Source organism: Triticum urartu, chromosome 3A (genome assembly GCF_056163025.1).
Source record: "Triticum urartu cultivar PI428250 chromosome 3A, HENAU_Tu73, whole genome shotgun sequence".
In the NCBI taxonomy this organism is placed as follows: domain Eukaryota; kingdom Viridiplantae; phylum Streptophyta; class Magnoliopsida; order Poales; family Poaceae; genus Triticum; species Triticum urartu.
This window is the reverse complement of record NC_141875.1, coordinates 73,102,471-73,173,845: the sequence shown is the minus strand read 5'-3', so window position 1 is coordinate 73,173,845 and position 71,375 is coordinate 73,102,471. Positions and strand designations below refer to the sequence as shown.

The 71,375-nt window shown below is 48.7% G+C and overlaps 3 protein-coding genes and 1 pseudogene across 4 annotated transcripts; 1 reads left to right on the top strand and 3 right to left on the bottom strand.

Annotated features, from left to right (window-relative positions):
* The first annotated feature begins 25,638 nt into the window (after positions 1–25,638).
* On the top strand, positions 25,639–28,666 carry LOC125542924 (uncharacterized). Its single transcript, XM_048706147.2, has 2 exons — positions 25,639–26,046; positions 27,304–28,666. The coding sequence occupies exons 1-2, from the start codon at positions 25,752–25,754 to the stop codon at positions 28,203–28,205; spliced, it is 1,197 nt and encodes a 398-aa protein (XP_048562104.2). The 5' UTR covers positions 25,639–25,751; the 3' UTR covers positions 28,206–28,666.
* Positions 28,667–28,865: 199 nt separating this feature from the next.
* On the bottom strand, positions 28,866–33,380 carry LOC125542922 (transcription factor MYBS3). Of its 2 annotated transcripts, XR_007298166.2 has the most exons (4): positions 32,899–33,380; positions 30,928–31,136; positions 30,185–30,827; positions 28,866–29,269 (listed from the first exon to the last, which is right to left on the bottom strand). XR_007298166.2 is itself a non-coding variant. In XM_048706146.2 (3 exons), the coding sequence occupies exons 1-3, from the start codon at positions 33,221–33,223 to the stop codon at positions 30,258–30,260; spliced, it is 1,104 nt and encodes a 367-aa protein (XP_048562103.1). In that variant the 5' UTR covers positions 33,224–33,380; the 3' UTR covers positions 29,977–30,257. The 2 variants fall into 2 exon arrangements, 1 of the variants encoding a protein (XP_048562103.1); XM_048706146.2 differs by lacking the exon at positions 28,866–29,269 and having other exon boundaries at positions 29,977–30,827.
* A 170-nt stretch (positions 33,381–33,550) lies between these two features.
* LOC125546671 (zinc finger protein 4-like) lies at positions 33,551–34,437 on the bottom strand (annotated as a pseudogene).
* Positions 34,297–35,868, bottom strand: LOC125542923 (F-box/kelch-repeat protein At5g42350-like). Its single transcript, XM_087546417.1, has one exon. The coding sequence runs from the start codon at positions 35,340–35,342 to the stop codon at positions 34,539–34,541; it is 804 nt and encodes a 267-aa protein (XP_087402543.1). The 5' UTR covers positions 35,343–35,868; the 3' UTR covers positions 34,297–34,538.
* Positions 35,869–71,375: the final 35,507 nt, after the last annotated feature.

Genomic DNA, 71,375 nt, shown 5'->3' with positions numbered 1-71,375 from the left:
CGAGCAGGAGGAGGCCCTGGTCGGGTTCCTGCACGCAAACAAGAAGGTATTCGCTTGGGAGCCAGCCCAGTTGGCAGGGATCCCCAGGAGTGTAATCGAGCATCACCTCAACGTGTGCCCCAACGTGCGCCCTGTGAAGCAGAAGGCCAGGCGGCAGTCCATAGAAAAGCAGGCCTTCATCGTCCAAGAGACCCGCAAATTAGAGGCCGCTGGGGTCATTCGCGAGGTCCGATACCCAGATTGGTTGGCCAACCCTGTCGTTGTGCCAAAGAAGGGAGGGAAGGAACGCATGTGTGTCGACTTCACCAACCTCAACAAAGCATGCCCGCAAGATCCATTCCCGCTCCCCCGCATTGACCAGATCGTCGATTCCACTGCGGAATGCGACCTGCTATGCTTCCTGGATGCCTTCTCTGGGTATCACCAGATCAAGATTGCGGTTGAAGACGTCAGGAAGACAGCCTTCCTAACCCCGTGTGGGGTGTACTGCTACACCTGCATGCCATTCGGACTGCGTAACGCAGGGGCGACCTTTCAGCAGCTGATGCGTATCACCTTGGGCCCGCAACTCGGGAAGAATGTTGAAGCTTACGTCGATGACATCGTGGTAAAGTCTCGGGAGGCCAGGACCTTGATACAAGACCTGGAGGAAACCTTCACGAGCCTCAACGCAGTGAACCTACGGCTCAATCCAGAGAAATGTGTGTTCGGAGTCCCCTCGGGTAAGCTCTTGGGTTTCCTCGTGTCTCACCGAGGCATTGAGGCTAACCCGGAGAAGGTCAAGGCAGTGGAAGACATGAGCCCGCCAAAGACCCTCAGAGAAATGCAGAAGCTCACGGGGCGCGTGACCGCGCTAGGGCGCTTCATCTCCAAGTTGGGGGAGCGAGCGCTACCCTTCTTCCAGCTAATGAAGAAAAAGGGGCCCTTCGAGTGGACTGAAGAGGCCGACAAGGCATTCCGGGATCTCAAGAAATACCTAACCAGTCCACCGGTCATGGTGGCTCCGCACCCTCAAGAGCCCCTGGTGCTTTACCTCGCTGCCACTCCCTACTCCGCCAGCGCAACCCTGGTGGTAGTCAGAGAGGAGCGTCGAATCAAAACCGCGGCAGCAGCCCGAGGCAAGGCGGAACTGGCACGAGGAAGGCCCACAGAAGCCGCCACGACGACTGATGAGGACCAGCCGCCGCAGAGGGGTGCACCAGAGGCAGAAGAAGCCCCTCTCCTAGATGGCCAGTCTCGGGAGGCCTCATTGTCTCGAGAGGCGCCATGGTCTCCAAAGGGAGCCGCCAGCACTGACGCACTCCACCTCATTGAGCACCCAGTGTACTTCGTCAGCACAGTGTTGCGGGATGCAAGGGCGCGGTACCCTATGCCCCAGAAACTCCTCCTCGCGCTACTGGTGGCCTCGCGCAAGCTGCGGCACTATTTTCAGGGTCACCCCATCAAGGTCGTCTCGTCATACCCCCTGGAGAGGGTGCTCAGGAGCCCCAATTCAGCTGGGAGAGTCGCTGAGTGGAACATAGAGTTGCAAGCGTTTCAGCTCGAATTCAGCACGACCAGAGTCATCAAGGGAGCAGCGTTGGCGGATTTTGTGGCAGAATGGACGGAGGCGCCAGGCCTCAAGGCCGACGAGGATCGGTCCCTGTTCCTGGGAAGCGAGGCGCCAGAAGGCTGGGTCATGTACTTTGATGGGGCGTTCTCCAGACACGGCGCAGGGGCTGGGGCGGTGCTTATATCGCCCACCCAAGACAAACTCTATTACGTCGTGCAGCTTTGTTTACAGCAAGGCGAAAAGGTCTCCAACAACATAGCGGAGTATGAAGGTTTAATAGCGGGCTTGAAGGCCGCAGCTGCCCTGGGGGTGAAACGCCTCACCATCAAGGTCGATTCGCAGCTCCTTGTCAATTTCTCCAATAAGGTGTACGAGCCAAAGGATGAGCACATGGAGGCCTACCTTGCAGAGGTTCGCAGGATGGAGAAGCAGTTCTGGGGGTTGGAGTTGCAACATGTGCCCCATGGCACCAATCAAGAGGCCGATGACATCACCAAACGCGCGTCCAGGCGGTTACCTCAGGAGCCTGGCGTTTTTGAGGAACGGCTCTTCAAGCCTTCGGCCTTGCGGTCACTATCAAACACGGCTCAGCCCCGGGAGGAGCTCCCCCAGCCACCTGCCTCCGGAGCTCCGGCCTGTGGCCCGGCCTCAGGAGCACGCCTGCTCCTGACGATGGAACCTCAGGAGGGATGTTGGATCACGGAGCTCCGGAGCTACTTGACGCAAGGGACCCTTCCGGAGAAGGAGGAGGAAGCAGAGCGAGTGGCACGCCAGGCCACGGCATACTACATCAGAGATGGAGAGCTCTACCGGAAGCGACCAAACGATGTATCCCTGCGCTGCATCTCTAGGGAGCAAGGGAAGGAACTACTGAAAGATATACACGGCGGGGACTGCGGACATCATTCATCGTCACGGACCCTCGTCGGCAAGGCGTTCCGCGGTGGGTTTTATTGGCCCACCGCGCTCAATGACGCCGTTGAACTAGTGAAAGCTTGTGAGGCCTGCCAGTTCCACGCCAAGCAGATCCATCAGCCGGCAGGGGGCTTGCAGACTATCCCACTTTCATGGCCATTCGCAGTCTGGGGGCTCGATGTTGGGTAACGTAGCAGAAATTCAAAATTTTCCTACGTGTCACCAAGATCTGTCTATGGAGAAACTAGCAACGAGGGGAAGGAGAGTGCATCTACATACCATTGTAGATCGCTATGCGGAAGCGTTCAAGAGAACGGGGTTGAAGGAGTCATACTCATCGTGATCCAAATCACCGGAGATCCTAGTGCCGAACAGACGGCACCTCCGCGTTCAACACACGTACAGCCCGGTGACGTCTCCCATGCCTTGATCCAGCAAGGAGAGAGGGAGAGGTTGAGGAAGACTCCATCCAGCAGCAGAACAACGGCGTGGTGGTGGTGGAGGAGCGTGGTACTCCAGCAGGACTTCGCCAAGCATCGCAAGAGATGAGGAGGGAGAGGGGTAGGGCTGCGCCAAGAAGGAGAGGAACTCGTGTGTCTTGGGCCTCCAATACCTCAAGTATATATAGGGGAAGGGGAGGGGCTGCGCCCCCACCTAAGGTTCCCTCCCTAGGGGTGGCGGCAGCCCCTAGATCCCATCTGGGTGGCGGCCACAAGGGGAGAGGGGGGGGCGCACCTGGGGTGGGCCTTAGGGCCCATCTGCCCTAGGGTTTGCCCCCTTCCCTCTTGGAGGCGCCTTGGGCCTTGGTGGGGGGGGGCGCACCAACCCACCTGGGGCTGGTCCCCTCCCACACTTGGCCCATGCAGCCCTCCGGGGCTGGTGGCCCCACTTGGTGGACCCCCGGGACCCTCCCGGTGGTCCCGGTACGTTACCGATAAACCCCGAAACCTTTCCGGCGACCAAAACAGGACTTCCCATATATAAATCTTTACCTCCGGACCATTCCGGAACTCCTCGTGACATCCGGGATCTCATCCGGGACTCCGAACAACATTCGGTAACCACGTATATCTATTCCCTATAACCCTAGCGTCATCGAACCTTAAGTGTGTAGACCCTACGGGTTCGGGAACCATGCAGACATGACCGAGACGTTCTCCGGTCAATAACCAACAGCGGGATCTGGATAACCATGTTGGTTCCCACATGTTCCACGATGATCTCATTGGATGAACCACGATGTCGAGGATTCGATCAATCCCGTATACAATTCCCTTTGTCTAGCGGTATTGTACTTGCCCGAGATTCGATCGTCGGTATCCCGATACCTTGTTCAATCTCGTTACCGGCAAGTCTCTTTTACTCGTTCCGTAACACATCATCCCGTGATCAACTCCTTGATCACATTGTGCACATTATGATGATGTCCTACCGAGTGGGCCCAGAGATACCTCTCCGTTTACACGGAGTGACAATCCCAGTCTCGATTCGTGCCAACCCAACAGACACTTTCGGAGATACCTGTAGTGTACCTTTATAGCCACCCAGTTACGTTGTGACGTTTGGCACACCCAAAGTATTCCTACGGTATCCGGGAGTTGCACAATCTCATGGTCTAAGGAAATGATACTTGACATTAGAAAAGCTTTAGCATACGAACTACACGATCTTTGTGCTAGGCTTAGGATTGGGTCTTGTCCATCACATCATTCTCCCAATGATGTGATCCCGTTATCAACGACATCCAATGTCCATGGTCAGGAAACCGTAACCATCTATTGATCAACGAGCTAGTCAACTAGAGGCTTACTAGGGATATGGTGTTGTCTATGTATCCACACATGTATCTGAGTTTCCTATCAATACAATTCTAGCATGGATAATAAACGATTATCATGAACAAGGAAATATAATAATAATCAATTTATTATTGCCTCTAGGGCATATTTCCAACACTCGACATCTTGGGTCCGTTTCCTCGGGCGCCAGGGGGCTACCGCTACCTTTACGTTGCGGTAGGCAAGTTCACCAAGTGGGCTGAAGTGGAGGCTGTCCGCACCATTCCTGCGGGTTCCGCGGTCAAGTTCATCAAGGGCATCGTGAGCCGGTTCGGGGTGCCGAATCGCATCATCACGGGCAACGGTTCGCAGTTCACCAGTAACCTCTTCAAAATGTACTGTGCTAACCTTGGAACGCAGATATGCTACGCTTCGGTGGCGCACCGCTGAAGCAACGGCCAGGCCGAGCGAGCCAATGCGGAGGTCCTAAGGGGCCTCAAAACCAGGACGTTCAAGAAGAAGCTGGAGGCCTGCGGCAGAGGTTGGTACGACGAGCTTTAGTCCGTGTTGTGGTCCATCCGCACAACCGCGACCAAGCCGACTGGAGAGACCCCGTTCTTCCTGGTCTACGGGGCCGAAGCGGTCCTCCCTCACGAGGTCAGACGTCGCTCCGCGCGGGTCCTGGCGTTCAACGAGGCGCAACAGGACGCCATGCGGGGGATGGACCTCGTGCTGGGGGAGGAATGTCGCCGAGAAGCCGCGCTACGAGCGACGAGGTACCAACAAGCGTTGCGGCGATATCACTACCGCAACATCCGCCGCAGGACACTCGAGGTAGGAGACCTCATGCTCAGGCGGGTCCTCTCCAGGGAGGGGCTGCACAAGCTCTCTCCCATGTGGGAGGGCCCGTTCAAGGTTGTTCATGTTTCCAGGCCCGGCTCAGCGCGCTTGGAGACTCAGGAGGGAGTGCTGGTCCAGAACGCATGGAACATCCAGCACCTCCGGAGGTTCTACCCCTAAAAAGGCCCGGAGCCTATGAAGCAAGGCGAATGCCTATGAAGCTATCGCGTTTTGGAAAAGGCCCGGAGCCTGTGAAGCAAGGCGAATGCCTGTGAAGCTATCGCGTTTTGGAAAAGGCCCGGAGCCTGTGAAGCAAGGCGAATGCCTGTGAAGCTATCGCGTTTCGGAAAAGGCCCGAAGCCTGTGAAGCAAGGCGAAGGCCTGTGAAGCTCGTCGCCCGTGACACTCTCACGTAATAATGAGTTGGGGCTGTACACGCCCCGGAGTCTCAGGAGCGCCGGCCTCAGGCCCTGGGGCTCCCTCCCACGCCCAGTGGTAGCACTTAGCTCCGCGCTGGTGAGAAGACGTCGAAGACTAGACTAGGTGCCAGACGCGGCTTTTCATTTGCTTTCCACAGTTGGCTTGTTCTTCTTCATTTGAAGTTTTATTGAAGTCGTTGCTGTCTTTGGCTTGCGGTTCTTCGGCTTTTCACGCTCCTGCCTCGATTTCTCTTGTGCAAGGCCTCGCGAGGAGGAGAGCCGAGCGCCCTCGCGAGTGCTCCTATCCTAGTCACTCAAAGGGTTCGCGACCTGGGACCCTTGCAGGAGCACCCCTCCAGTCCATGCCCCTCGGGCACCGCGACACAAACGCAGGGCCTGGGTCGGTCGCCCCCACGGCTGGGGCCGGGAACCATCCACGTGCGGGCACATAGTCGGAAGGTACGATGAAGAAAGCGAAACGATAATTAACAGCAATAACCCATATACGCCCCCGCGGGGCACCACACTACTGTCCTTCTTTATGCAGGAAAAGGGAAGAGAAAAAACAAATCTGGTGAGGCTCGCCTTGCACCGGCCCGCAGGGAAGCCGGAGCTGCCTCCGGAGCTCAGGCGGACTCCCTCTCGCGCCTCACCAGGGCGCGTCGGTGGGCGGACGCGCCACCACCCCCCAAGCAGATACGACGGTGTGGGGGCTGGCTACGGCCACCACTAGGAGAGTCGCCGCTTGAAGAAGGACCGGAGAAGCTTGAGGAACCCTAAGCGCCGCCAGCCCCGCGAGCGCCGTCCTCTCCATCATCGCTGGAGCCGGGTTCCCAGCCACGGTCATCGCCCTCGGGGCAACACCCTGCGCGGCGACCATCTTCCCCAAACACCCTCACGTAGAGGGTGGCATCACCGTCGAACCTGAAGTATAGGGTGCACCGACGGCCCAGGCCACGCGCGCGGGCAAACGTCTGCCAACCGCGGGCCAGGGCCAGGCTCCCGGCTGCGGAGACCTCCAGTGAAACCCATGAGGCCCGGCTGCAGCAGCCGTCGGCCTGAAGCCAGAGGCCGCCCGGGGCGCCGGCCGGGAGCTCGCCGAGGAGGAAGCGAGGAAGTGGGAGCCGGGTGCTAGTCGGCTCCGCCGACCACACGACGAACTCCGGCAGCACCTCAGCAGCGCGAAAGCGCGGCATAGGGGGACGCGCAGCCGGAGCGCACCCCCGGCCGCAGCAATCCGCCCGCCACCGCGCTGGAAAGCGTCTCCGCGGCCGCGGGGAGCTGCCGTGGTGGCCACAGGATGTTTGTGGGGGCGCCCTCGGCCGCGCTCTGCCTGGCAAGCCTTCCCCTTCTCCGCGGCCGAGAACCTCCTCGACGGGGCCATGAAGAAGAAGGAGAAGCAAAGGGAGATGAACCGGAAGGGCGCACGTCGTCCCGTACTTATAGCCGGCGGAGGCCTACCGCTAACCTCCACGATCGCAGGTAATCATGACCGGTTTTGCATGCAGGGACTTGTCTAGTCAGTGCAGTTGCCGAGGCACCATGGGGAAGTGGAGATGCCCACGTCCAATCAACCGCCACGCAGCACCCAAGGCCGCAGGCTGTTAGGGCCCGCGGCGCTTCGCTCTTGCCCTTCCGCCTCCCTACACGGCCAAGTCCGGGCGCGCCTTGGGCCCGGGGGCTACTGTCGGCATTCTGGGAACGGGGGTCCCCATACTTGCCTGCCTGCGGCCTGTGGCGTGGCTCAAAGGGGGGCCCAGCATGGCCCATCTTCACCAACACAAACCCAAGACCCTCGCGAGGGGCCAAGCCTCGCGGGGCGAATGACGCGGAGCTTCCTCAGGCACGGCCTCGTCAGGCTGGCTCACGAGGAGGCGGAGAGATCAAGGCGGGGTACCTCACGAGGTGCCCATGACGCAAGCCATGACAACTCAGGGCGCCGGGCGGGTGCCAGCCCACGCAGCGTCCTCCTTTCCTCTTTGGTGCAAAGGGGGCAAGCGCAGCCGCGGAGTACCGAGGCATCAGGCAAAGGTTGCCATTTCGGTGCAACGAGACCAAGACCAGGAGGACTATGAGACGGAGGTCACCATGGAGCCCAAGATGGCGTCATCACCAGAGCTTTGCGCAGGCGAAGACTACTTTTGTCAGGATAGTTGATACTTGTTGTCCCCCTTCAAATTAGCCCGCCATTGTTGGCTCCCTTCCCGCTCAATATTTGGGGAGAGGACCAGGGCCTCTATAAATAGGACCAGCCACCCACACAGCAAGGGGGTCGGTCAGAGGAGAGCAGAGAGAGAGAAAGGTGACTGAACTCCTCCGAGCAGTTCATCGCCCCAGCCAAGAACAGACCCTCGCGAGGCTGTTCCTCATTGTATTGTTCATCATCATCAGCCCAAGAGGCAATCCACACACCACACACTGGAGTAGGGTATTACACCACAATGGTGTCCCGAACCAGTATAAACCCTGCGTCTCTTGTGTTGTTCTTTTCTTAGTTTAGATCCAAGCATGGCGGAGGGGTGCAGGTAGGTAGGAGGCGAAATCTCTGCACGCACCCCAATGTTCGGACCTCAAGGGTCTGCCGGAACCCGAAATCCGACACCAGCCTTCTTCTCAGGGTCCTTAATTCTGCACGCACTGAACCAAAAGTGGTTGATCCCCATCCACTCATGGCCGCAGCCATGAGCAACAACTTATCTCTTATCTCATGTACTGATGTGGCAGTCGAAGCCCCCCATACTTCCTGTATCTTTGCCTGAAAACCCTCATGCCTTTCCCACATAAGCTCATACCGGAACGGGCTCTCCTTGCCAATCCGCTGGTTGTGTGCCTCCATAATGTTAAGGAGAAGAATAGGTGAATGGTCGGATTTAACGGCATGCAGATGGCGTATAGATGCCAAAGGAAATAAAGAGCTCCAATCTGATGAAGACATGTACCTAGGGTAGGGGCACGGACCTGTCCAAGGAGCCCCACCCTAGGACATCCCTAGGAGAAGTCACCTTTCAATCGACTTGAAGGTATCCCACTCGACGGACTCAAGACACTCGACCAAAAAGCTATCACTCGACCATGAAGCCAACCACTCGACCGCCAGGAGACCCATAGTCACTCCTCAGGCAAACGGTCAGCTGTTAAGCAGTCTTTATGGTCATTATAGCGCTTTATTAGGGGCGTTACCAGTAACGCCCAACCTTGAATGTACCTTAAACCCTGCATTACTGAGGGCAGGAGGGGGCCGGCGAACTCTATATAAGCCACCCCCCTCTTCAGTATGAAGGGTTCGCACCCCTGTTATTCACACGCCAGTAATCCAGTCGACCGCCTCCGGGCACCGAGACGTAGGGTTGTTACTTCCTCCGCGAAGGGCCTGAACTCGTACATCTTGGTGTGTTTACAACTTCCCAATAGCTGAGATCTAGCCTCTCCATACATACCCCCCTACATCACTGTCAGAGTTAGAACCACGACAGTTGGCGCCCACCGTGGGGCAGGAATCTTAGCGCCTGATTGGAGAAGTTGCGATTTTTCCGATCCCTTTGATCATGGTTTCGTCCGGAGTTTTGGTGGAGGGCCGCGAGATCCGCCTCGGCGCGCTCACATTCATCGCCGACGACTCCGCCTGGCTTCAGGAGGCACCACTCGACATCGACGCGCTCCCCGTCCGCGGTGCGACGCATTTCCGCGCATGCGTTCGTGGCGTCCTCCTGCGGCAGCCGTCGACCCAGTATCGGTCGGCCCCCGTATCGTCTCCCCGCTCTTTCTCCTGCCGGCGCAAGCGCTCCGGTCGGTCGAGACTTCAGAGGTGGGTGAGGCACGCCGTGGCTCGCCAGTCGGCCGCCCCGCAAGTCGCGGCAATCGAACCCGACGAATCCCTCTGCGGCCTGTTCGACCTGTCGACTGGCTCCGCGGAGACCGCATCCGAGTGCGACAGCAGCGACCCCGCGGCTGAGGTCCTGACGGTCGATGGAACGCACAGTCCTCCCGATTTCCCTCACGCTGATGGAGGCACGGGTGGGGGCGGCCCGTTGCATCCCCACGATGAGTATCTCCCCGAACCTCTCACGTCATCACAGCGAGAAGAGCTTCGCCGTCGGAACACGGACGCCCTCCGCGCCCCTATCGTCGGAGAGTCCCCCGAGGCCCGGGCCTTGGAGGACGCGTGCTTGGCTAATTTGGCCGAGCGCACTCGACTGGAGAATCTCCAGCGAGCACTCGACGAGCAAGCGCATCAGCGGGCTCCCGAGTCTAGTCAACGCCAGCTCTTCCCGCCGACGCAGGTATATCAAACCCCAGTTCAGAATTTGGCCGCTGCGGCCCGTATAGCAGAATCAATTCAGCCCTCCCAGTCGGAGGCTGGCAGGGGCTTGTTGCAGATCAGAGCGTTGCTCCGGGCGGCGGGAAACCAGAATTCCGCCGTTTCTCAGTCGCGGAACAAGATTCACAGTCGATCCGTTGCAACAGATACAGTCCAGTCGGCTCACAGCCCGCGGTCGCCCCTGAGGCGTGAGGGACGTGGCGACCGGCATGATCAGTACAGAAGGAATGAGCAGTGTGATCACCGATCCGATCGTGATGATCGACGTCGAGTGCCAACCCCTCCCCCGAGGAGTGGGTCATATGCGCCTCGACATCGAGATGACAGACGCCCTCATAGCGTTGGGCAGAGGATTCCCGTTGACCCCAGGGACCCAGGCTTCGACGCGAGATCTGTCCTCGTTCAAGGCTTGGTTGACAGAAACAGGGCTCATCGGGAAGGCCAGAACAGAGATGCGCCCTCCAGCAGCAGAATGCGTGTTTCAGGGCCAGAGTGTTTCAGTCGAGCCATCAGGGCCGCGGTGATTCCTCCCAACTTTCGGTTGGCGACTGGAGTCAGCAAGTTCACCGGTGAGTCTAAGCCTGACACTTGGCTCGAAGATTACCGAGTGGCTGTACAGATTGGCGGTGGCAATGATGAGGTGGCCATGAAGCATTTGCCTCTCATGCTAGAGGGCTCAGCCAGAGCGTGGCTAAATCAGTTGGCCCCCAGCAGCATTTACACTTGGGAGGATCTCTCCCGAGTGTTTATCACAACCTTTGAAGGAACATGCAAGCGACCTGCAGGCCTTACAGAGCTACGGTCTTGCGTGCAGAAGCCGAATGAAACCCTGAGGGCATACATCCAGAGGTGGATCACACTGCATCACTCGGTTGAGAATGTGCCAGACCATCAATCAGTTTGTGCCTTCAAGGAAGGCGTTAAATACAGAGAGTTGAATCTGAAGTTCGGTCGAACCGGAGAGATGTCCCTGAATCGGATGATGGAGATTGCCACCAAGTACGCTAATGGTGAAGATGAGGACCGACTCCGAAGTGGCAAGCACAAGGCAGTCGCCCAAGAAACCGGAGGAAACTCCAGTCGGAAACAGAAGCGGAAGGCCGAGCCAGCCGCTCCTGGGGAGGCCCTGGCCGTAGCCCAGGGAAACTTCAAGGGAAAACCCAAAGGCCCCTGGAAGCCCAAGAAAGTCAAGGATCAGGATGGAAACGATGTTTTGGATCTGCCATGTCACATCCACACCAAGAAAGATGAAGAGGGTAATTTTATTTACCCAAAGCATACCACTCGACAGTGCCGGCTCCTAATCCAGGAGTTTCAAGGCAAACAGTCCAAGGATAAGGAAAAAGAGTCGGACAGAGTCGAGGACAAGGAAGACAGTGACGACGGATACCCCCAAATCAATTCCACCCTGATGATTTTTGCTGATGTCGAAAGCAAAAGTCGACTGAAAGTCATTAACCGCGAGGTGAATATGGTTGCTCCGGCGACACCCAGTTATCTGAAGTGGTCTCAGACTACCATCACATTCGACCAGTCCGATCACCCTACACACATTGCCACCCCTGGGAGGCAAGCTTTGGTGGTCGACCCAGTTGTCGAAGGCACTCGACTGACCAAAGTCCTGATGGATGGTGGCAGTGGTCTGAACATACTGTACGCCGAAACTTTGAAAGGAATGGGCATTCCGATGTCCAAACTAAGTACCAGTAACATGAGCTTCCACGGAGTCATTCCTGGCAAGAAAGCCGAACCACTCGGCCAGATTGCTCTTGATGTGGTTTTCGGTGATTCAAAGAATTACCGCAAGGAAAAGTTGACATTCGAGGTTGTGGACTTCCAAAGTGCTTATCACGCCATTTTGGGCAGGCCAGCTTACGCACGCTTCATGGCTCGACCATGTTACGTGTACCTCAAACTGAAGATGCCTGGCCCTAAAGGTGTAATCACCGTTACAGGCAACCGAAAGAAAGCAGAAGAGTGTTTTCAGAAAGGCTCAAAGATTGCTGATGCTCAGATGGCAGTGGTCGAGCTGCAAGAGTACCAAAAGACTACCGATCCGAGTGAATTGCTACGAGCCAAGAAGCCCGCTTCGGAATCAGCTTTTCAGTCGTCCGGTGAAACAAAGCCAGTCCACATTCACCCGACCGACCCCGATGCTGCCCCGACTCACATCTCAACGACGCTCGACTCCAAATAGGAAGAAGCGCTCGTCCAGCTCCTCCGTGAGAACTGGGACATCTTCGCATGGAAGCCCTCTGACATGCCTGGAGTTCCCAGAGGGCTGGCTGAGCACCGTCTATGAGTCGACCCAAAATTCAAGCCTGTGAAGGAACATCTTCGACGGTCCGCCGTCCAGAAGAAGCAAGCCATTGGCGAGGAGGTAGCTCGGCTCTTAGCAGCAGAGTTCATCCGAGAGATTTACCACTCCGAGTGGCTCGCCAATGTCGTCATGGTCCCCAAGAAGGACAAGTCACTTCGCATGTGCATTGATTTCAAACATCTCAATCGGGCCTGCCCGAAAGATCATTTTCCTCTCCCTCGCATCGACCAAATAGTCGACTCGACTGCGGGGTGCGAGAGATTGTCTTTTCTAGATGCCTATTCCGGGTACCATCAGATCCGTCTGTATGGACCCGACGAGATCAAAACAGCTTTCATCACTCCATTCGGATGCTTCTGTTCGTCACCATGCCGTTCGGCCTCAAGAACGCCGGAGCCACGTTCATGAGAATGATTCAGAAGTGTCTACTCACTCAAATCAGTCAGAATGTAGGGGCATACATGGATGATATTGTGGTCAAGTCACGGAAAGGTTCCAACCTGCGGGCTGACCTTGGCGAAACCTTTGCCAACCTCAGGAGGTATGATATCAAGCTCAATCCATCAAAGTGCACGTTCGGAGTTCCGGGTGGAAAGTTACTCGGTTTTCTCGTTTCCGAACGGGGGATCGATGCCAATCCTGAAAAAGTTGGTACCATACTCCGGATGAAGCGTCATGTACGCGTGCACGATGTCCAAAAGCTTACAGGTTGCTTGGCCGCTCTAAGTCGATTCATTTCTCGTCTCGGTGAAAAGGCGTTGCCTCTTTACTAACTGATGAAGAAGTCCGACAAGTTCGAGTGGACTCCAGAAGCTGACGCAGCATTTGCAGAGCTCAAAGCTCTGCTCTCCACCCAGCCGGTGCTTGCTGCCCCAATCAACAAAGAGCCTCTGTTGCTTTACATTGCAGCCACAGGAGAAGTTGTCAGTACAGTACTTACGGTCGAGCGGGAAGAAGAAGGAAAGGCCTTCAGAGTTTAGCGTCCAGTCTATTATCTGTCTGAAGTTTTGACCCCTTCAAAACAAAGATACCCTCACTACCAGAAGCTTGTATATGGGATTTACATGACCACGAAGAAGGTTGCACATTACTTCTCTGGCCACTCCATTACAGTCGTCAGCGACGCCCCACTGTCAGAGATTCTGCATAACAAAGACGCAACTGGTCGAGTGGCCAAGTGGGCGATTGAACTCCTTCCCTTAGATATCAAGTTTGAAGCAAAGAAGGCTATCAAGTCCCAAGCAATCACAGGTTTCATCGCCGAGTGGATTGAACAGCAACTTCCGACTCAAGTTCACTCGGAGCACTGGACCATGTTCTTCGATGGATCTAAGATGCTGAATGGTTCCGGTGTTGGGGTAGTTCTAGTCTCCCCCCGAGGAGATAAGCTCAGATATGTTCTCCAGATTCACTTCGATTCCTCCAATAATGAAGCAGAATATGAAGCACTTTTGTACGGGTTGCGCATGGCCATTTCACTCGGCGTCCGTCGCCTCATGGTCTACGGCGACTCAGATTTGGTGGTTAATCAGGTGATGAAGGAGCGGGACGTCAGAAGTCCGGCTATGAATGGTTATTGCAATGCAGTGAGAAAGCTAGAAAAGAAATTCGAGGGGTTAGAGCTTCATCACATCCCCCGACTGAAAAATCAAGCAGCTGATGATCTGGCAAAGATAGGCTCCAAGAGAGAAGCCATTCCCAGCAATGTGTTTTTGGAGCACATCCGCTCGCCGTCAGTCCAGGAGGATCCTTTCACAAAAGAAGCCCTGCAACCGAAAAGTGCCACAGATCCGACTGAAGTCGAAGTTCCTGCTGTGGTCGACCTAATCATGGAAGTCTTGGCAATCTCTCCCGACTGGACGATACCATACATCGCGTATATCCTAAGAAAAGAGCTCCCAGAGGACGAGGAAGAGGCTCGACAGATCGTCTGCCGATCCAAGGCCTTCACAGTCATAAAGGGGCAGTTGTATAAAGAAAGCGCGACTGGAATCGGTCAGAAGTGCATAACACCAGAAGAAGGTCGGATAATCCTTGATGATATCCACTCGGGGACCTGTGGTCACCATGCGTCCTCTCGGACCATTGTGGCTAAAGCATACCGAGCGGGATTTTACTGGCCTAGAGCAAATGAGATGGCAAAAGAGATAGTCGACAAGTGTGGAGGGTGCCAGTTCTACTCCAACATGTCACACAAGCCTGCATCAGCCCTGAAGACCATTCCACTCGTCTGGCCCTTTGCTGTTTGGGTACTAGACATGGTTGGTCCACTGAGAACAGGCAGAAGTGGTTTCACTCATGTGCTTGTGGCAGTCGACAAGTTTACCAAATGGATTGAAGCTAAGCCTATCAAGAATCTTGATGCTTGCACTGCTATCAGTTTCGTCAGGGGGCTAACATTCAGATATGGAGTCCCGCATAGCATCATCACTGACAATGGGTCCAACTTCGATTCGGACAAGTTCAGAGCTTTTTGCGCCTCTCAAGGCACTCGAGTCGACTACGCATCGGTCGCCCATCCCCAGTCGAATGGACAAGCAGAAAGAGCAAATGGTCTGATTCTCAAAGGACTAAAGCCTCGACTGATGCGTGATCTCAAGAACGCGGCAGGTGCTTGGGTCGACGAGCTTCCGTCAGTTCTGTGGGGTTTGAGGACCACCCCTAACCGGTCGACTGGAAGAACCCCATTCTTTCTGGTTTATGGAGCCGAAGCAGTTCTGCCAAGTGATCTTCTTCACAACGCGCCCCGAGTCGAGCTTTACACCGAAGATGAAGCAGAACAGGCCCGGCAAGACGCAGTCGACCTCCTAGAAGAAGAGAGGGAGATGGCCATGATCAAATCGACCATTTCAGCAAGACTTGCGTCGATTCCACATCCGGAATGTGAAGAGTCGAGCCTTCCAAGAAGGAGATTTGGTCCTCCGAGTGGATCAACAGAAACCACACAAGCTTGCTCCTACTTGGGAAGGCCCCTTCATTGTCACCAAAGTCCTCCACAATGGAGCGTATCACCTCTACAATGTTGATCGCCAGATCGACGAGCCACGAGCTTGGAATGCGGAACTACTCCGCCCCTTTTACACTTGAGTTCTCCCTTGGACGAGATGTAATAAGAAAATTTTCTGCAGTTTATTTTTATCAAAGACAAGAGTGTTCCAATAATTGCTGTCACTTCTGTTTGCCTACGAAATCCCCCAGTGGGTGACTTAGCTGCGAATCCGTTTCGCCTAAGTTCAAAAAATCCTACCGAGTGGAGAGCAATCCTCCCACTCGGGGGCTTAGCTGCAGTCTAGTATTCGCCTAAGTTCTCTCACTTAGAGACTTAGCTGCAGTCAGGCACTCGCCTAAGTTTGAAAAAATCCTACCGAGTGGAGAGCAATCCTCCCACTCGGAGGCTTAGCTGCAGTCCAGTACTCGCCTAAGTTCTCTCACTTAGAGACTTAGCTGCAGTCAGGCACTCGCCTAAGTTTGAAAAAATTCTACCGAGTGGAGAGCGAACCTCCCGCTCAGGGGCTTAGCTGCAGCCCAGTGCTCGCCTAAGTGTTTAAAAATCCTACCGAGTGGAGAGCGAACCTCCCACTTGGGGGCTTAGCTGCAGCCCAGTGCTCGCCTAAGTGTTTAAAAATCCTGTCGAGTGAAGAGCAAACCTCCCACTCGGAGGCTTAGCTGCAGCCCAGTGCTCGCCTAAGTGTTTAAAAAATCCTACCGAGTGGAGAGCAAACCTCCCACTCGGAGGCTTAGCTGCAGCCCAGTGCTCGCCTAAGTGTTTAAAAAATCCTACTGAGTGGAGAGCAAACCTCCCACTCGGGGGCTTAGCTGCAGCCCAGCGCTCGCCTAAGCATTTAAAAATCCTACCGAGTGGAGAGCAAACCTCCCACTCGGAGGCTTAGCTGCAGCCCAGTGCTCGCCTAAGTGTTTAAAAAATCCTACCGAGTGGAGAGCAAACCTCCCACTCGGAGGCTTAGCTGCAGCCCAGTGCTCGCCTAAGTGTTTAAAAAATCCTACCGGGTGGAGAGCAAACCTCCCACTCGGGGGCTTAGCTGCAGCCCAGCGCTCGCCTAAGCATTTAAAAATCCTACCGAGTGGAGAGCAAACCTCCCACTCGAAGGCTTAGCTGCAGCCCAGTGCTCGCCTAAGTGTTTAAAAAATCCTACCGAGTGGAGAGAAAACCTCCCACTCGGAGGCTTAGCTGCAGCCCAGTGCTCGCCTAAGTGTTTAAAAATCCTACCGAGTGGAGAGCAAACCTCCCACTCGGGGGCTTAGCTGCGGCCCAGCGCTCGCCTAAGTGTTTAAAAATCCTACCGAGTGAAGAGCAAACCTCCCACTCGGAGGCTTAGCTGCGGCCCAGTGCTCGCCTAAGCATTTAAAAATCCTACCGAGTGGAGAGCAAACCTCCCACTCGGAGGCTTAGCTACAGCCCAGTGCTCGCCTAAGTACAAGACTCAACCCAATCCACGAGTCGACTGCTAACTTCCCCTTCGGAGCTGCGCCGCAAATACAAGGTTATTCCGAGTGAAAATCAAGATCCACTCGATGAATCAAACCATGAAGATATTCAACGAGAAATCAAGATCAGATAAAGCCTAAAAGGTCCCAGACCTCAAAGTACTCGAGCCCTCGGCTCGGCAGAGTTTAACGGTTACAAATCCACTCGGCATTCCGAGGTAAATTTAAAGTTTTTCACTCCTCAAGAGGAGGACTGGAAGGGGCGACGAACTCATCCAAGTCGATCCCGTCGGCAATACGGGTGGCAGCGGCGATGAAAGTCTCCATGAAGTCTTGAAAGTTGTGCTTCTTGGTATTGGCAACTTGGATGGCTGCCAGCTTTTCTTCTCGCGCCTCCTTGCAATGGACGCGGACCAGAGACAGAGCGACATCAGCACCACATCTAGCAGAAGATTTCTTCCATTCCGCCACTCGACCTGGGACTTCGTTAAGTCGAGCCATCAGAGACTCGAGGTCGTTCTGAAGCGTCGTCCCAGGCCAGAGTGATGTGTCGATCTGCGACATCGCAACTTTCAGCCGAGCCAGATAGTCAACGACGCTGGTAGTACGAGACTCCAGGCGGAGCACGTTCATTGCAGCCTTGTCCTTCACAAGAGAGTTAACAGGGTCCAAGCTTGGCTCCACTCGACTGGTCTCCTCTTCAAAGTTCTGGCAGAATTCTGCAAACACGATTCAAGAGTAAGACAGTGGCCCTTCACAGGCTTGGCAAACTGCAAGACAGTCGGGGCAGAGTAATTGCCTTCGAGCAAAACGAACAGCTTCTTGGCAAGTCCACCGAGATAAGCCTCCAGATCTTTTACCTTCCCCGCCAGCTCACCCGCCTTGTCGTGTAGAGCCATCTTCTCCTTCTTCAGTCGACTGGCATCTCGATTAGCTGTCTTGAGAGCAGTTTTCAGTCTGGAATTCTCCTGTTCAAGAGCTCCGACCGAAGCCAATTTCTCCTCTGCGAGCTTCGTTTTGCTCGAGGCCTCCTTCTGTGCCTCTGCAAGGTCTTGGTCCTTCTTCTTCAGAGCTTCCTCCAGTTTATCTGTGGCGCGTCGAGTGGAACCAACATCAAGAATGGACAAGAAAGAAAGGCCACTCGTTAAGAATGGAGAACCTCACCAGCCATACCTTTTGCTTCTTCTTGCGCCTTCTTCAAATTCTCCTGAGCAAGCTTCAAGTTAAGGTTGAGCTGGATCTGCTGATTCTCCAACTCAGTATAGCGAGCTACAAGTTCGCAAGATTTCTGTAAAAAGGAAAATCAGTCGACAGACGTCCAAGATAAGTTGCTTCCGAGTAACTAAGAGACAATGATGACGTTTCTAAGACCACAGCCGAATCAAAAACATTCGACAGTAGTCTCGGGGACTACACCCAGTGGGTGCACTCAGCGTGCCCCCACTGGTTCGACCAAAAAAAAGTCGACTGCCCGCAGTCGACCGGATACAGTTCCACTCGACCTGGTCCGACCAAACCGAGTGAAGAAATACAGCTACAGCAACACAATGTAGAGACTACAGTCGACTGCCAGCAGTCCACCGTAGTCTCGGGGACTACACCCGGTGGGTGCACTTAGCGTGCCCCCACTCGTCCAAGAATTGGAAGACACACCCGGTGGGTGTACAGATGCAGATACAAAAGATCTTCGGAAAAGAGACTCTTCAAACAGCATATCATAACAGACCAAGTGTTGAGTCGACTGACCTGGACGTTGCTCTGAAGAGCCGAACTCGCGTCATAGGCTGCTTGGCTGGCCTCCCGAGCCATCTTCACTCGCTCCATCATGATCCCCGCCTGGCGTATAGCCTCTTTCGCAGCAGCCGCTTGGTCCTCGGGGACGGGGTATGCGGCAAAAAGTGAAGACGGATCCGCAGTCGACGACGAGGGCCGCGCACTCGCCAGAGGAACGGCGAAGGTCACAGAAGCCCGAGTGGTGTCACCACCATCCCGAGCCACGGCCTCGGAGCCGGAGCGGATTGGGAGGTCTTGTCAGTCGACGCCCTCTTGTGCCTCCTCACTCTCAACGGACCGTTGTCGTCGTCATCCGGGAGGTCGATAACATGAGGAGGGGCTACAAAGGAAAAGTTCAATCGACCAGAGTTGCAATAAATGATCAGTCGACTCAATGCAGAACGTCAGTAATCGTACCAGGGTTGGAGGTAACAGCATCCTCCATCTCTTGGTCGTCGTCCTTGGCGGAGACCTCAGAAGTAGCAGCACTGCAAGCCTCGAAAGTCAGTCGGTTGGCTCAATGGGTCGACCAAGGATCCGTCCACGGTCGACAAAGGAAAACAAGTTTTATTATTACCCGGAAATGGTAGGGACAGCTATCTTCATCTTGGGCTGAGCCTTGGGTGGCTTAGACGGCGTCGTGCGTGGGTGCTTGGGAACCTTCCCAGTCGGCGTAGGAGAAGAGGTCCGAGGGTGTTTCGACGACTGCCCAACAGAGGCAGTCGCCTTGCCACGTTCCCGCGCTGGGTCGTGTGTGTGCTTGGACCGCCCCTCTGGGCGGGGGGGTTCGACCTCCTCCTCCTCCTCTTCGCTGGAGTCGACGGCATCGTCTCCCTCTCCTTCGCCGTCGGACTCCCACTCACCTTGGTCGTCCCCACTCTCACCTCCGCTCGCCTCCCCTTCCTCAGTTGGCTCCTGAGCCCCGTTGGGCGTCGAGTACATCTCGGTGGTCGCCTGGAAAGCAATAGACAAGACGGAAGTCAATCGACCAGCTCAAAGAAGACCAATGCAGAAAACAAGATTTCAGTCGGGAGCATAAAGACATACCTTGTCCACTTCATACGAGTTGTCGAGTGGAGTTACCCTCCTGGCTCCTCGGGGGTTGTCTTTGTTCCCCGTGATGCTCGACAGCCACCCCTCCAGCATCTCGTCGGTGACCTCCTCCGGGTGGATCCGAGTGGTGTCATCGAGGCCAGAGTACAACCACATCGGGTGGTCACAGGCCTGGAGCGGTTGGATGCGCCTCTGGAGGAAGACCTCCAGCAGGTCCATCCCAGTCACACCCTCACGGACAAGCTCGAGCACTCGACCGTCCAACACTTTGACTTTGGGCCTTTCCTCCGGCGTCACTTTCAGAGAAGTGGGTTTTTCAGCTCGGTCGAGGGAGAAAGGAGGAAGACCAGTCGACTGTCCTGGGGTCGCCTGGTCCTGACAGTAGAACCAGGTCGACTGCCAACCACGGACCGACTCCGGGAAAGTAATGGATGGAAAATAGCTCTTCCCCCTCGCCTGGATTGCCAAGCCCCCGCACAACTGGATCACCTGCGTCCTCTCGTCACTCGACTTGGCCTTCTTGACCGATTGAGAACGGCAAGTAAAGATGTGTTTGAAAATCCCCCAATGGGGGCGGCAACCCAAGAAGGCCTCACACATGGAAATGAAAGCGGCAAGGTATACAATGGAGTTGGGAGTGAAGTGGTGGAGCTGCGCTCCGAAGAAGTTCAAGAAGCTCCGGAAAAAAGGATGGGGCGGCAGAGAAAACCCTCGGTCGATGTGGGTGGCTAGGAGCACGCACTCACCGTCGCGGGGTTGAGGTTCGATCTCTCCCCCCGGAAGACGCGCGGCTTGGTGGGGAATGACTCCCCCCTCGACCATGTCATCGAGATCCTCTTGCCGGAGCACCGACGGCATCCAGTCGCCCTGGATCCAACCTTTGGGCAGAGCGGTCCTAGAGGAAGATCCGCCCCGAGCTGACCTCTTCCCTTTCCCCGCCGCCGCCGCCTTCTTCGCGCGCTCCAGAGCGGAGATCTTGCTCTTCGTCATCGTTGCCGGCGAAGTCTCGCACGGGCCTGCTGCGCTAGGGCGGGAACGGAGGTGGCGGAAGGACTTGCGAAGGGAGAGAGGCAGAAGAAAGGAGGAGAAGAGAGCGCACTGCTTGGAAACCCCGAGCCGGTGATTTATAAGGGACCGCTTCAGAGTGGCTGACTGGTAGGCCCAGGCTATCCAGTCAGATCCCGCAGCAGACGCGCGCGCAGTACATGGCGAAAAAGGCGACGCGGGGATCGAGGAGCTTCCACTTTATCGCTTCCGATTACTACGGCCGCTCCCGTCCCGCGCGCTTCCCAAAATCCGAATCCCGCGACATCCGCGGGCCACAGAACAACTTGTCAAAACAGAAGACCCCGATCGCGCCGGCGCTCAGTATGTCACAAGCGAAGAAATTCACTCGACGAAAGGCCTGGAATGGATCAAGGCGACTGAAAAAGGTTGGCAACGTCATCCGTGACGATTGACCCAAAACAAGGCGCTCACGTAGCCCAAAGAACCAGTCGGAAAGATCTCCAACTTTTTCCCCACTCTAACCTCGATCCATTCGAGGGCTAATGATGAAGACATGTACCTAGGGTAGGGGCACGGACCTGTCCAAGGAGCCCCACCCTAGGACATCCCTAGGAGAAGTCACCTTTCAATCGACTTGAAGGTATCCCACTCGACGGACTCAAGACACTCGACCAGAAAGCTATCACTCGACCATGAAGCCAACCACTCGACCGCCAAGAGACCCATAGTCACTCCGCAGGCAAACGGTCAGCTGTTAAGCAATCTTTATGGTCATTATAGCGCTTTATTAGGGGCGTTACCAGTAACGCCCAACCTTGAATGTACCTTAAACCCTGCATTACTGAGGGCAGGAGGGGGCCGGCGAACTCTATATAAGCCACCCCCCTCTTCAGTATGAAGGGTTCGCACCCCTGTTATTCACACGCCAGTAATCCAGTCGACCGCCTCCGGGCACCGAGACGTAGGGCTGTTACTTCCTCCGCGAAGGGCCTGAACTCGTACATCTTGGTGTGTTTACAACTTCCCAATAGCTGAGATCTAGCCTCTCCGTACATACCCCCCCTACATCACTGTCAGAGTTAGAACCACGACACAATCCGCTGTCGCCATTGCTCGGTCAAGTCTGACCCTACAAGTGGCACCATTCTGCACTTTACGTTCGAAAGTCCAGTCAAAACCTATGTATCCCAAGTCACACAACTGACATACATCGACCACCTCTCTGAATGCATTTATTTGTCCCACATCCCACTCATTCGGGCCAAACTGCTCTTCCCTTCGCAAAACCTCATTGAAGTCTCCGATACACAGCCACGGAAGATCACTATCTGCCTTCAAAAATCGCATCATATCCCAGATTTTATATCGCATGCTCCTATTCGCCTCCCCATACCAACAAGTTAGGCGCCATGGATCTTTGCCATTCTCCTTAACCTCCATATCTATATGATATTTAGAGAAATTCCTTAGTTCCAGCACCAAAGGCCGCTTCCAATACATACACAGACCACCACTTCTCCCCGAGCTGCCCACTCCGTAAGCATTGTCATACCCTAAAGTTCTTGCCAAACCCTCCATGCGATTCTTTGCAATCTGCGTTTCCACAACACAAAGGATCGCTGGCGCACTCTCCCGCGTAAGGTCGCGCAACTCATTAACTGTTGCGGGGTCGCCTAACCTGCGACAGTTCCAACATAGGATCGACATTAGGTCCGGCGGTCCTCCTTGAGGGAGGCCGCCGATGTTGCCAAGTCTTGTTCTGAATCTTTTTCCGCTCCCAGACTGCTCGCTTCTGCCTTTGCTCCCAAATAAGCATACAACTGACTAATCTCGACATCATACATAGACACATACAGACTTTTCACTTCAACATAAGTACGTGCCTCAGCCTTCCACGTTCCACCAGGATCCCCATTGCCGGGACACAAGAATTTCCGCATGTGCAAAAACGAATGCAACTGGCTAATCTCGATAGCATATATAAGCACAGGCAAGCTTCTCTCTTCACCAGGAGTACATGTCTCAGCCAGCCAACAAGAGATTCCGGCGGCTGATCCTTACACGCAGCCACACCTCCGATCATAACTTCTTTCCGCGGATGATGCCATGGTGATCCGTGCCTCGCTTTATGCGGATCATGTTGTCATGTTCCTTGCGCCCATTAAAGCTGACGTCGATTTTTTCACGGACTCCCTTGCGGTGTTTGGAGAGGTCACAGGTTTGACCACGAACTGCTCTAAAAGTTTGGTTGCTCCGGTTCGGTGTGGAAACTTAGACCTTAGTGATATCCTGCATTCCTTTCTGGCCAGCTGCTCATCATTCCCCATGAAATACCTTGGTTTGCCTCTATCGGTTAAAGGTCTGAAGCGCATCCACTTCCAGCCGCTTGAAGATAAGATCGCTACCCAGCTCACCCCTTGGCTTGGCAAACTAATGGCTGCTCCGGGCAGAGCGGTACTGGTCAAGTCGGTCATCACAGCCATTGCCATTTATTACATGACGGCGCTAAATCTTCCAGTTCAGGTCATGAAAAAGATTGATTCCCTTCGACGAGCTTTCCTATGGGCTGGGTGTGATAAGGTCACTAGTGGCAATTGCAAGATCAATTGGGAGCAGGTGTGCAAGTCTAAGGCTCATGGTGGCCTAGGTATTTTGAATCTGGACAAATTTGCTACAACCCTTAGAATCCGCTGGCTTTGGGCAGAGTGGGTGGATCCGGTTAAGCCTTGGGTTTATCCGGGAAACCCATGTGATGAAAATGATAAAGATATCTTCGCGGCGGCCACCAAGGTGTTCGTTGGGGATGGCCTTCGTGCCTCTTTTTGGGAATCTGCATGGCTAGATGGGATCAGGCCCAAAGACATTGCACCACATATTTTCGAAATATCAAAGAAAAGGGGTTGTTCGGTCCACAAGGCTTTGCAGGACAACTTTTGGGTCTCCAAGGTGAATACCGGTGAAATCACCAACGTCAGTCATCTTACTGAGTTCGTCAACCTTTGGGGAAAGATTTCACATGTTCATCTCCGTCCGGATGTGCCAGATTCTATTACCTGGAAGCTCACTAAGGATGGACTTTATTCGGCGGCGATGGCCTACAAAGCTCAGTTCCTTGGTTTGGTCGACACAGCAATGCCTTTGATGGTGTGGAAAAACTGGGCTCCCCCAAATGCAAGTTCTTCGCCTGGCTCGTTATCAATAACAGGATTTGGACGGCGGATAGGCTACATCGCCGGGGATGGCCAAACTGCCACCTTTGCCCCCTATGTAAGCAAGTTCAAGAGTCGGCTGCACACCTCCTATTCCAATGCTGCTACACCGTCAGAGTTTGGGGGATAATTAAGACTTGGCTTGGCCTTGTTGATGTGCAGCCTGCAGATTGGGTGGCTGTAGGTTCCGTCAAGGATTGGTGGCAACTCAATGCCTGTAGCATCTCGCAATCTCGGAGGGCGCTCATCTCTTTAATGATGCTTATCTCGTGGAAATCTGAAAGGAGAGAAATGCTCGTGTCTTCCGCAACACCGCGGTGCCGGTGGGGGTTATTGTTGCTAAAATCAAAGAGGAGGCTTCCATGTGGTGCCTGGCAGGGGCAAATTTTTTGAGTAATGTAATGCCGCGAGAGTAATGCTTTGTAATTCGGCCTTGGGCCAAAACCTCTATTTCTTCTTCTTAATCAATGAAAATGGCAAATCTTTTGCCTTATTTCAAAAAAAAACTTCTTTCCGCATGCCCAGACGACGCTTCGTCGCTGCCAGGTATTCCTTCCCCGTTCCAGAGGCCGAGCTCGAACCTCCAGCTTTGGTGCTCCGCAACATCCGATCCCATCTGGGACGAAACCAACACCCTAGACGCCCTCGCACAAGGCCATCGAAACCATAACGCCAAGGCCGGGGAGCCCGAACGAACGTCATCGGCGGCGAAGGGGACAAGGGACAAAGGACTCAACGCCGGCGGAGTAGGTAAACCCTAGTCGCCTCGCCTTGCTTACTGTGCATGAGCTGTTGTTCCCGTGGTTCGGCCGGCCCATGTCGCTCGTCATGTGGGAGCTTGCACGCTTGTGAAATAAAAAAGAAAATGTACGATTTGGAGCAAGCCCTGGCTTGGATCGCCTCGTAAACGGGCCTGGTGGGTCACCGCTCGTGAGCAGTAGCAGCCGTGAGTTTGGAGCTTGCACGCTGTTAGTTTTCCGGAAAAAAAATGTTTGTGGTCATATTTTCAAAACATAGAATTTCTTAGAATAAATAATCCCCACCAAAACAATGTTGTGATGACATCTCCAATGCAAAACCCTATAGTACAAAAGTAAAAGATCAGGACCGTTAATACAACCTGTAAGACTTGACCAGGAAGGCTCCTTCCATGGGCAGTGTTGTTTTGGCCCTGGGGAGCATATGCTCCCGGATGAACAGTAAACTTAAACAAATAGTAAATAAATTTTAAGAATTCTAATTTTTTATGTAGATGTTCATGATAGTGTAAAAATGTGTTTGACAATTTTCATGCGAAACGGTGTAACATTTGGAGGTAACATTCGAATGTTTGAAAAAAAAAATCACAGGTCAATATGTTTAAGCTTTCGCCCTAAAAATTTAGGGATAGCATTTGGGTGTGACAATAAACACATGTATTCTTAAAAAGTAACAATTACAAAATACATTTTTGGCGAGTAGGAGCATTTGCTCCCTAGAGCCAAATTGGGCTTTTGTTTCCTGGGAGCTCCTATTCCACGCTTTATGAGCGAATAACCCCTATAGTGCGCTGTGGGCCAGCAGCCCATCTAGCGTTCAGTGATTTTTTACTTCAGTTGGTTTTTCATCCACCTTTTTTTTTGTTTCGGTTGGTATTTTCTTAGGAAATTTTTAATATTAAAAGATACATGAACGAAATTTTTTTGTGGATTTAAATAATACAAAACACAATTACAAATTTGTCACATAAATTTTAAACAGCATAAAAACTAATTTAAATGCTCATGAATTTAAATAATGTCATGGATTCAAAAAATTGAAAAACTTCAAAAATTCATAAAAGTACACAATATTCGGAATCATTTTTAAAATATTTATTTAAAAAATTATACATAATGTAAAAATGAAAACAAAGAAAATGAGAAAACAAAAAAGAAAAAGAACAAACATTAGCCGATATGCGAAATCAAACACGCACCCAAACCCTAACCAAACAAATCCAAACTAGGGGGGAAAAGGTGATGGGGAGCCGCGGCGTACAAGCGCCGTCGTCGATCGGTGCCTGCGGAGTAAAAACGTATTACTAGAATGACCTGGGGCGAGGACAATCCGATCGAAGGAAGAAAAGAGAAGAGGCCGGGATGGAGAGCGGTAGCGCGCGGGCCGTCCCGCCGTCGAAGTCCTCCGAGAGGAGAGTAACCTTCGGCGACGAAGATTCAACCGAAGAGAAGAGAAGAAAGATCGAGAGCGGCAGCGCGCGAGCCGTCGCGTCGGCGGGGGCTCCGCGGAGCAGAGTGCCCTCGGGTGAGGACGGGCGCCCGCTCGACAGCGTGATGCGCGCCAGCCTCATTCGCCACTTGAAGCATGGCGACGGCTCTATCTTCAGAAGCAACGGTTATTGGACCAAAGTTTATCGTCTCCAAGATACCAGCGAGAGTACGTACGTAATTTTTTTCATCTTATGATTGCTGAATGGCTCCAATGTAGGAGGTTGGCTCCCGGTTTCCTTAAACTTTCTGTGTGTACTAGGAGACCACTAAGGTTTCACTTCATGATTTAGTTTACACCTTACAACCAGCAACAACTCAAATATTTGTTTCAGTAAAAAACCAAAGACACACCCTCTGCATTTTGCAAGATTTTGGCAAAATCCTAAAAGCACCTCTTTTATCCTGTGGCCAAAATCATAAGATGTGTATAAAAAGTTAAATGTTTATATATATGTTTGATCAGGTTTATAGAAAATTATATCCACAGCTATGATATACAGTATCAAATAACTGAATGTGAAAATATATGGTAAATCTAGTGATACTATTTTAGTGTTACAGTTCTTGATATTTTACTCTCTATAAACTTGGTCACTTGGTCAATCACAGATAAGTTTGACTTCTCTGAAAATTAACGAACGGATGGTATTTAAAGTAGAGGTGCTATATGATCTAAAAAGATGGCTAAGAGCATCTACAAGCACTGTTTCTGTTGATTAGAAAACCCACAGCCACCTATCGATCGAAGTAGGGATGCTATATGATTTCAAGAAATGGCGCTACTGAGCATTTGTAATCACTTGTTCTGTTTATTATAGACCATTTAAACGCATGGATCCTCATGATTGCATTGTATTTCTTTTTTTATTTAGCTTGCCTATTATTAAATCAAGATTGTCTTTTTGGATGAGTAGGAGGATCTAACCCCATTTTAATCAATCTCGACCCACTGTTTTCAAATTTTGTATTGCTTGTCCTAAAGAGGCCACGTGATTCACAGTTTCTAGATTAAAAAGACTGTGCAGCTTTATTTAAGAAAGCTCTTGCATTTATATATTCTGCACAAATGTTTGAACTTTCTCATTCTCATGAAAGACAAATAATGCTCCAAATATTTAGTTTCCTCTGATTTTCTCTAGTCATCAATTTATTTTGTGACCGGACCACAGAAATATATATGCACAGTTAGTGCAAACTGTGATTGATATGTTTTTAACCTAAACTTCAGGATATCGATAATATTGCGTTGATAATTTGTAAGCTTAATATTATCATAATTCTGTTTTGATTCCACTTTCTAGCCTTGCTTGCATCAATCTATGTATCCTGCCACTCGTTCTCTTCATCTCCTTTTAATTGAAATTTTGGGGTTAACAATTTTTATAATCTACTGCATGTACAATTCCCATTGCTTCTCAATCAGCTTGTCTGGAGCCAATGATGATGACCGAGCCATTAGCCTCCTGCATGCCTGACAGGATGGTTTGTGAAAGGCAACATTTTCGCACCATGCTGCAGATATTCTCCCTGAAGCTAGCTTACACTTCTTCACATGTTACTGGCCCGGTCCAGTTGTACGGATACGTGGCTGTCAGGGATCTTTTGAACCCTATGCGTAACTACATCTTCAACCGCACAAGGGATGATCCTTTCGTCGTGGAGCATGACGGCCTTATCCGAATGTCCGGCCCTAAGAGGGGCATCAGAATGGGGGCTCCCGTGCTGATTGAGTTCGACATGAAGGTCAAGAGAGGAGTCGGAGAAGCAGAAGATGATTTACAGCTCGTCGATTGCGTTGCCTGCCTCAACGACATAACCTCGAGACATGCTACGAAGAACAGAAGACGGATCGATGGCGATTGCGGGGCGGTGGACATAGCCTATGCGCTTCTGAGGGGCGCCGCGGAGGCCACCGTGCAGGTTGGGATATCAGAGCTGGCACAGGACAGTGGCTTGATAAGGCTGAACGCAGCATTGTTTTACACCAAGGAGTTGAGCGCGCAGATCCAGCTGTTTGACGGAGTTGTCGCCGCCGAGGCGACTGAGCTTTGCAGGACTGTGCTTGCCGTGGCGAAGGGAGGTCAGTTGCTTGTATCGTTGATGCTCGATCAGACTGGTGGCTCGGGTGATTGCGCTTTCAGTCGTAGCTGCACCTTCCCTGTTCAAAAGCATGGAAACCATGTCTCCGTTTTCAAGCTTGGGCTGGCCGCTGTCGAGGTGAAGGTAACCTGGTCGACTCTGGACATCCCCGGAAGCCTTTTGGGTCCAAATTGCTTCCAGTGGGAGTTCATGGCAGCTGAGGACGTTGAGTATGAAGGTGACTGAATAGCACTTTCTCTTGATGGGGTGTCCTCACTCCTAACTACTTAAGTATTATAGGATGTTTGTTATCTGGATGTCTATGTCATTTCTGAATGCCTATGTGTATGTGAAATAGCCGCGCTTTGTGGTTTGCTGGTACCTCTGCTCAAGTTTGTTTGTGTTTGATTTTCTAATGCTCAAGTATTGTCATTATACTGGGGACATGTTCAGACTTGGTAGTAGCAAATATAATTCCCTGTAAGTGCATCCATAAGACACATGACATCTGGATTATTATTTTTGTATGCGTTTCGACACTCTGTCCTGATGCAATTCTTGCCTTAATGTTGGCTTGCCACTAGCTGGGGCAGCCTGATTTACCGTTGTGTGAGTTCTTGTGGGCATCACTGGACACTTTGACAGCCCTTCTCTTGCTGGTGCCTGGTGGGCAGAAACAACAAAAATCTGAGTAAATTGTACCGAACGACAACAATTGTGTCACTATTTTACAGAACCATGACTTGTGTGGATGCCAATTTGCACAAAACAGCAACTTTTGTGCTGAAGTCAAGTCACTAACTGCACGGTTAATAGCGGAACTGACGAGGCTGAACCACATATCAGTGCCAATCCATCTAGAACCTGGCATGTGGGCCAGCTTTGTCAAATTAGCTGCCTGGTTAATGAATTTGCCACAAAAGTTGTAATAATTTTACTGAAGCTGACAGTACAAAATTTGTGGTAATGTGAAACTGGTGACTCAATTCTTACGGTTATGTGCAATTCACTCTTTCTTGGGAACACCCGCGCCCGTTTCAAATCGGCGCAAGGAAAACGTTCTTGCTTTTCGGCATGAGTGGACGACATGGCACAAGTTGGTGACTGAGTCGGCAGTCAGCATTTCAGCCACTCGTAGCTGCACGCCTCTGTTCCATGTACTCAGCCGTGCCCTCGATTGCGTTTGCATGAGCACCTTCTATACTTCGTTCGATTTGGCACAAATTCTTGCCTTCTTGCTTCATTACTGAGAAATGAGTCCCTGACCCGGGTTGCACTGCGGCATGTTCCCCTTCATCTTCTGGAGTGACCTGTGGCATCCATATCAAACATAATGGAGCATAAGTGGCTTCCTTTGAGAATAAAGATTAATTATTGGTATATCAGTAAGCAAGAGACGCGGCTAACGGATAGCAGCAGAGGACACAATTGCACATGAGACAGGCGTTCCAGACATTTAACGTTCTGCAAATAGGCTATCAAGAAGACGATATCAAGTCAAACACAATGATTGGCATTCGCTTAATACTTCAGCTCGAACTTTTGCAAGACTAAAATTGAGCAAATAGATGTTTCTTCAAAACAATGCGACAAACCAAAGGAATACTGCTGCCGATCTGGTGCTTCAGTTTTCTCCATCTCAGCTTATTTTTTAGTGAAAATCGGCATGAGAACTGACATTTTAGTGCTAAAAAATAGGAAGAGAGGGTAAAGCCCTCCCTCCTGAGGATCGAGTTTACAAAGACACAAAGACGAATGCAGAAAAGGAACAGAAAAACTGCAAAATCTCCATCCTTTGGTAATTAAAAGCTAATATACCAACAACCCAGTTTCAAAAAAAGAAGGCCAAGGAATTTAACAGTCTACAAAAACATATATACCAACAACCTACATAAATCATTCTATTAGCTTTATGTTTCAAGCAGATCTGTCAAATTTCAAAAGAAAACAGAGGAATATAAAAAAATATTAGTACACCCACATAGATATGTAAATTTGTAGACTGAAAGAAGTCATATGTCTAATTATAAAGTTTGCATACAAAAATCTCCAAAGTAGTGAAGGTGTATCCGTAAAGGTAGCAATAGTGTGAGTTTACTGACAGGCATATAGGATATTTTCATTGACATGTGTACCTCTACCTTTATTAATGAAAAAATAAATAAGATGGTGATACATTAGCTTAGAAGCTGTTACGGTACAAAAGTACAAGCGCAGGAGCTTACGCAACATTATAGAGTATCAGGACCATTAATACAATCTGTAAGACTTGACCAGGAAGGCCCATTCCATGACTCTTCAAACTGCATGGATTGGGCTGTTGTTTCCCTGACTAAGGTCAGTTCTAGTCATTGGTGGGCTCACATGAAAAGCTGATTGTCTTGTATTTGTCGGCCCGGTAAGCTGAAGGGAAAGAGCGGAAGGCTCCATTGAGCCAGAGGTACCCCCACCAATGCTGAGCTTGGACATACTGACAACCTCATCCGCCTTAATTGCCTCCTTTAAATTCACAGGAGTGGGCTTTAGGACTTCATGGCTTGCATTTGCTGCTTCCACATTAGAAACGTTCGCAGGCCAAAGTGTTAGTGGAACAGGGAGCAATGAAGGGTAGAACGCTGGAACTGTCGAGACAGATGCGGCCTTGAACGATACACCATTGTTCATCTCCAAATCTGGTGCTTCCAATGAAGGCCCTCCGTATTCAGATTCCTCGTGCTGCCTTAGTTGCAAAGTTGGCAGATCTTTATCACACTCTGCTTCCTTCTGTCGCCCAAGATGAAACAGCGACAGTTTATTTGAACTACTTGTTTCATCTTGAGTGCTGCAGAGCGTAAACTCTTCCGCGCCATCGGGGGACTCATCCATTGGCTTCAGGTTGAAGAGGAAAGCACAAGTATCAGCAGGTAGTTTAACATATGTGGAGAAGGCAGACAATCTCTGTTATTATGTACAACAAAAAGTTGCATACCATTTCCGGGACCATGTCAAACAAGCTTGACCTCCTCTTCCGTCTTGAGAAGTTTGTCTGTCTAATGAAGTACTTCTGGGCGTGGCTGGCCACCTGAGTTGGGGTCCTTGAGACCACAAAACTACGAGATATCCCACGCCAGTCTCCTTTGCCAAGCTTCTGCAGACCCAGTAGAAACAACCTATGCTCTTCTTCAGTCCAAGGTGTACCTGAAGCACAAATAGGTCTATGATTGGAAGCTGCACTCACAATAATAACATAGCGAAGCAGACTTGCCCATGTACATTTCAAAAAGGAAAAATCATCATTGCTATCTGAACCTGATGTAAACCACGAGCTTTTGGCTTTGTTACCTTAAAAAAAAGGTCAGTTCAGAAAACCATTGTGTCTGGCCTCAGCTTTCTACGCAGTCGGTCACAAAGTTCATGCACATTCCACACCACCACAAGGTCCAAAATGTGAAACAGACCGAAAGAACCATTCTAGCTTTTCTGAATGACTAAAGCAGAAAAGAAATTGTTGCCTACTTAATCTGTACTCCCTCCGTAAACAAATATAAGAGCATTTACATCACTACTTTAGTGATCTAAACGGTCTTATATTTCTTTACAGAGGGAGTATCTCAGTCCCCCTAAGTCTCCCTGATTCAATATGAGTGATTCCAGTGGAAAGTTCTACAGTATATCAACTAAGATGTTGCCCCATGTAAAACAAGGGCACTCCATCATAAGTATTTTCCTAATGTTTGTAGCGGCATATTTCAATTAATTTTAGAACCATTAGCACAGAAGACTTAAGACCAAAATACAATATCACAAAAGGAAAAGGAAAGCTGACATCTAACACTCTAACAGACCTACCTTAGTCTATAAGCAACTAAAAGGGCACTTGGCTCCTACAGTCCCTTTGAAGCCAAGTGCCAACAATAAAGTACCCCAGGGTGGGAGTACAATCATGCAATAAAATAGCATATCACTGCAAACATCTAGGACTGGTCAAACCAGCTGGAAATTAATATGGCTAGATTCTTTTAGGATCAGGTGATTAAATAAAGGTCAAAGAGACATCAGGGCGGGACTTGTGGGGCTCTTTATTCGTGGCCAGTCACTGTCGCTCCGCAATGTGATCCACACAGGCCCGGTGTGTGATGCACATGTGCATCTAACTTAATCAGGTGAGAAAAGATATGGAGGTAGTACGTTTGTGTTGATTTGTGTCGGCTATTCTGGACGGTTCATAAATATCGCATGGTAACAATGGTATCAGCAGGCAAACAAACAAATTCTAAGCATGTGTTCAAATTATTGACACCCACTCAAAATAATTGCTTATAGGAAGCACGAAAAATAGAAAAGTTTTGGAACGCTTGTTGGTTTCTTCAATGGGACTGGGACTCGGCACGCTTTGATATTTAAAGGAGGTTTGCTTATCATTGGGATGGCATCTTGGTTGCATATGAATCTCCGGAGAAGCGAAAGTATACGAGGAACTAAAAAGAAGGGATGAACCCACAAAATTCTGTTTTCTCTCGTAGTACACGAGATGCGGTGCCTGAAGCAATTTTGTACTACAGAATTTGAAGAAAGCTAACTCAATAATTAGAGATTAAAAACACTGAATGATGGGGGGAGACGACAAGAAAATCGTCTCTTTCCTCTCCTAGCTGCGGGTTTTATTTTTATTTTATTCATTCATACCGCTAAGGCTAAGCGCTGCATGAGGCGCCGCGGTAGGTAGATGCACCTGAAGGCGATGAGTTAACCAGAAGCAAACAGATGCGGAGACGGTACGGGGCGCTAATGGCGGAAACAAAGACGCCATTTTCCTCGGTCGCTCACGGAGGTAATTCGCCGGGGAGAAGAGAGGGAATGTTCTACCGCCCAGCCAATCATTTCACTCATCGAACGGGAGGATGATAGGCAAGATACGAGCAAAGAAGGCATTGAGGGAAGATCTTATTCTTAGTGGTACCTTTCTTGCGCTCGGCCCGGCCATTGGTCGAGCAGGAGGCGTGCATGGGGTCGTCGGAGACGTACCCGGGCGCGCCCTCGCCGCCTCCCCTGGCGGCGCCGCCCCCCGGCCCCACGGCCGGCGACGAGCCCCCGGACCCGCCGCCGCCGAGCGACGACGCGATGCAGCTCATGCTCGCGCTCTTCTTCATCGCGGCCACCGGCGGCGACGTGAGGTGCACGCCGAACAGCCTCACGCCGCCTCCGCCGCCGCCAGCGCCGGAGCGGGCGGGGCAGGTCCGCGCGTTGTGGCCGTTGTTGCTGCAGTGCGAGCACCGCCTCGTCATCCCCACCGCCGGCGAGGCGTCACGGCCCCGGCACCGCGCGTGTTCGTGCGTGCGTGCGTGCGTGCGTACGAGGAGCGCTGGGAGCCAAAGGAAGCGTAGCGCCAGATGTGTCGCCGTGCGCGTTCAGTTCGTTCCCTCCTTCCCTCTCTCTCTCTCTCTCTCCGGAGGGAGGGGAGGGGTGGTGATATTTTTGGGTATTTATTGAGAGAGGTAATAGCACGGCAGGTCCTTAAACTTGTCTTGCATGTGATACTTTGGTCCTAAAACTTGCAAAAGGTAACTATCTAGTCCTCGAACTTGTCTCCAAGGTGCAAATTTGGTCCTGGACGAATCAGATGCAGCCATGTGGAGCCAGCTCGGCCGAGCCGGTCAGCGCCGTGCATTTTGCATTTAGCCCCCTGTCTTCTGTCGATTTCAACCCGCAGTATACCTTGTGGCTGTCAAAGGATATCACCTGAAGCGTCAGGTCAGGCTCCTCGTCGGCTTGCCGCTGCTGCCCAAGCCCCAGGTTGTGGCCGGAGTGGAGGAGATGGAGCACGCCGGCGCCCGGAGGTGGTGGCCTGAAGCTGTCGGGGCACCCGAAGCTGACCTCCTCGTCGTCGCCCATGACGAACGGCATCGGGCCCAGCAACGCCCGCGCGCGCCGGCGCAGCGAGGGAGGCGGCTTCCTGTTGCTGACGCTCCGCCTGCGCCGCCGCGGGGTGCACCGGTGCGTGCACCTTGATGCCGATGGGGTACAGCACGGGCGAGCCATAGAGCTGGAGGGAGGCCACATCGGCGTAGCCGTAGGGGTAGGCCTCGAGCTGGTGCACCGCATGCCGGGCCAGCATGCGCTCCCGCTGGTGCGCGTTCTGGTGCCCGCCCAGCGCGTGCGAGCTGAAGAACTTCCCCTGGCAGTAGTTGCACGTGAACACCCGCCGCCGGTCCTGTCGGTGGTGCTCGACTTCGCGGTCGTGGTGTCGGCGGCGGTGACGGTGAGCGACAAGTCGAGGGCGAGCTTGGGGCGGGAGGAGGTGTTGGATGCCTCGTTGTTAGACGCCGCCTGGCTGCTGATGTCGGACAGCTGATCCTCGCACACCTCTTACGCTACTGTTCTTCGTCTCTGAACAATCTCTCTCTCTCTCTCTCTAAATCATATTGAACAAACTCAGCATGAACAATCACAGCAGGTAATGCAATGCAATGGAATGGAATGGCTTTACCGAGTTGCACATCAATCAGCAGCTCATGGCAACAAACAAATCATCAGTGTAAGTGGAAAAGAAAAACAGAGTACACATCGGCGATCTTCAGAGAAGCAGCACGGCCAAGGATTTCAGCAGTAGGACATGGTGCAGCTCCAGCTCTGCTCGCTGCCCAAGACCCGGCAAGCCGTCGCGAAGTCGAGGATCTTGCCGAAGATTCTGAACATCTCTACAAGTTGATCCTGCCCTGGCCGGCGGCGAACACTGTTGGAATCCATGGGTGCGTCCGGGTGCACGGACGCCTCGGTCCACTGGAACAGCGGTGTCGAGCCGAGGTTCATCTCGAACACCTTCCGCACCACCTTGTCCCTTCGATTCGCCGGGTCACACCACGAGACGCAGAGCATGAACAGCCTGGACGCGCAGCAGACCAGCGCCGGCGTGTAGTCTCGGAGCCGTGGCGGCGGCCGGGACGTCTGGACGACGGACCATGAACCGGCGTCGAGATGGTAGGCGATGAGCGTGTCAGACTCGCAGTAGACGTAGAACGTGTCGCCGCAGACGGCGTCGGAGCATGCCAGGCCGACGTCGGTGGGGAACCAGGCGATCTCGACCCATTTGTCGGTCATCGGATTGTATATCTCGCCGGCCACGAGGGGCTCGTCCCATGGCCCTCGGCCACCCACAGCGATAAGAGCTTGCCTTGCCTGAGCTGGCTGTTTCTCTTGCTTGGCAACCTTGCCGTGACCGTGAGGTGGGCCAGTGGAATCGGTGTCCTCGTTCAGTACATCCCTAAGACGGAGCCACCGGAGTGAGAGCCCATGCGGGTCCTCGTACACGGCGGAGGTGCCTCCCAGCCGGAACTTGCCGCCGGTGTTGGCGCGCCGGATATGCTTCTCGACGCGGGCGTGCACAAAGCTGCGACTGGCGGACATCTCAAACACCCCCAGCACCGGCTGTGACCGGGCCGGTCGCGCCGATGAGGGGGCTGGACACAATGACTACCTTCTACGTCTTGGTCTTGACAGAGCCGGCGCTCGACCCCTCGGAGCGGCCGTCGACAACATAGAGCTCGTCCCCGACGTCCACGACGGAGAACAAGAACCTACCTATGAGCGGGGCCGCCCCGACCCGGCGCCACCGGTGCGCGTCGAGCGCGTGCACAGCCGCGGCGGCGACGGACGCACCCCAGGGCATCGTGGCCTCTGGGTGCAGGCAAGAAGCGAGGCCAGCAGTTTATTTGACAAAACGTCAGGGGGGTATCTGCAAAATGGCCAGTGACGACCGGACCGGTCCGGCTGGCTCCACTTGGCTGCTCCTGATTGGACCAGGACTAAACATGCACATCTGAGACAAGTTCGAGGACTACATAGTTAGCTTTTGCAAGTTTAAGGACTAAAGTGTCACATGCAAGGCAAGTTCACGGACCTGCCGTGCTATTACCTCTTATTGAGAGGAGGGGTTGAGAGAGCCTTGCGACGAAATGACAAGAACGGCCATGACCTCCTTTTATTAACGGATGGATGGCGGTAAACTCCACTTGTGCATAACCACTCCGCCCTGCGGCTGTATCCGAGGAGCTTGCGTGTGCTTTTTTCCTCTTTATCATACTAACTGATAAAACGCAATCAGTGTTTATTTTAAGCTTACGCAGACTTCATTCGGTGCAACTCTGGTTGAGTTGTCATATCGGCCCGATCAACATAATGACCAGTGGTTTAGCAATTTTGATAAAAAATGGTACAGAAGAGTCGCCACCCCACCCTCCCAATCACCATAATTTCGAAACGCGCTTCAAATACAGCCGGCAAGCCCCTATATTTGAAGGTTGTGAGGCGTTGATTTGGAGCAGGGCTTTATTGTCAACCGCTCGTGCAGAAGGGAATTCGTCCCTTTTCATCCTCCTACATGGCCAACCTTCCGTCATTGCTAATGGCGCGGATGGCTAGACGTCAATTTGACCTGGAAGTGAGCTAATGAATGACGGCCGCCGCATCCCAACTGCCCACGCAATTGCCGCCATGTTTTTAACCACTTTTCCCTGCCGCCTGCAGGCTGCAGCTATAAAAAGATCGTCGCCATGAATGATCTAGCTCATAGCCTCTATGGCCGGACAGGTAGATCACATAGGAGGAGAAGTGGATCCTAGTCGAGAAGGAACCGCATGAGGCGGCCGCCCCTCCTCGCCGAGAAAGAGGAGTGGCATGCGCGCTGGAAGCCGCGCATGAGGATCCCACGCTCCTCAATGAGTGGGCGAATTGGGATGTCAAAACACATGTCATTGTTGGAAGCCACACGTGACGATTCTCACTTTGCGCATCTCGTCGATAGCCTCCATATTACTATATGGAGCGTGCTTCGTAGCATTATGAAGGCTGCTAATATGGTGACTCTATTAAAGTTGCTCTCAGGTTGCATATGTCATTTGGTATCAAGGTGGAATGGTGGATTACAATAACCTGGTTTCAAAAAGCTTCTGTATATTTTTTTATTTCAAAAAAAAAAGCTTCTGTATATTTTTTTAAGAGAAGAGAGATGAAAACACATGTTGCATTGTGCTTATCAAGTAAAGTAAAAAAAACAGACGAGGTTTGATGAGATGTTTAGAATCCACTTTGAAGGAACGGAATGGTTCATGTACGAAATTTAAAAGCCAATCCTATATGGGAAGTGCTAGTCGTTGGTAATGCATAGATCGTCCGATCAGCCCCCTTACGCACCATATGATAGCGATGATGGTAGCCACGAGACCAGCTCCATGCATTGTCCTCTTCTACTCACACGCCTTGAGAACCTCTGCTCCATCTTCATGCACCCCCCCCCCCCCCCCCCCCCATGTCCACCCTAACACGCTTATGTGAACCCTTAGGCGTTGGACGCCGCTCTGCCTTGACGTGTGTTTGCCACCAAGGAAGCAAATAGTTGCAATAGCGGAGGACCTCTTGCAACTATGCTGGTGAGCTTTATAGGGGCAACTCGTCTTTGCAGCAGTGGCGCCAGCTCATAGGATCCACCGAGCGCCCGTAGGAACATGCATCCCGACTCACAACGACAATCTTCCAGCAACGAGGGACGACAAACTCAAGCTTGCAACAATCAGCCCCTAGCCTTGCAGCACCGGCAAGTGTCCCCCTTGTAGTAGTGGCATCGTTGAATGGGCCTTGCACAACCGGTACCCCCTTGCAACAACAGCGTCCCCCTCCCCCCTCTTCCTCATTGCCAGGATCCTTTACCTCTCTTAGTTGCACCTTTGCAACATCTAAGAAGAACCATGGGGAGGCCATAGATGCATGAAAGTAGCCTTACAACACCGTTGTTCGAGGTGTGCAATAGCTTAGTGGCGTGGTGGTCCAACGGCAACACACGATGGCAACAACGACAAGCTTGCTTGCAAAATGGTGGTTGATCGACGAGGATTGGTGTGTGCGCCCTCGGGCTGGGGAGAAAGAAAATGTGAGGACAAAACAAACATGGGGAGGATGTGGCAGAGGGGAGAGCGCCATGTGGGGCCCATGAGGACACATAGCAAATGTGTTGGTGGCCGACGCGAGCGCATCATCACTCTTCTTGCTCGAATCATTTACAATACTACTTCCTCCGTCTCATAATGTAAGGCTTTTTTGACACTACACTACACTACGCTAGTGTAGTGTCAAAAAAGCCTTACATTATGGGGAGGGAGTATAATTCAAAGCACACCATAGGGAGTTTTCTTATAGAGTTACATTCCTACGATAATTGTAAAATCTTTTGTTTCAAACGGGTGACTTCGTGTGTTTCTTCATTTATACCATCTCTATCCCATAATACAGTGTCTTTTTGTTTCGCAAAAGTCAATCTTCCGAAACTCTGACCAAATTTATAGAGAAAATTATCTATATCTTTTTTTTGGGGGGGGGGGGATTTATCTATATCTACAATACTAATATATATCACATGAAAATATTTTTCATAATGTCCACTCAAAAAACATTTCATAAGAATCTAATGGTACTTAATTATTCAATGTTCTAAATATTGATAATTTTTTCTAAAAACCTGATAAATATTTACAAAGTTGACTCTTTTTTTTGCGAGGAACAAAGTTTGACTTAAAAATTCAGTACGCACTATATTTTTCCCAAACTGTCTTCACATTGTTTACTTTCTTAACCGGGCACAAAATATCTGCAGCCATTTTTGTCTAGACACGACGAGTGCTTGGCAGGGCATGGTACATGTAGAAGGATAAGCTATGGGCTGTGCAATCACAATATATTGATCGGTGCACCAGGCACGTATATATAAGTACAGAGGTGGGCCACAACCTCAACTATACAAAGGAAACAGGAGGTGGGCCCTACACACAAATATACACGTACACAATATACTCAACACCCCCTGCAGTCGAAGCGGCGCCAGTGACGCAAAGACTGGAACGGAACTCCTCGAAGGTAGAAGTCGGCAGGCCCTTCGTCATCACATCGGTGAACTGTTGTGCAGTCGGCACATGAAGAACCCGAATACGTCCAAGAGCCACCTGCTCACGCACAAAGTGAATGTCCAGCTCAATGTGTTTAGTCCGGCGATGATGAACGGGGTTGGCGGAGAGGTACACCGCAGAAACGTTGTCGCAGTAGACAACCGTAGCCTGGGAGACGTCGTGATGCAGCTCCTGAAGTAACTGTCGTAGCCAGGTGCACTCGGCAACAACGTTGGCCACAGCTCGGTACTCAGCCTCCGCGCTGGAGCGCGAAACCGTGGGTTGTCACTTGGACGACCACGAGACGAGTGAAGGACCGAGGTAGACGCAGTAGTCAGAGGTGGACCGACGAGTATCGGGGCAGCCAGCCCAGTCTGCCTCGGAGTAGGCCACCATCTCCAGAGAAGTAGACACCGTGAGTGTCAATCCGAGGGACATCGTGCCGCGGATGTAACGAAGGATCCGCTTCACGAGAGTCCAATGGGAGTCACGAGGGGCGTGCATGTGGAGACATACCTGCTGAACAGCATACTGAAGATCCGGTCTGGTGAGAGTCAAATACTGAAGAGCGCCGACGATAGACCAGTAGAAAGGAGCATCCGACGCAGGCGAGCCCTCAAGAGCAGAGACCTTGGCCTTCGTGTCAACAGGAGTAGCAACAGGGTGACAGTTGAGCATGCCAGCATGCTCAAGAAGCTCATGTGCATACTTCTGCTGATGAAGAAAGAAACCATCCGGGCGCCGAACGACCTCAATGCCAAGGAAATAATGCAGAGCACCCAAGTCCTTAATGGCAAACTCGTCACGCAGCCGGAGAGTAATCTGCTGAAGAAGAGCTGCGGAGGAGGCCGTCAGGATGATGTCATCGACGTAAAGAAGCAAATATGCAGTCATGTCACCGTGGCGATAGACAAACAGTGAGGCGTCCGAGCGAGTGACGCTGAAGCCCAGTGTCTGAAGAAACCCGGCGATCCGCTGGTACCAGGCGCGGGGTGCCTGCTTGAGCCCGTAAAGAGAGCGGGACAGCAGACACACATGCCCAGGAAGTGAGGCGTCGACGAAACCGGTGGGTTGCTCACAATACACCTGCTCCTCAAGATGGACGTGGAGAAAAGGCGTTGGAGACATCCATCTGGTGAACAGGCCAGCCGCGGGACACAGCAAGCTGGAGGACGGTGCGGATCGTGCCCGGTTTTACAACCGGGGCAAACGTCTCAGTGAAGTCCACTCCAGCGCGCTGGCGAAAACCACGGACCACCCAACAAGCTTTGTAGCGCTCGAGAGTACCATCCGAGCAGGTCTTATGACGAAAGACCCACTTGCCGGTGATGACGTTGGCGCGAGGAGGCCGGGGAACCAGTGTCCAGGTGCGGTTCCGTAGAAGAGCATCGAACTCTTCCTGCATCGCCGCAAGCCAGTGAGGATCACGGAGGGCGGCGCGAACGGACGCGGGAAGAGGCGACGGCTCCGTGGTGGAGGCTGCGAGGACATACTCTTCGCTCGAGTACCGGAGGCTCGGACGATGAACGCCGGTACGAGCCCGTGTAACTGGGCCAGCCGGCGCCGTCGGAGCCACCGGCGAGGCAGCCGGCAAGGCGGTCGGCTGCGCGGTCGGCGAGGCGGCCGGTGTCGGGGCCAGTGAGCCGGCCGGCGTCAGGGCCGGCGAGGTTGCCGGCGTCAGAGTCGGCGAGGAGGCCGGCGAGGTGGCCGGCGTCGGAGCCGGCGAGGAGGCCGGCGTCAAGGCGGCTGAAGAAGAGGTCGAGCCAGCAGCGTCCGACCCCGCGGCGCCCGAGTCGGGGGCGGCGGGTGAAGGAGGGACGCCGGCTGCGCCGGCAGGGTCGGCTGAGGAGGCCGAGGGGGCCGGCGCCGGCGTGAGGGCGCGAGGACCGCCAAAGCCCGGAGGCGGTCCACGGGCCGAACGAGACCGTCCGCCTGACGTAGTTGTCGAAGAGCCGCCAGTGGCCGGCGGTGACGAGGCGACAGGAGGTACCTGCTGCTGAAACGGAAACACCATCTCATCAAAGTAAACATGTCGGGAGGTGAAAACACAATGGGAGACGGGATCATAGCAGCGGTAGCCCTTAGTGTTAGGTGGGTAGCCGAGAAAGATGTAGGCGACGGAGTGGGGTGCAAGCTTATGAGGCGCAGTAGCGGCAATGCTAGGGTAGCAAAGGCAGCCGAAGATGCGAAGCCCATCATAAGAGGTGGGTGCACCGAAGAGAAGATGATGAGGTGTAAAGTTCCCGCGAGTACGACATGGGCAGATGTTGATGAGGAGAGAAGCGGTGGCGAGAGCGTCAGGCCAAAAGCGTGGAGGCACATTGGCATGAAAGAGAAGAGTCCTAACGCAGTCATTGAGAGTGCGAAGGATGCGCTCAGCGCGACCGTTTTGCTGCGAGGTGTACGGGCAAGTGAGACGAAAAATCGTGCCATGTGTGGTGAGAAGATTACGAACAGCGAGGTTGTCAAACTCCTTCCCGTTGTCTGTCTGCAACGCGAGAATGGGACGACCAAATTGCGTGAGAACATAGGAGTAGAAAGCGGCGAGAGTGGATATAACATCCGACTTGCGGCGCAACGGGAAGGTCCACACATAATGCAAAAAATCATCAAGTATGACAAGATAATAAAGAAAGCCCGTATTACTGGCAACAGGAGAGGTCCAAACATCACTATGAATTAACTCAAACGGGTACGATGCAACAAAAGAATAAGCCCTGAACGGAAGACGAGCATGTTTGCCGAGGCGACATGCATGACACGAGTGATCCTCGTTCTTATTACACGTGAAAGAAAAACTCCGAAGTATGTGGCGAAGGGTGGCAGGATTAGGATGACCCAAGCGAGCATGCCAAAGATCCACTCCGGTGGCGAGAGCGACAGGGGCGACGGAAGTGGTGGAGGTGGTGGAGTGAACCGGGTAAAGCTCGTCGGGGCTGTCACATCGGTGGAGCACCATCCGCGTGCGAGCGTCCTTAACAGAAAAACCATATGCGTCAAATTCAACGGTAACCGGATTTTCACGTGTAAGAGAACGAACAGAAACAAGATTTTTAATAAGTTCAGGAGAAACTAGGATATTAGACATGGAGATTGGAGTGGAGTTAGACGGAAAATATGCATGACCAATATGGGTGATAGGAAGAGAAGATCCGTCACCGACGGTGATGTGGTTGAAAGTGTGGACAGGATGGGCGGTGTGGAGGTTACCGGGGTATGCCGCCATGTGAGCGGTGGCGCCTCTGCCCATGTACCAGTCGCCGCCGCCAGTGTAGCTGGACGGTGAAGGAGTATTGTGGAGAGCCGCCAGAAGGGCCGAGTCCCACGGTGCCGGCGGGAGAGGCGGCGCGGCCGTCAGGGGCAGCAGCGGCGGCCCACCTGGCTGCGGCTGCTGACCGTAGGGCGCCGCGTAGGGCTGCGACGCGGCGTAGAACGCCTGGTGTGACTGTGGCCGGGCGCCGATAAGTCCCGGGGCAGGGGCCCGAGGTACCGGCATGGAGTAGGCGTGCACAACGCCGGTCCATGGGTTCTGGCCGGCATACCACGGGGCCGGCTGAGAGGCCTGCTGCGGTGGGCGGGGTGCTCCTCCCTGAGCGCCTGCGCCCCCTGCTTGCGGCCACCACGACGGCCGCCGCGACGACCCCCCCATTGGCCGCCGGCTGGGGAGACGGGAAGGGGGCGGCTGGCGCAGGCGGGAGCCGCCGGCTGTGGCGGCGTCGGGCGCGGCGGTGGCGGGCGGAACCCCCGCGGGTGCCGGCGACGAGGGTGGTGTGGGTCACGCGAGTCCGCGCCACCCGCATCCGACGCTTCTCCAACTTGAGGTACGCGACCACCTTAGCGAAGGTAGGCTCCGGGATGAGGGTGAGGTTGGAGGCGGCGTTCCCGAAATCCTCGTTGAGGCCGTCGGAGAGGGTGCTGATGAGGAGCTCGTCGCCGATCTTTTCCCCAAGATCACGGAGCTCATCGGCGAGCTTCTTGAGGCGCATGCAAAAATCATCGATGGATGAGTCAAGTTGCTGGCACCCGTAAAACTCACCGTAGAGCAGGACCTTGCGCTGCAGCCGGTTGTCGGTGAAGAGGCCGTTGAGCTTGGTCCAGACCGCATGGGCGTCGTCCTCGTCGTCCACCACGATGTGGAAGAGGTCGGTGGAGATGATGAGGTAGAACCAACGGATGATGGTGGCGTCGAGGATCATCCACTCTTCGTCATGGATCACGAGGGCCGAGTCCACGGTGCCGTCAACATGGCCATGAAGGAGGTACTCGCGGAACACCAGCGAAAAATACCGCTTCCAGACGGAGTAGGAGGCAGTGGATTGATCAAGTTTCACCGGGACGCGCTCGTGGATGTTAAGGTCGCGGACGAGAGTGACATCGGGACCGACAAACGGGTTGGAGACGGGGGGGGGGGGGGGAGGAACTCATGACTAGGTTTAGGATTTATGAGGCGTGGCGCAGGGAGCGTGGTGAAAGAGCAGCGCTGGTAGAAGATGACGCGACGCACGAAACAGCAAGCGGCGCAGGGAGCAGCGCTGCGTGCGAGCGGTGCAGGCAGCGATGCGGGAGCAGCGATGCGGGAGCAGCGATGCGGAAACCGAGCGGTGCGTACGAGCGGCACAGGAAAAGAGGTAGCGAGGCGGTGGCGTGCGAGAGTTGGCGCAGGGAAAGAGGCAGCGAAGCGGTGGCGTGCGGGAGTTGGCTGGGCGTGCGGGAAAGATGCGGCGGGGTAGCCGAGAGGGAGCGGAAGCAATGGACTAGCGGCGGCGGCGGCGGCGCGTAGAGGTGCGGCAACAGCGGCGGCATAGGGTTTAGGATCGTGTTGCGATAGATACCATATAGAAGGATAAGCTATGGGCTGTGCAATCGTAATATATTGATCGGTGCACCAGCACGTATATATAAGTACAGAGGTGGGCCACAACCTCAACTATACAAAGAAAATAAAAGATAAGTCTTACACATAAATATACACATACACAATATACTCAACAGTACAGCAGCAGCAGCTCCCCTAGAAAATAAATTTAGCGGTTCGAAGAAGGCGATAAGAGGCGCACGGAGAGCCGCACACGTCGCTCGCACAACGTGCTCTCCGCGCAGCGCAGCGCGGGGCAGGTTGACCCATCGACCGACCGACCCGGCGCGTCATCTCATCCCGTCTCCCGCGCGTACGTAGGGCGGGCGTGGCGCGCCGGCGTGCACGGCTCGTCTAGTTCCCCGTGATCGCGGACAGCCGGACACTTGTGCCCTGCGCCATGGCCGGCCGTCGGCGTCACGCTCATCATTGCACCACTACTACTACCACGTTAATCAACCCCATGCATCCACACATCCTTTCTTCTCGAAGTAAAGCCATGTATGTCCGGTGAGGTTCACGTAATTACCATGGACGGTGCATAACGTATGTACCGGAGAGAGGTGTCGACCGGTGGTGCTGGTGCACGTGGGTGCGAAGTTTTTCCACGGTGAGGCGACGTGCCGGTCGATCGACATGGCGTACTCGATCTGCGTGCTCCAAACAAAGCACACACGTATGTATGCTGGCGTTCACCGCACGGTCCGCATCGCATCACATCACATCGCATCGATCGGGGTGGATAGATCGGTCTCTTCGTCTCCCTCCCAAAGTTTTGGCATCCCTGCACGCACGAGCGTGCATGTGCGTGTCAGAGAATAGAAAAAGGCCCGAAAAAGTCTCTAGAAACCGAACAGAAAGGACTTTTTTTACAAAGACTAGAAAAAGGCTCTATTGAAAAGTCTTTTTTATTAGTCCTTAAAATTAAAAAAAATTTAAAACTTCTGAACCAAACATCACCTTATTTCACGTGCAAGGCCGTGTACGTGTAGCACGCACGCACGCACGGCATTCCTTTCCGTCCTCCTCGCGCCGTGCGTGCATGCATGCATGCACCGGAGGACTCCATGCACCGATCGAGACGATGCACTTTTCTAGTTTTCTTATCTTGTTGGAAAGGCCAACCGAGGGGAGAAAAGAGGAAGAAAAGAGGTTCGCACCGCGCCATCTGATCCGGATATAATACGGCTGCTTTTCGTGCCATGCACATGATCGAAAGCTATGGGATGGGGAGGGGTACTAGAAAGGAAGCATCTCTGACTTCCTGGCTCAGGCTCAGGCTCAGGCTCAGGCTCACCCTATGCGCGCGCTAGCTGCCTTCGATCCATGCCGACTTTGGCTAGCTTTTGGATGCTTCTCCCTATCCTTCCATGCGTCTGCTTTCGTCTTCCTCGATCCCAGCTTCCTAGCAGCAGCCTCCACCGGCACGTACGCGCGCGCTACTCAAACACGTGGACGTTTCAGAGTGCGTAGTGAAGGCGGAGTATGTAGATTAATAAAGAGGTTATCTTGGAAGATTAATAAATACTTCCTCCGTTTCAAAATAAGTGACTCGACTTTGTACCAAAGTTAGTACTTATGCTAAACTTACCAGGCTACTCATGCTAAACATATCGGGTTGTTAAATGTTAATATCCAAGATACCATGATTTTTAAACGTAAGTTATCAGGTCTGTCATTCAAAACCTACCATGTTATTTTCATAGAAATTACCGGTGTATACTTCAACAATCCTTCTTCCCTAGGTCAACGTTACCATCATGCTTGCGCGTAACTTATTAGATCTGCGGTGCGTAAAAATAACAGGCTATTTACAGACAAAAATCAGGTCTGTTTCAACGCCTCTTCCCCTCCCCGAAGGTCAAATTTACCATGGTATTATATACGTAAATTTACATGATTGTGGTGCATTAATTATCATCTATTTACACATAAGCCATCCGGAAGGGGCGTAAGAAAGATGGTGTTTGAAGAGCGCGGAATCCTCAAAGTAATCGCGTGGAGCAGGGCATGACAACTCTCTCTGTTGCGGTTCAACGCTGGAGTATGGCCCGAGATTGATCCCCTGAACCTAGGCCGCTGCCTAGCAATGTGGTTATTGACGATCAATGCAGCAACCACAAGCTCTTCGTCATCCGATGAACAAATGGAGTCGTTAAAAAAATACTCGTCCCCAATATTCATGGTACCTTGCGAGCAAAGTGTCGAACACCTTGCGGTCGTGATGGAGATGCAGCCGGTGAAGAGCAGATCGGTCGCCCCGTGAAGGCAGCGGGCCTCTAGAAGCAGAGACGCGCAACGACAGGCAGCCTTGCAGCACGAAGCGGACGGTGTTGGGGCCGATGGGCTCGCCGACGGCCTTGGTTTCTTTGGTACCGGAGGTGGCAAAGAAAGCTCACAAACACGGGCAAGAACTCCTCTGAAAGCGACCGGCGGGGCGGGGGGATTTGTGTGGATTCGTCGGAGCTTGGGCGGCTGGCCTGCACAGCGAAGGAGTGGTCGGAATATGGGCGGCAGCTATGACGCGGGGGGAGGGAGGGTGCAAAGCCAAGTAGGGAAGGGGGAAAGGGAACTTTACCACCGATGGGCGGTCCAGGAGAGGAGAAAGAGGGTGCCCCCACCCGTCCGCGCGATGTCCGTTTGGACGCAAACACGTCTTAAATTTGGATCGAAAATGGATTGATAACGGACAAAAAACAGGCGTCCATTCGTTTACAGGCGCGCGCTAGACTGCGATTTGTGTCTGTTTTGACCCAAACAGATGCTGCCGGACCAAATAAGGTCACCCGTTAGAGTTGGCCTTAAACTTAGCCGCCTACGCATCAAAAAATTACTGTGGCAATCCAACCGTCATTAAATCACAACAACGATTCCTAGCTCTGGCTCAAAAACTTGCCAGCCATCTTCTCGCTTGTCAAAGTTGCTAGTGCGTCAGAGCATCTACAACACAGCTTCCCAAACCTTCTCTATGTCTGGACGGACAACCCGAATACTGATTGATAAAAAAATCCAACATGGACGAACTCCTCGTACCGGTTTCAGCATCCGGGCTGACTGATACACTTTATATCCCGTTCATATCTGAGGCGGATATGGGGAGGCCCGAACGTTTCCGTCACATCAGACTGGCCGCAAGGACCCACACGGAAACACTCAGAGACCCATCGGTCCTACGGCGTCTCCTTTAATTTTTGATGAGGAAGCACCGCGTGGCGCCACTACGGCGTGCCACCTGAGGGCCCAAGTACGGCTATTTAAGTCAGACAACGACCAACAACCCTAGCCGCATCCCATTTTTCTCCCCTCCGCGCCGCCATCCACACCCATCCACTCGCAGCTCGTCGTCCGTAGATATGACCCGATAATGGATAACCACCTACACTCTGCTCACTCCGGAGCGCCGACTGAAGCTCCTAGACTATCTAGCTTGCCTTCGGACTATCTAGAGGAGGAGGAGGAGCAAGCGTCGGACGCGACACGCTGGCCGAGTTTGAGGTCGCCCTAGCGGAGGATGCGGTAGAGCAACGGGCCATTCTGGACTCCATCCGCTTGGAGGCGGAGGCGGAGACAAACCGCTGTTACATCCGTGACCGATGGGCGGAGGTGGATGCAATTTTTGTTGACATGGAGTCCGACGAGGAGCCGTAGTCACCGCAGGAGGCGGCCATCCGCCAGGTGGCAGCTGGCATGTCGGAGGTGGCGGTTCGGCCATCTATGTGGCATGTATTTACATAGGTTATGTGCGTTGCATAATTTAGTATGAATTTAAGAAGTAAATTTAAACGCATCCACAAACATTTGGGGAGGTTCTCGAAAAAAAAAGAAACATCTGGGGAGGTTGGCCTATAGATGCTCTTAGCGTCATAAACTGGGACATCCCTCTCACGCTTTCAACGCTCAATTCTGAACCCCAAGTTTCGATTTTGGGTTGAACTTTTGTCCCGACTTGCAAGGCAACAGCCGTCGACCACCGAGCCAGAAAGCCCGCAGTCTCGTCCAAGGCAACAGCCGTCGACCACCGAGCCAGAAAGCCCGCAGTCTCGTCCACTCGACACAATCACATTCACATCTCGCCTGACGCGTCCTCTTCTTCTTCTACCCTTTCCATTGGGGAATTTTCGCCGACGCGGGGACGGAATATCCCCGCCACTGAAAATCGAGTGGCACGCACGTCCTTAGTACTATATATCCTTCGTCCATCCATCCAAAAGGAAGGACGCCGTCGTACTGCACTGCTCATCGATCATGCGCTTCGTCTTTGCGCCCGGCGGCCATAGCTTAGCTGATAAGGCAGGTGCACGTGCCCTCACCAGCCTACCGATCCATCTTTGCTTTGCTTCGGGCAACTGCGCGCCACTACTTAATCAACTCGCCGGAAAGCTTCGCTTTGGTAAAGCGTGTGTAGATCGGCCATGATTTCCGTCGCGATCGCACGCTTTCTCTGGCTATAACAATGCAGGTGTAGAAACGTATGTGTGTGTGCATCGCTCGATGCAGAGGCCGAGGGTCCTTTCGAAAAGGTATAGAAATGGCTTCAGCTACAGCGGCAATGGTTTCTCCAACACATATGGTACTGCATCTCTCTGATTGATTGAAAAAGGAGAAACTCATGCGTTCGTCTCAACGATTCGCATATACTCCCACTCGCCATGGTGTTAATTAGTGCATCGGCTCCGGTCGAACACCTGTATGGACCCTAGTGGACAGATAAGATAAATAAGAGCACATGATTAACGAGAAAGCGAGATCCGATCCTGCGCACACAGACGGAACAAAAGGCAGGAGATTGCGAAAACGACATGGACGTCGGGAGTTAACCACTGGGTTGCTATCCTAGCTACTAGCTAGATGCCGGAAAAGACGCGGAGGGTTTATTGGTTGCTGGTGACCTGGCTATGATTGTAGCCCCAAGAGGCCAAGACTCTCTATTTGGAATTACTCCATATGATTGCTGACTCGGTGACTCGTCTTATGTTTGGAGTACGTGTGCCGTGTTTTTCTTGGATCTCTTCGGGAACGACTCCGGGGTACGTTGGTGAGGTAATTTCATGTGCAATACCAGACATTTTTTTTATGTATTCTCTTGTGCTACACAGAAGAATATTCTCTCCGAAAATTAAGGTTTTTCTTCAGAGTTAACATTAATTTGCTTGGAAGTAATAGGATGGTGTATACATTGTTTGCTCCTAGCTAGATTATTTTGGCTGAAAAGTTGGAGTGTGTCGAGACAAGTCAGCTTGTTTTATTTATGCAAATAAACCGACTTGGACATAACTAGCAATCGCTGTCAACCACAGATCCAGTTCTTACTCAAAGTTGAGTAGTTTCGTTTTGTGCTTCTCTCTGTCTCTTACTAATATACACACATTGATTTGTCAGTTAGTGTAATTTTCCACAAAGATACTACTCCCTCCGTCCCACAATATAAAACTGTTTTACGGAGGGAGTAGGATTTAAGATTCGGCCGGACTTATCCTTCTTTTTTAAAGAAAAATCTATGATTTATGATTCGGCTGTAAACCTAGTTTGTAACATAGTCAACGAATACCTACAAATTAGAATACCAGCAAAAAATGGTTTCGTTGGGGCTAATCCGGTTCATAGAAAATTTAGAGGAAAAGTATAGGAATATAAATTTATTTCCTCCAGTAGCACTGTTCATCCATTTGGTTCCAAAGATGAAGCACAATAAAGGTGAAGAAAATCCTTTTGATCTCACTCTGAAAAAAAAGTACGAATGTAACAATCCACTCGGATCTTTAATTCCTACCCATGAAGTACGACAACAGGGATCTTTGTGGCACAATAACATCTTAAATATTTTTTTCATGTGGTTCGACTTTGACTTTACTTTGGTTAGTAAAATTTCTATGGTTCCATTCTTGCAAAGCCAACACGCAAGTTTCAGATTTCATGTATTTTGGAGTCCTATTTGTATCATATTCTTGCATTTTTCATATACAGTTCAGAATCCTATTTGTCACTGCTTAGAATGCCATATCTTTCACCGGATTTCATTAGATTCACTAGGAACCAATGTTTTTATTCCAACTCCGCCCAAGCCCCATGAAAAATGTTGTTCTTTTTCGGATAAATACATTAGCGACGCTAACTACATGCGAGTATAATCTACCGCGACAAGCAAAAGGGTAGAAAAGTCAAATAAAACATTGAAATGGTAAAAATCATGAACTCGTGACCTTATCTTTGAATTTAGATAACTATCAAGTATGAAAGCGCACATATATATTCCGAGTGAATAATCCCACTATGAAAAAAAGTTAAATTTTGGTATTGATGTTTCGGACATGATTTCATATTTTTAGTCATAGTTTTTCATGTTTTCCTTTCTGAAATTCTGACCATGTTACGCCAACAAGTTTACACATTTTTCGTCATAATTTTCTTACTTTCCTTGATTATTAAGCAACAAAATATGACCATATATTAACTGAACGATGTACATACCAAAAAAAAAAATTGAAGCAGACATGCGCAACATAGATCTCTTATAAAAATAATACAAGTTGTCATTTCTAGATCCATCTTTTGCATCTGGACATTTCTTCAAACCTCTCGATAGGACCAAATATGTACAGATTGTACCAACCTCAAAGATCCTTTTTCCCGCAAAAACAAAAAACAAAAAAAACCTCAAGGATTTTGAAGAAAACATGAGTTATCCATTCCAAAAGGTTAAAATCATTTTTTCCGGGTACAAAAGGTAAAAATCTAATAAAGCTTAATGCATAGTGGCTGAGGAAATACCACCACACACACACGTGTTGTACTATTGGAAGATTATTTTAGCACAAAGGAACAGACCAAGAGAACCATTGAGAAAATTAAACTTAACATCACAATCTTCACACACCACCTTTGGACATGTGGAAGGATCACCAGACATGATTCTGCTAGATGTAGAGCCAGCAAACCGTCGAACCAAAAACACTACATGCGTACTGACTGTCTGATATAATAACCACCCCAAAAACACAGGTAGAACTGTAATAGTTTTATTTCTCTGGGACACAATATTCATCCAAAACGCCTCCTGCAAGGGGCGCATCCAAGGATGTGTTTGGTTGAGCTGCCGATTCTGTAAAAGCTGCAGATTCTAGCGAGACAGACGGCATGCTACAGGGAGCCGGTGGTGGGCCGACCTAGTAGGGTGTGGGTCATCATGCTGATGTCACTCGAATTTCAGTTTAAAATGATATATTTCAAAAACTTAAATTTACTTAAATTTTTTGAAAACCATGAATTTGAAAAGGTGTGAACATAGTATAAAAAAATTGTTAGCACACTTAAGAATTGTTGATAACTTCCAAGAAAAATGTTCATGGCAAAGGATGTTCCCGTGTTTCAAATAATATATGTGTGATTTTTTAAATGTGTACACAGTGTATAAAAATGTTAGCGCAATATACAAAAATGTTTTGTACCACTCAAAAAAAGTACATGAGATTTTAACAAACTATTCCCTAGTTTTAAAAAAATATTTGTAAAATTTGTGAAATTTTTTATGCAGTGTAAACCAATGATCTCACAAGTTTTTTTTTCTATATTTCCATTTAAAAAGTACGTGACATTTCAAAGAAATACTCACGTGTTTCCAGAAAATGTCTTTCAAAGTCAAAAATATTTATACAATGTAGAAAAAAGTCAGCACGGTTAAAATAATGTTTATTGCCAATAAAAAGTGTACAACGTGCATGAGAAAAATGTTACTATGTATTTGAAGAAGTGTTCAAAACATGTATTTTATAAAAAAAATGTACATCACATTTCTGGAAAATGTCAAACGGTATAAAAAAAATGCAGTCATGTGTCCGCATAAAAACCAAGAAAGAAACAAAAATAAAAACAAATAAAACCAAAAAACAAAGAAACTCAAGAAAGAAACAAAGAAGACAAGAGTGTAATGAAGAAAGAAGGAAAAATAACAAAAGCTGGGAAAAAAATTAAAAAATACCTAAAAACCCAAAGAAAACCGATGGAAAAAACAAAACAAAGCAAGAAGAAAAGAACAATAAAACCGAAGTAGAGTGACATAAAGCGATATGACCGGCAATGAGCGGCCTATGCTACTTGGCGGCCCGATAGTCACCGCCCTCAACGATTTCCAATAGGACGGCCTGGCGCACGATACCTCTTTAATTTTGGGAAGGTTGTAGAAACTTTCAAAAAAAAAACCATTCATCTTCGTTTTGCTTGACTTTTTTCATGTTTGTTTTTCTGTCCTTTTTTTGTTTTGTTTTTATATTGTGAACACTTTTTGTTCGTCAAGTACCAAAATTGTTCATAAATTTCAAAAAATGTTCATCCAATTCAAAAACATATTCATTGAATTCTAATTTTGTTCATCAAATTCAAAATATGTTCACCGAATTTATTTATTTTAAATCATCAAGTACTAAAAATGTTGATCACATTTTTTTCAAATGTTAATGAATTTCAAAAAATAATCATCGAATTCAATTTCTTTTCGTAAAATTCTAAATTGTTCATCAAAGTCAAATTTTGATCATCAACTTAAAAATTAATTCATCAAATAGAAATGTTCATAAATATTTTTCATAAAAAATCATGAATTTAAAAAACACTCATCGAATTCAAAATTTATTCATTTTTGGTAATTCATGGATATGTTTTGAATGGGCGAACGTTTCATGAAATTCATTAATACTTTCTTTGAATATATGATTGTCTTTTGAATTTGGTGCACTTTTTACCAAATATATAAACATCTATACCAATATAAAAAGAATGAAAGGAAAAGATCCACTTAATCTCAGCCATCAAAATGGTGTTCGCAATTAAGTCCATATGAAGTCTCGCGTACATTCTCTCATATATGGGCCTCAACCCAGTAAAAGGCTTTCTTGGTTTTCGTCTTGTGCTTGCTCGCCGCCTCATAGGGGACCTTTTCTTTACGAAATAATTGTTACTCATAAAAAAATTATGAAATAATTAAGGGTACCCTTTGCAAAGATCACTTTCACCTTCTCAAATTGTAACAAGTGACATAATGCATGTTCCCTCAAAAAACAAGTGACGTACTGCATGTGCATTACTTGTCGCAACCTTAAGTTTATTTTTTCATATATTCGTTTATTCGAAACGTTTTATCTCTTAAATTGCGCATCTAAATAGTGAACTGTTTTCAACATTGGACTTTTCGCGTCGAGATCTTCAAAACTAGATCCATGTTAATATGTTTCGACGAACTTTGTATTCATGAAACATAAATAAAAAATGTGTGCCTGCACAAGAAGCAAATATGTGCCTCTAATGAAAGAAAAAAATGTGTTTTCTTCTTTCTGAGAAGCACATCTCGAGTAAGCAAATCTGTGCCTTCATGAGAAGTAAATTCGTGCCTATGATCAAAGAAAAATGTGTTTTTTTTCTTTTCGAGGGTCACAGTTGTGTCTCTCACGAAACAAATCTATGCCTTCACAAGAAGCAAATCCATGCCCCTCGCGAAAGCAAAAAAACACATTTTTTTTATTTACGAGAAACATGGTTGTGCTTCTCATGGAAGTAAATCTGTGCCTCCACGAGAAGCAAATATGTGCCTCTCGCAAAAAAACACATTTTTTCGCGCAATTTGTTTTATCCGAAACCTAAAGAAAACCAGGTAAAACAGAAAGGCCATATAAAATGGAAAAAACATTTGAAACCAAAAAACATTATAGAAATATATATAAAAAATCCCGATGAAGTGCCCAACATGTGAAGTGACCCTTGCGGGGCTCTCACAAAAGGTACCCTTAGTTAGCTGCTCCATTTTATTTGCCGACCAGCGTGATGGGAGCTCGTACATCTTGCATGCGTCGCTAGGCAGCGACCTATCAATCACCCTGCTCCCCAAGTGCATGCATTTGGGTCGGATCATATGGGGCGGGCGCCCCTTTTTTCCACTTCTTTTGTTATTTTTTTCCTCTACAAAATTGTTTGGGATTTAGAAACAGTTACGAATTTTAATAATAGTTAAGATTTCGAAAAGATTCACATTTCATAAAAATATGCATGAGTTTGGAAAAATGTTCCCGAATTTCAATATTGTTCGTGAGAAATGTTCTCAAATTCAAAAAAAATCCCCGAATTGAAAAACATGTTCGAGAATTTAACAAATGTTAGGGATTTTCAAACGTGTTCACGGTTTTGAAGAAATGTTCACAAATTTCATAAAACCTTCATGAATTACACAAAAAATCATCCAAAAAATGTTGATGAATTCGAAAAAAGTTCATGCATTACAAAAACAAATTCGTCAATAAAAATGTTGAAAAATTTAAAACATGATTCCAAAAATATAGTTTTTCAATTCCAAAAATATTCGCTTATTTAACAAATAAACTTTCATATCCGAAGGAATTTTATAACCAATATTTTCAGTAAGTGCATTAGCTTGAGAGGTGACTAATTGTGGTTTCGGTCGAGGTGAAGATACCCCGGACAAACTCCTCAAAGGATTGTTCTCGATAGTAACAAGTGACAGTAAATTTCAGCACGTAGTAATAATTTTCCTTTACCAATTTCCACTTACCAAGAGCGCTCCACTCTCCGGCAACGGCGCTAGAAAAGAGACTTGATGACCCACAAGTATAGGGGATCAATCGTAGTCCTTTTGATAAGTAAGAGTGTCGAACCCAACGAGAAGCAGAAGGAAATGACAAGTGGTTTTCGGCAAGGTATTTTCTGTAAGCACTAAAATTATAAGTAACGAGTAGTTTGATAGCAATATAATTTGTAACGAGCAAGTAACTATAGTAGTAAGAAAGGTGCAGCAAGGTAGCCCAATCCTTTTGAGGCAAAGAACAGGCCAAAACGGTCTCTTATGATAAGTAAAGCGTTCTTGAGGGTACACAGAAATTTCATCTAGTCACTTTCATCATGTTGGTTTGATTTGTGTTCGCTACTTTCATAATTTGATACGTGGGTGGACCGGTGCTTAGGTGCCGTTCTTACTTGAACAAACCTCCTACTCCCTCCGTCCAGAAATACTTGTCATCAAAATGGATCAAAGGGGATGTATCTAGATGTATTTTAGTTCTATATACATCTCTTTTTATCTATTTTGATGACAAATATTTTCGAACGGAGGGAGTACTTATGATTAACCCCCTCGCAAGCATCCGCAAATACGAGAAAAGTATTAAGAATAAATTCTAACCATAGCATTAAACTTTTGGATCCAAATCAGTCCCTTACGAAATAACACATAAACTAGGGTTTAAGCTTCTGTCACTCTCGCAACCCATCATCTAACAACTACCCCACAATGCATTCCCTTAGGCCCAAGTATGATGAAGTGTCATGTAGTCGACGTTCACATGACGCCACTAAGGGAATCACAATATACATACCATCAAAATATCAAACACATATAAAATTCACATGATTACTTGCAACAAGATTTCTCCCGTGACCTCAAGAACAAAAGTAACTACTCACAAATGATAATCATGCTCAAGATCAGAGGGGTATTAAATAGCATATTGGATCTGAACATATAATCTTCCACCAAATAAACTATATAGTAATCAACTAAAAGATGTAATCAACACTACTAGTCACCCACAAGTACCAATCTATAGTTCTGGTACAACGATTGAACACAAGAGATGAACTAGGGTTTGAGAGGAGATGGTGTTGTTGAAGATGTTGATGAAGATTGCCCTCCCCAAGATTGGAGAGTTATTGGTGATGATTACAACGATGATTTCCCCCTCCGGGAGGGAAGTTCCCCCGGCGGAATTGCTCCGCCGGAGGGCAAAAGTGCTCCTGCCCAAGTTCCGCCTCGAGACGGCGCCGCTTCATCCCGAAAGTCCTCTCCTTGTTTTTTCTAGGTGTCATGGAATTGTCACGGCAGATGTCCTAGTGTGAGGACTTAGTCATGAGGCCGACACATCTATGTGGTAGCTTGAACGGGGTTGGTAGGAATCGAGAGACGCGAGGTTTTACCCAGGTTTGGCCCCTCACGGTGGAGGTAAAAGCCTACATCCTGCTTCATTGATATTGATGATCATCACGATTACAGGGGTGCTCTATCTCGAGAGCTATCGACTTGTCCGTCTATCTTGACTTATGAAACTTGTGGAATCTGTCCCCCTTGGGGAGCCTTGCCCCTCCTTATATATGTTGAAGGGGCGGCTTACATGACTAGTCCTATTAGGATTAGGATTATTCTATTACAAGTGGAGTCCTATTCTTGCTTCCTTTGTAAGGGAATATTCCTTATGCTTTCCTCTTAAACCGGCCCACCATAACACAAGCCGATCTTCCATGAACCGCCTTCTGGGCCTCCGGGTCTTGTCGCTCCTCTGACCCGTCTGCCGGGTCACCAATGAGTCACCTGGATCGGTCGGATCATCAGTGAGTGGAGAGATCCAGGCGGGTCACTTAGTGAGTCGCCAAATCAGGGCGGGTCACTAGTGAGTCGCCAAGTCCGGCCGGGTCATACATCCGGCCGGGTCATACCGCGGGGTATATCCCCGACATTAGCCTCCAGTTTAATTTGGATTTATCCATGTTAAACTTATCCTGCAAAATAAACACAAGAACAAATTTGATAGGTTGTGCTCCGGGTTAAAAATTCTTGTAAGCCGGCACCTGATTATACTTAAGTCCTTGTCATTTCCATCTTCTGGACAGTCCGGGTCAATAGACCTGCTTCATAATCAATTTGCTGACATTGGCTTCTCACAGAAATATATTGTGAAGGATATTTGATTCAGCTCCCAATGCTTAACAAAAATATTGGTCTTGAAATACTCATCTGATTTTCAGCCGGCTTGTAGAACTTGCCGGTTTATTATTGCCAAAATATCCAGTTTGTAAATATTGATAGCACCGGGTCATAATTGTTGCCGACGCCGGGTCATAGTTATTGGTGACGCCGAGTCATGATTGTTGGTGATGCCGGGTCATGATTGTTGCAGACACCGGGTCAATCTGGTTTGCTCAAAACTAAAAATTGGAAGACGTTCCTCCTTTATATGCATAATACTTGTAGCTCCCAAGTCTTAAGAGGAGAACATAGTGATAGCTTAAGACTTGCTCCAATATAAGTGTTGCAACCTTGAAGAAATCCGGGTTGTTCATCTCAATCTTTAGTCATAAACTAAATATTCCACTTATGTAGCCCCCAAGGGCTGGGTCATTATGCAATAATGATCAGGGACTTTGTAGATATGCAAAACTTGAACATCAACATGTAGCCCCCAAGGGCCGACTCAACAAGATAATACTGAGCTGGGACTTTATATATACTTCGTTGAAAATAACATCATATGATGTAACCCCACCATCAGGCTTGAATCCACGTCCACAAGGTTTCAGAGCCTTATGCTTTACCAACTGAGCAATGGACCCTTCAATATAACTTTTAATTTGTGTACCTTGAATTTTTGACAGGAGCAATTGGTAGTCCCCAAGGGCCGGCTCATTACAATGTGATGAGTCGGGTCTTCAATAAGGTGAGAAAAAAATACTTTGCATTAGCCCCAGGTGCCATGGTGCATGCTGTCAGTGACATGGGACTTGCATATTTGATGTAATCTCAACTTGAATAATGTAGCCCCCAAGTGCCGGGTTGTAAGCCTGCAGCGACTCGGGACTATTCCTTCCATTGTAAAATAAATTATATCCATTACGCTGAAGCGACTTTGAAAATCTCAATCATAATATTGGTTATTGATAACCATAATAAAAATCCAGCCATGTTGGCTATTCAAGATTTGAATAATATAATCCGGTATGAAAACCTCAATCATTCAATATCATCATGACAATCTAGCCAAGTTTGGCTATTTAAAGATTTGAATACCTTATCGGTTGACAAGTAAATCCGGAGTTTAAATACTCGGTGGCTCTTGGCCGATGGTGACTTAATGCGCATCCATTGTAATCCGGGATTTTTGTAACCCGACGGCTTATAGCCTTTGTGAAAATCAATAATTGATAACCCTTTTGAAACACCAATTTCAATTTTTGATGATGGGCTTGAAATTAATCATTTATATAAGTCATAGCTCTGCAAATCTTGCACAGAGTTTAAACAACATATGCCCTGGCGACTTAACGCCAAAAGTCAGGGCGGGTAACAACCCAAATATAGTCTTATGCAATTATGGAAAAGACTAGCATTAAGGCCATTGAAGCCTAAACATACTGGCAACTTAAAGTTAAAAACCAGGGCGGGTTATCAAACCTCGCATATTCATATAACCCGGAAAACATACCTGTAGGATTGATTTATACTGTTGGCTGTGATACTTATGAACATTGCCGGCTTATCATGCCAGTCGCAGCAAAGGGTAACATCCCAAAACCTTGGATGCATAACTCCAAGTGCATAACCATCACACACTGATGAAGCCGGGTTAATAAACACTGGTGAATTGTAATCATAAAACCGTATAAGCCTCGTTCGATAAACCTCAAAAAATCTGTCGAATAAAAACAAACTAAAAACGAGGCTTTTCATGGGCTGCCAGGCCGAAAATCGAGTGCTTTCACGAGTCGCACAGCCACTGAGTTAAACATATATACAAACCTTATAAGATGGATCTCACATAACCAATCATCATTTTAACTTTGACAAGTTCAGTGTCTGCATAAGATTGACTTGACAAACATTCGGCGGGTCATTCCAGGATTACCTGGGCGGAGTGGCTTACTTAAAAAGGTAGGATAAGCCGGGGTTTTAGATGAATACACCTGGCTTTTAAGCCTATTACAAGGGTTATAAAAACTCTTTGTTCTTTAGAACAAAAGAGCCCCCAAGCAATATTTTTGAGCTGTGCTCAATGGGCGCCTATGTTTGAGTTGTGCTTTTGCAACAGACTCTCTTTGGTCCCTTTAACCTGGGTAGCAAGCCCCCAAGTGTTTTGTAAGCATGGTGTATAAGCCAGATCAAAGGGTAATCAGGAAGCCCCCATGTGATCATAATAAGATAAGCCAATAAGGCGGGATACCCATGTTTGAACTGTGCATCATGGCAGCAAGTTCTCTTTGGCAACATTTAATTTTTCTGAGAACTCGAACTTGCGAGAGATGAATTTTCTTTTTCAAGCGGAGTTTTAAACCAAATATTGAGAGCTTCAAAACTTTGTGGGAAACAGATTTCCCTTGAACCGGACTTTAAACCGGAATCTTCATTTTGAGCCGGAAATTTTTCTGACGACCTTTAAATTTTCATCAATATAACAGCAGCCTCCGGGACCGGGTTATCGTCCCTCTACTGATCCGGAGTTCTTGACTTGCTTTAAACTGTCAGTCATTTACTGAGTCATGTCATCGTAGCCCCCAAGTCTCAAGGCGACTCGAGGAGTTGTCTTGAGATTCTCCATATTTGACCTTGATATAATCCGGTATGAGTCATTCAACAGCTCAGTGATATAACTTGTCCTGCATTGGAGAACTTGCAAGCCAGAGTAATTGCTCTTTTAAAGAAAGCAATTTATAGTATAAAAATATACTGGATGGATTTCACCTGATATGTTAAGTCAAAATTTATCCACCATGGAGTTGATGATCACCATGATGAAGTTGAAATCAGTCACGGCTGGGTCGGCCGCGGGAGCAGACAGATGAGCCGGCCGAGGCATTGTAAGCCAGCGCGGTTAAACTGCTTGATTGGGCGACTCAATCGCGTTGTGTTGATGCAGACTGGGTCATAGGGGCGGCGACTTGCGTACGCCCGTGGAGCATTTTGGCATGAACCAACATCAGTGCACGATGATGCTGGCGCACACTTCATATCCGCGGTATAACAACCCCTTTGTCATGAATAATTATCCTGCGTAACAATATTGCAAGGCCAAGTAATTGTTCCTTGATAAAAACAACATGTGCTAATAAAATAGACTTAGATGGATATCACCTGGTATTTTTTGTCCGATGACCGTGGATACTGCGGATCAAAAACATATCAAATGTCTGATGTGGCCCTAGCACCGTAGTTCCTTTTTCTTTCATACGATGACAAATCAGCAGTACTCAACAGACCCCCTTTTTTTTGGTAATGTTGTTCTGTGTTCAAGGTTTGCATGGCTCAATCCAAAGGTCCAGCGTATGTGTACTTGCCAGCGGCCTTAGGTTGCATCTTCTGAATCTGTGCCTTCACATAATCAAAGGGCAGACTGCAAGCAGATCATCAATCACTATGACCAGAGCACTGAAGGAAATATGCCCTAGAGGCAATAATAAAATTGTTATTTATATTTCCTTATATCATGATAAATGTTTATTATTCATGCTAGAATTGTATTAACCGGAAACTTAGTACATGTGTGAATACATAGACAAACAAAGTGTCACTAGTATGCCTCTACTTAACTAGCTCGTTGAATCAAAGATGGTTAAGTTTCCTAGCCATAGACATGAGTTGTCATTTGATTAACGGGATCACATCATTAGAGAATGATGTGATTGACTTGACCCATCCGTTAGCTTAGCACGATGATCGTTTAGTTTGTTGCTATTGCTTTCTTCATGACTTATGCATGTTCCTATGACTATGAGATTATGCAACTCCCGAGTACCGGAGGAACACTTTGTGTGCTACCAAACGTCACAACGTAACTGGGTGATTATAAAGGTTCTCTACAGGTGTCTCCGATGGTACTTGTTGAGTTGGCATAGATCGAGATTAGGATTTGTCACTCCGATTGTCGGAGAGGTATCTTTGGGCCCTCTCGGTAATGCACATCACTATAAGCCTTGCAAGCATTGTGACTAATGAGTTAGTTGCAGGATGGTGCATTACAGAACGAGTAAAGAGACTTACCAGTAACGAGATTGAACTAGGTATGAGGATACCGACGATCGAATCTCGGGCAAGTAACATACCGATGACAAAGGGAATAACGTATGTTGTTATGCGGTTTGACCGATAAAGGTCTTCATAGAATATGTAGGAACCAATATGAGCATTCAGGTTTCGATATTGGTTACTGACCAGAGATGAGTCTCGGTCATGTCTACATAGTTCTCGAACCCGTAGGGTCCGCACGCTTAACGTTCGGTGATGATCGGTATTATGAGTTTATGTGTTTTGATGTATCGAAGGTAGTTCGGAGTCCCGGATGAGATCGGGGACATGACGAGGAGTCTCGAAATGGGCGAGACGTAAAGATCGATATATTGGACGACTATATTCGGACATCCGAAAGGTTCCGAGTGATTCGGGTATTTTTTGGAGTACCAGAGAGTTACGGGAATTCACTGGGAGGGTCAATGGGCCTTCGCGGGCTTTAGTGGAAATAGAGGGCAGCAAGGAAGTGTGAGGTGCACCCCCTAGGCCCAAACCGAATTGGTTTAGGGCTTTGGGGGCCGGCCCACTCTTTCCTTCTCCTCTCCTTGGGGCGCACCAAGGCTGGCCGGCCTCCCCCCTTGCTCTTTTATATAGGGGGGCGGGGGGGGGGGGGACCCAAATACACACAAGTTGATTGTTCCAAGCCGTGTGCGGTCCCCCCCACCATAATCCACCTCGATTATATCGTAGCAGTGCTTAGGCGAAGCCCTGCATCGGTAGCAACAACATCATCGTCATCACGCCGTCGTGCTGACGAAACTCTCCTGTGAAGCTCTGCTAGATCGGAGTTCGTGGGACGTCATCTAGCTGAACATGTGCTGAACTCGGAGGTGTCGTCCGTTCAGTACTTGGATCGGTCGGATCGTGAAGACGTACGACTACATCAACCGCGCTTCCGCTTACGGTCTACTAGGGTACGTGGACGATACTCTCCTCTCTTGTTGCTATGCATCACCATGATCTTGTGTGTGCGTAGGAAATTTTTGAAATTCCTATGTTCCCCAACAGTGGCATCCGAGCCAGGTTTATGCATAGATGTCATATGCACGAGTAGAACACAAAGGAGTTGTGGGCATGGGTATATACATATTGCTTGCCATCACTAGTTGATTCTTGATTCAGCGGCATTGTTGGATGAAGCGGCCCAGACCGACATTACGCGTACGCTTACGCGAGACTGGTTCTACCGACGTGCTTCGCACACAGATGGCTAGTGGGTGTCTGTTTCTCCAGCTTTAGTTGAATCAGATTCAATGAACATGGTTCTTCCTGAAGATCAAAAAGCAATCACTATACCACGTTGTGGTTTTGATGCGTAGGTAAGAACGGTTATTGCTCAGCCCTTAGCAGCCACGTAAAACTTGCAACAACAAAGTAGAGGACGTCTAACTTGTTTTTGCAGGGCATGTTGTGATGTGATATGGTCAAGACGTGATGAGATATAAATTGTTGTATGAGATGATCATGTTTTGTTAAAGTTATCAGCAACTGGAAGAAGCCTTATGGTTGTCTCTTTATTACATAAGATGCAAGTGCCATATAATTGCTTTACTTTATAGCTATGCGACAACAATAGTTGCAAAAGCAATAGTTGGCGAGACGACCATGTGACGACACATTGATAGAGATCAAGATGATGGAGATGGTGTCATGCCGGTGACGATAGAGATCATGACGGTACTTTGGAGATGGAGATCAACGCAAGATGATCATGGCCATATCATGTCACATATTTTGATTGCATGTGATGTTTATCCTTTATGCATCTTATTCTACTTGATTGACGATAGCATTATAAGATGATCTCTCACTAAATTTCAAGGTACAAGTGTTCTCCCTGAGTATGCACCGTTGCCAAAGTTCGTCATGCCGAGACACCACGTGATGATCGGGTGTGATAAGCTCTACGTTCACATACAACGGGTGCAAACCAGTTTTGCACACGCAGAAATACTCGGGTTAAACTTGACGAGCCTAGCATATGAAAATATGGCCTCGGAACACTGGAGACCGAACGGTCGAGCGTGAATCATATAGTAGATATGATCAACATAGTGATGTTCACCATTGAAAACTACTCCATCTCACGTGATGATCGGACATGGTTTAGTTGATTTGGATCACGTGATCCTTTAGATAACTAGAGGGATGTCTATCTAAGTGGGAGTTCTTAAGTAATATGATTAATTGAACTTTAATTTATCATGAACTTAGTCCTGATAGTATTTGCATAACTATGTTGTAGATCAATAGCTCGCGATGTAGCTCCCCATTTATTTTGATATGTTCCTAGAGAAAAACTAAGTTGAAAGATGTTAGTAGCAATGATGCGGATTGGATCCGTGATCTGAGGATTATCCTCATTGTTGCACAGAAGAATTATGTCCTTGATGCACCGGTAGGTGACAGACCGATTGCAGGAGAAGATGCAGACGTTATGAACGTTTGGCAAGCTCAATATGATGACTACTTGATAGTTTAGTGCACCATGCTTTACGGCTTAGAATCGGGGCTTCAAAGAAGTTTTGAATGCCACGGAGCATATGAGATGTTCCAAGAGTTGAAATTAGTATTTCAGACTCATGCCCATGTCGAAAGGTATGAGACCTTTGACAAGAACTTTTCCTACTAGATGGAGGAGAATAGCTCAGCTAGTGAGCATGTGCTCAGAATGTCTGAGTACTACAATTACTTGAATCAAGTGGGAGTTAATCTTCCAGATAAGATAGTGATTGACAGAGTTCTCTAGTCACTATCACCAAGTTACTGGAACTTCATGATGAACTATAATATGCAAGGGATAACGGAAATGATTCCCAAGCTCTTCGTGATGCTGAAATCGATGAAGGTAGAAATCAAGAAAAGCATCAAGTGTTGATGGTTGACAAGACCACTAGTTTCAAGAAAAGGGCAAAGGGAAGAAGGGGAACTTTAAGAAGAATGACAAGCAAGTTGCTGCTCAAGTGAAGAAGCCCAGGTCTAGACCTAAGCTTGAGACTAAGTGCTTCTACTGCAAAGGGACTGGTCACTGGAAGCAGAACTACCCCAAGTATTTGGCGGATAAGAAGGATGGCAAAGTGAACAAAGGTATATTTGATATACATGTTATTGATGTGTACTTTACTAGTGTTTATAGCAACCCCTCAGTATTTTGATACTAGTTCAGTTGCTGAGATTAGTAACTCGAAACGGGAGTTGCAGAATGAACAGAGACTAGTTAAGGGTGAAGTGGCGATGTGTGTTGGAAGTGGTTCCAAGATTGATATGATCATCATCACACACTCCCTATACTTTCGGGATTAGTGTTGAACCTAAATAAATGTTATTTTGGTGTTTGCGTTAAGCATGAATAAGATTTGATCATGTTTATTGCAATACGGTTATTCATTTAAAGTCAAAGAATAATTGTTGTTCTGTTTACATGAATAAAACCTTCAATGGTCATACACCCAAGGTGAATGGTTTATTGAATCTCGATCGTAGTGATACACATATTCATAATATTGAAGCCAAAAGATGCAAAGTTAATAATGATCGTGCAACTTATTTGTGGCACTGCCGTTTGGTCATATTTGTGTAAAGCGCATGAAGAAAATCCATGCTGATGGGCTTTTGGAATCACTTGATGCTTGCGAATCATGCCTCATGGGCAAGATGACTAAGACCCCGTTCTCTGGAACAATGGAGCGAGCAACAGACTTGTTGGAAATAATACATACTGATGTATGCAGTCCAATGAGTGTTGAGGCTCGCGGTAGGTATCGTTATTTTCTGACCTTCACAGATGATTTGAGTAAGATATGGGTATATCTTCTTGATGGAACATAAATTTGAAACATTTGAAAAGTTCAAATAATTTCAGAGTGAAGTGGAAAATCATCATAACAAGAAAATAAAGTTTCTACGATCTGATCGTGGAGGAGAATATTTGAGTTACGAGTGTGATCTTCATTTGAAACAATGCGGAATAGTTTCGCAACTCACGCCACCTGGAACACCATAGCATAATGGTGTGTCCGAACATCGTAACCGTACTTTATTAGATATGGTGCAATCTATGATGTTTCTTACCGATTTACCACTATCGTTTTTGGGTTATGCATTAGAGACAACTGCATTCACGTTAAATAGGGCACCATCTAAATCCGTTGAGACGACACCATATGAACTGTGGTTTGGCAAGAAACCAAAGTTGTCATTTCTTAAAGTTTGGGGTTGCGATGCTTATGTGAAAAGTTTCATCCTGATAAGCTCAAACCCAAATCGGAGAAATGTGTCTTCATAGGATACCCAAAGGAGACAGTTGGGTACACCTTCTATCACAGATCTGAAGGCAAGACATTCGTTGCTAAGAATGGATCTTTTTTAGAGAAGGATTTTCTCTCGAGAGAAGTGAGTGTGAGGAATGTAGAACTTGATGAGGTAATTGTACCTTCTCCTAAATTGGAAAGTAGTTCATCACAGAAATCAGTTCTAGTGATCTCTACATGATACGTCTCCAACGTATCTATAATTTTTGATTGCTCCATGCTATATTATCTACTGTTTTGGGCAATATTGGGCTTTATTATCCACTTTTATATTACTTTTGGGACTAACCTATTAACCGAAGGCCCAGCCCAGATTTGCTGTTTATGCCTATTTCAGTGTTTCGAAGAAAAGGAATATCAGACGGAGTCGAAACAGAACGAAATCAACTGGAGAAGTTATTTTTGGAAGGAAACACACTTGATGGACTTGGACCCCACGTCAAGGAAGGAACGAGGTGCTCACGAGGGTGGGGGGCACCCCCTAGGGCGCGCCCCCTGTCTCGTGGGGCCCTCGTGGCTCCCCTGCCGTACCTCCTGCACCCATATATACCTACGTGACCTAAAACTTCCAGAACGCAAGATAGATCGGGAGTTCCGCCGCCAGAAGCCTCCGTAGCCACCGAAAACCAATCTAGACCCGTTCCGGCACCCTGCCAGAGGGGGCAATCCTTCTTCGGTGGCCATCTTCATCATCCTGGTGCTCTCCATGACGAGGAGGGAGTAGTTCTCCCTCGGGGCTGAGGGTATGTACCAGTAGCTATGTGTTTGATCTCTCTCTCTCTCTCTCTCTCTCTCTCTCGTGTTCTTGAGATGATACGATCTTGATGTATCGCGAGCTTTGCTATTATATTTGGATCCTATGATGTTTCTTCCCCCCTCTAATCTCTTGTAATGAATTAAGTTTTCCCCTTGAAGTTATCTTATCGGATTGAGTCTTTAAAGATTTGAGAACACTTGGTGTATGTCTTGCCGTGGATATCTGTGGTGACAATGGGATATCACGTGATTCACTTGATGTATGTTTTGGTGACCAACTTGCGGGTTCCGCCCATGAACCTATGCATAGGGGTTGGCACACGTTTTCGTCATGACTCTCCGGTAGAACTTTGGGGCACTCTTTGAGGTCCTTTGTGTTGGTTGAATAGATGAATCGGAGATTGTGTGATGCATATCGTATAATCATGCCTACGAATACTTGAGGTGACATTGGAGTATCTAGGTGACATTAGGATTTTGGTTGATTTGTATCTTAAGGTGTTATTCTAGTACGAACTCTAGGGCTGTTTGTGACACTTATAGGAATAGCCCAACGGATTGATTGGAAAGAATAACTTTCAGGTGGTTTCGTACCCTACCATAATCTCTTCGTTCGTTCTCTGCTATTAGTCACTTTGGAGTGACTCTTTGTTGCATGTTGAGGGAAAGTTATGTGATCCAATTATGCTATCATTGTTGAGGGAACTTACACTAGCGAAAGTATGAACCCTAGGCCTTGTTTCCTATCATTGCAATACCGTTTACGCTCACTTTTATCACTTGCTACCTTGCTGTTTTTATTATTTCAGATTACAAAAACTATTATCTACTATCCATATTGCACTTGTATCACCATCTCTTCACCGAACTAGTGCACCTATACAATTTACCATTGTATTGGGTGTGTTGGGGACACAAGAGACTCTTTGTTATTTGGTTGCAGGGTTGCTTGAGAGAGACCATCTTCATCCTACGCCTCCTACGGATTGATAAACCTTAGGTCATCCACTTGAGGGAAATTTGCTACTATCCTACAAACCTCTGCACTTGGAGGCCCAACAACGTCTACAAGAAGAAGGTTGTGTAGTAGACATCACTACACCAGTTAGTGAGGAAGCGAATGATGATGATCATGAAACTTCAGATCAAGTTACTACCAAACCTCGTAGGACAACCAAAGTATGGTCCGCACCAGAGTGGTACGGTAATCCTTTCTGGAAGTCATGTTACTAGACCATGACGAACCTACGAACTATGAGGAAGCGATGATGAGCCCAGATTCCGCGAAATGGCTTGAGGCCATGAAATATAAGATGGGATCCATGTATGAGAACAAAGTATGGACTTTGATTGACTTCCCGATGATCGGTGAGTCATTAAGAATAAATGGATCTTCAAGAGGAAGACGGACGCTGATAGTAGTGTTACTATCTACAAAGCTCGAATTGTCGCAAAATGTTTTCGACAAGTTCAAGGTGTTGACTACGATGAGATTTTCTCACTCGTATCGATGCTTAAAAGTCTGTCCGAATCATGTTAGCAGTTGCCGCATTTTATGAAATCTGGCAAGTGGATGTCAAAACTATATTCCTTATTGGATTTCTTAAAGAAGAGTTGCATATGATGCAACTAGAAGGTTTTGTCGATCCTAAAGGTGCTAACAAAGTGAGCAAGCTCCAGCGATCCATCTATGGACTGGTGCAAGTATCTCAGAGTTGGAATATATGCTTTGATAAAGTGATCAAAGCATATGGTTTTATACAGACTTGCGGTGAAGCCTGTATTTACAAGAAAGTGAGTGGGAGCACTACAACATTTCTGATAAGTATATGTGACTGACATATTGTTGATCGGAAATTATGTAGAATTTTCTGGAAAGCATAAAGGAGTGTTTGAAAAGAGTTTTTCAAAGAAAGACCTCGATGAAGCTGCTTACACATTGAGCATCAAGATCTATAGAGATAGATCAAGACGCTTGGTAAGTTTTTTCAATGAGTACATACCTTGACAAGATTTTGAAGTAGTTCAAAATGGAATAGTCAAAGAAGGAGTTCTTGCCTGTGTTGCAAGGTGTGAAGTTGAGTAAAGACTCAAAACCTGACCACAACAGAAAATAGAAAAAGAATGAAAAGTCATTTTCTATGCCTCAGTGATAACCCACAAGTATAGGGGATCGCAACAGTTTTCGAGGGTAGAGTATTCAACCCAAATTTATTGATTCGACACAAGGGGAGCCAAAGAATATTCTCAACTATTAGCAGCTGAGTTGTCAATTCAACCACACCTGGAAACTTAATAACTGCAGCAAAGTATTTAGTAGCAAAGTAATATGATAGTAGTGGTAACGATAGCAAAAGTAATGTTTTTGGTATTTTGTAGTGATTGTAACAATAGCAACGGAAAAGTAAATAAGCGAAGAACAATATATAGAAAGCTCGTAGGCAATGGATCGGTGATAGAGAATTATGCCGGATGTGGTTCATCATGTAACAGTCATAACCTAGGGTGACACAGAACTAGCTCCAATTCATCAATGTAATGTAGGCATGTATTCCGAATATAGTTATACGTGCTTATGGAAAAGAACTTGCATGGCATCTTTTGTCCTACCCTCCCTTGGCAGCGGGGTCCTAGCGGAAACTAAGGGATATTAAGGCCTCCTTTTAATAGAGTACCGGACCAAAGCATTAACACATAGTGAATACATGAACTCCTCAAACTATGGTCATCACCAAAAGTTGTCCCGATTATTGTCACTTCGGGGTTGCCGGATCATAACACATAGTAGGTGACTATAGACTTGTAAGATAGGATCAAGAACTCACATATATTCATGAAAACATAATAGGTTCAGTCTGAAATCATGGCACTCGAGCCCTAGTGACAAGCATTAAGCATAGCAAAGTCATAGCAACATCAATCTCAGAACATAGTGGATACTAGGGATCAAACCCTAACAAAACTAACTCGATTACATGATAAATCTCATCCAACCCATCACCGTCCAGCAAGCCTATGATGGAATTACTCACACACGGCGGTGAGCATCATGAAATTGGTGATGGAGGATGGTTGATCATGACGATGGTGACGGATTCCCCTCTCCGGAGCCCCGAACGGACTCCAGATCAGCCCTCCCGAGAGAGTTTAGGGCTTGGCGGCGGCTCCGTATCGTAAAATGCAATGAATCTTTCTCCTTGACTTTCTCTCTCTGAACACGAATATATAGAGTTGGAGTTGAGGTCGGAGGAGCTCCAGGGGGCCCACGAGGTAGGGGGCGCACCCAGGGGGTAGTCGCGCCCCCACCCTCGTGGCTAGGGTGTGGGCCCCCTGGCCTTGATCTTTTGCCACTACTTTTATTATTTCCAAAAATACGCTCCGTGGAGTTTCAGGTCATTCCGAGAACTTTTGTTTCTGCACATAAATAACACCATGGCAATTCTGCTGAAAACAGCGTCAGTCCGGGTTAGTTCCATTCAAATCATGCAAGTTAGAGTCCAAAACAAGGGCAAAAGTGTTTGGAAAAGTAGATACGACGGAGACGTATCAACTCCCCCAAGCTTAAACCTTTGCTTGTCCTCAAGAAATTCAGTTGACAAACTGAAAGTGATAAAGAAAAGCTTTTACAAACTCTGTTTGCTCTTGTTGTTGTAAATATGTAAAGCCAACATTCAAGTTTTCAGCAAAGATTATAAACTAACCATATTCACAATAACGCTTAGGTCTCATGTTTACTCATGTCAATGGCATAATCACTAGCGAGCAATAATAGTAAATCTCAGATGACAACACTTTCTCAAAACAATCATAATATGATATAACAAGATGGTATCTCGCTAGCCCTTTCTGAGACCGCAAAACATAAATGCAGAGCACGTTTAAAGATCAAGGACTGACTAGACATTGTAATTCATGCTAAAAGAGATCCAGTCAAGTCATACTCAATGTAAACTAACAGTAATGAATGCAAATGACAGTGGTGCTCTCCAACTGGTGCTTTTTAATAAGAGGATGATGACTCAACATGGAAGTAAATAGATAGGCCCTTCACAGAGGGAAGGAGGGATTTGTAGAGGTGCCAGAGCTTGGTTTTGAAATATAGATGAATAATATTTTGAGCGTTATACTTTCATTGTCAACATAACAACCAAGAGATGGTGATATCTTCCATGCTACACACATTATAGACGGTTCCCATACAGAATGGTAAAGTTTATACTCCCCCTCCACCAACAAGCATCAATCGATGGCTTGCTCGAAACAACGAGTGCCTCCAACTAACAAGAGTCCCAGGGGGAGTTTTGTTTGCAATTATTTTGATTTGATTTGCATAAAGCATGGGGCTGGGCATCCCGGTGACCAGCCACTTTCTCGTGAGTGAGGAGCGGAGTCCACTCCTCTTGAGAATAACCCGCCTAACATGGAAGATACGGACAACCCTAGTTGATACATGAGCTATTCTAGCATACAAAATAGAATGTTTATTTGAAGGTTTAGAGTTTGGCACATACAAATTTACTTGGAACGGTAGGTAGATACCGTATATAGGTAGGTATGGTGGACTCATATGGAACAACTTTGGGGTTTATGGGATTGGATGCACAAGCAGTATTCCCGCTTAGTACAAGTGAAGGCTAGAAAATACTGGGAAGCGACCAGCTAGAGAGCGTCAACAGTCATGAACATGCATTAAAATTAATCAACACCGAATGCAAGCATGAGTAGGATATAATGCACCATGAACATAAATATCGTAGAGGCTATGTTGATTTTGTTTCAACTACATGCGTGAACATGTGCCAAGTCAAGCCACTTGAATCATTCAAAAGAGGATACCACCCTATCATACCACATCACAACCATTTTAATAGCATGTTGGCACGCAAGGTAAACCATTATAAGCTCCTAGCTAATTAAGCATGGCATAAGAAACTATGACCTCTAATTGTCATCACAAACATGTTTTTTCATAATAGGCTAAATCAGGAACGATGAACTAATCATATTTACAAAAACAAGAGAGGTCGAGTTCATACCAGCTTCTCCCATCTCAATCAGTTCATCATATATTATCATAATTGCCTTTCACTTGCACGACCGAACGATGTGGATAATAATAATAGTGCGCGTGCATTGGACTAAGCTGGAATCTGCAAGCATTCAATAAACAGGAGAAGACAAGGAAATATGGGCTCTTTTGTCAGATCAACAATAATGCATATAAGATCCACTTCAACAATTTAATTAAGGTCTTCTCCTATCAACCCACAAACAAAAGAAAAGAAATAAAACTATTTACACGGGAAAACTCCCAACAAGCAAAAGAAGAACATGAAATATTTTTGGGTTTTCTTTTTAATTACTATTACAAGCATGGAAATTAAAACTAGCTAAAAGCTACAGCTAATTTTTTGGTTTTTCTTAAGGTTTATCAAACACACAAGAAGAAAGCGTAAAAAAGAAATAAACTAGCATGGATATTACAATGAAAAAGTATGAGCACCGACATCTAGCAATGAGTGTGTGAACATGAATGTAATGTCAGTGAGAAATACGTACTCCCCCAAGCTTAGGCTATTGGACTAAGTTGGTCTAATGCCACGGATGGCCTGGCGGATCCAAAGTTGTAGTTGGGGTCGTACTGAGATGCAGCGGTCATTGCATCGTGGGCTGCAGCTTGGAGGCCAGCTATCTCAGCTTTCCTCTTATACTCTTCCGCATCCTCTCTGGTTATAAAATATCTCCCTTTTGCCTGAAAGT

What these genes read in the sequence shown, in the direction of transcription:
- LOC125542922 (XM_048706146.2), bottom strand. Translation starts at nt 33,223, where the DNA reads ATGACGAGGCGGTGCTCGCACTGCAGCAACAACGGCCACAACGCGCGG. An exon ending in CCGGGCCGAGCGCAAGAAAG is followed by an intron (nt 31,137 to 32,898) that starts GTACCACTAAGA and finishes TTTGTGCTTCAG; the next exon opens with GTACACCTTGGACTGAAGAA. An exon ending in TTGACATGGTCCCGGAAATG is followed by an intron (nt 30,828 to 30,927) that starts GTATGCAACTTT and finishes TTCAACCTGAAG; the next exon opens with CCAATGGATGAGTCCCCCGA.
- LOC125542924 (XM_048706147.2), top strand. Translation starts at nt 25,752, where the DNA reads ATGGAGAGCGGTAGCGCGCGGGCCGTCCCGCCGTCGAAGTCCTCCGAG. An exon ending in TCTCCAAGATACCAGCGAGA is followed by an intron (nt 26,047 to 27,303) that starts GTACGTACGTAA and finishes CTTCTCAATCAG; the next exon opens with CTTGTCTGGAGCCAATGATG.
- LOC125542923 (XM_087546417.1), bottom strand. Translation starts at nt 35,342, where the DNA reads ATGTCCGCCAGTCGCAGCTTTGTGCACGCCCGCGTCGAGAAGCATATC.